Source organism: Haemaphysalis longicornis, unplaced genomic scaffold, assembly GCF_048455015.1.
Source record: "Haemaphysalis longicornis isolate Haplotype H1 unplaced genomic scaffold, Haemaphysalis longicornis Haplotype H1 scaffold_5, whole genome shotgun sequence".
Lineage (NCBI taxonomy): Eukaryota > Metazoa > Arthropoda > Arachnida > Ixodida > Ixodidae > Haemaphysalis > Haemaphysalis longicornis.
Genome location: NW_027526385.1, coordinates 177,787,596 through 177,859,684, shown reverse-complemented (window position 1 = coordinate 177,859,684; position 72,089 = coordinate 177,787,596). Strand labels below are relative to the sequence as shown.

Genomic DNA, 72,089 nt, shown 5'->3' with positions numbered 1-72,089 from the left:
CTTTTTGCACTTTTTTCGCCAGGACAACGGGTTTGCAGAGCTCGTTCGAACTTTTGCGCGTTCGGTTACACGGGAAAGCCACCAAAGCTAACCAAGGAAGCTTCGTTCCCATCGACTGCCAAGTGTTGCCTCTCCTTTTTTTCTGACCCCATTGCCCAGTCTCCCCTAGCACCTTACCGGATCAATAAAAAAAGCTCCCCTTATGGCGTTACAACTTCGTCAGTAAAGCTTTAGTACTAAATTACTAAAAATCAGTAAAGCTTTAGTAAAAATTAGTAAAGCCTTGCTTTAGAAACATTTAGACGCGACACTCTCGGGTTCCTCAAGCGGCTCGGAACGTAAGTTGGGTCGATCGCGTGAACAGCATACCGGAAGGAATTGATCCTTAGTTCGTCTTTTAAGATAGCATATTACTATTCATATTACCGCACGCTAGAGATGACCTACTTACTAAAGGTGAAAGCCTCAAAGGGGCTCTGCAAAACGTTTTAACACGAAAGTGTTTTATGCCCGGGTACACCAAGGTCTGACAGGCGTCATATCCGTCACGTAATTGACGTCGCCGGAAAAAGTTCGATTGACGCGGCTGCGCTCGGATGCGAGCCAGGAACTCTCTCGCGACAACGGGAGGTACCCAGCGCTCTGCCGACTGCGCGACGAATTCAAGCGGAAGCAGGTCTACGAACGCGCCTTATATCTTTCTCACTACATTGTTCATTCAGATGCCGTCTAGGAGATGCTGTCGTCTAGGAGAAGTGAAGCGAAGTAGTTCATCATGACCACGGCCGGGCTGGAGGAGCGGCGAGCGCACCCACCGCTCCTCCAGCCCGGCCGTGTCATGACACTAATGAGCGCTGACAGTTTGCGCCTCGATGCCAGCGTCTTCGTGCACGCGGGGCGCGGGTGAATTGAGGCACCCTCCGCCACCTACTGCTTTCGGCTTCGTTTTCGGTTCCGTTTCCTTCGCACTGTTTACAAGGGGCTCTGGTTTCAGTCGGATTTACGCAATGTTCCGGCGAGTTCGATGCAGTTTCTAACGTTGATGCGTCTTACAGTGCCATGCCGACGTAATATAAATAGCGATGTGCAAGTTCATATGAAAGCACAAGAAATGCTCCTGTGAAGGCACATTTCACTTTTGTGTTTTACCGATTTCCATGAAAGAGGCACTCAAGCACATTTTTTCAACTTTTTTTCGAAATATAAAGTGCTTGCATAACGTAGTCAACCAACGCACCTAGTACTTATATTAGGGGGTCGCAAAGTACTTCTGCCATAAATTACTGCTCTTGGAAACTTACGCAAAAGATTTTTCCCTCTTTCCCAGTCTTGACGTTCTTCGAGCGCTGGAATTGCGTCGTGACAGCGGTGTAGTCGCTATTGGCCGGTTTTCCTCAGTTGCAGTAATGAACGCATTCGGTAGCCATTTTAAACAGAGAGCCACAAAAGCAAAGCAGAAACGGAAGGCGGATCTGCTGCGACGTGCAAATCGCGCACGGAAGGCGGATCTGCGCAGTTCCCCTCCGTGCTGGCAATAACTATAGCTTTTGCATTGCTCCCAGACACGAAGGAAAGAGTGAAAGAGTTTATCGGAAGTTTTGCAGAGTCCCTTTAATACCATGTGTTGCGCAGTGACGACAGGGTTTGACGGTCACCGGTGAAGCTCAGCGAGCGCGAAGTATGCTAAAGAGTTTCTTAGTAAGTACATAGTTAGCACAGGGCGCCAAATAAGGTAATTCTGCCCCTGACATAGATGCCCTACCACATCCTAGAGTAAAATTCAGCAAGCGAAACCAGTATAGGCCTAGCGATCCTCTTTTCGCTGCAGCCGATACCATATTGTCTCAGTCCCCGTGAGGATACGAGCAATATCAGGACTGATGCCCCCAATACCGCCATAACGACGATCTCACTCTAACTCCGTCGGATGTTGGCTACAAGACTGGAATCACTATAACTTCCATTGCAGTGCTGCAGCGCAGTTCACAAGTTAAAGGGGCAAATGAATACAACCGGAAGTGACATCACTTCTTCAAATCGCAGGACTTGTCTCCCACTTGTACATCTCCCCTAAGTGTCTGGCGACTCATCTCAATGCAGGATACATAAACCCCAATCGGGATACCCCTACCCCTGCACGCGATGTAGCATGTCTGCTATCCTGCCAGAATGGTGTGTTCCTGGCTCTCCTCCGCACTTACTTTGTCACTCTGATATTGCACCAAGAAGCAAACGTAATGGGGGCGTCCCTGTGACAAGCGGTCTTACTTCGCGAGAGTCACAGCAAGGAGCGGCGCGCGTTTTCGTCGCCTGGCAGCGGCAAGAACCCTGCCCTTGGTGTGCGGCCCCAATTGCCAGATGGAGAACAGGGAGATTGGCATCTGATCGTGGCACTGCCCACCAGAGAGCCAGCTCCCCCTTCCAGGGGACGCCCTCCCCGAACCGCAGCGGCTCAGTGGCTGCAAGGCGTGCGCAGCTGCTGAGCCCGAAATCGCGGGCTGGTCAGCCGGCTGCGGTGAGGGTGCATTTCACCCAGCTCTGTGTAAATGCAAGTACGCTCGTGTACTCGCACCATGTGTATTGGTGGTGAAATTGTTCCTCTGCGGGGTTACAATATACTTGCAGTAGCAATTGCAACTAATTTGGCAAAATTCCAGTTTGGGGGAGCTGAAGACTTGGATTCGGCAAAATTTTTTGGGTTCCTCCGCCAAACAAGCGAACATATTTTTAAAGAAAAATCGTTAATGTGTGTAAACATTTTACGCTATGAAAAACGTTTTTGATGCATAACACAAGCCTTGGCTGCTCGTTGTCGAACCCGCGATGTTACTGTTTTTTTGTTCTGACTCAGAAACTTGACAAGGCCATTAGGAATTTACGGAAAAGCATTTTTAATTTTTACTTAGCAGTGGCGGCACCTCTTTCCCATCAGCCGCTTGGTGTAGCACTCCTCCTACTAAGGTTTTAGTGCCCATTTATTCGCCAGGATTGCCATGAAATCAGCGGTATTTCTTCCGATTTCTCAATGCGCGAATGAGCACTTCAGGATTTAACTGACATCCCGTTTCGTCTATACGGCAGTCGGAAAGTCGCTTCCGGTTCTAAAGACTGAAGTTGCGCATACCTTCACCTCTTTCATCTTCCGTACAGTAACCAACTAAAGAAGCCGCATGCGGGGAGTGCATAATTTTCCAACGATTCTTTTTTCCGAGGTTCAAAAATTTTTTTCAGACGAGAATTTCTCGGGTGAGTAGGCTAAAGGCAGACGGACTGTGCCTGACTAAGGCCGATTCACCCGCACATGAGCATTGCTAACAGAGGTAGCAGCAAACATGAAGTGGAGAATGCAAAAGTAAACAAGATCGATGCCAAGGAACTTTACAGAAAGAACAATTCGTCCAAACATACACAGACAGGCTAAAAACAGCAATCATTCCGGGTGTACAACAATCAGCAGTGTTCCTTCCATAAGACGAGTAAGAAGGTACTGCATTTAATTGCATTTTAAAGGGGTCCTGAAATACCTTCCGCCGATGCATGGATGTGCATGTAACCAAATAAGACAATGTATTAGCAATCTCCTCCCGCAAGAATTTTATTAAAGCGATGAGTATTAGCTGAGAAATCGTAAATCAAAAACCGCGCATTATCGTCGCGCCGCGTTTCCTCCTCCTTTCGCTGTTGACGGCGCGAGAGCCTTCCCTCCTATGATGCTGCGCGCTTCAGCGGTGACGTACTTTTGCTATGGCGCTCCGCATACTGCCGTCTGCTACGGGCAAGCTTTGTTGACCCCATGAATTCCGCACAACGCTCAAGGCTGGAAAAGCGAACGAAAAATCTGGCCGCATTTGTGCGGCGGCCTGGCCTTGCCCTTTCGCGGTGTGCGTTGCTGCAGGGCAGCACGTGACTTTTAATCGGCGGCGAACTCGCAGCCGCTCGGGGTGGATCGTGCGCTCGGTCCCTTTCATGCACCGCGCACTGTTTATCAAAAAAGCGCCGTATCAGATGTGGCCCCGCTGGTGCCGGGTCTTATTTTGCGGTGGTGGTAATTCCTGCCGGCGGCATGTGAAAAAGACATTTTAAACCGATACAGAACCCGTGCACAAAACGCTTGAATCACGTGACCATTTAAGCTTATGGCGACGCGTGGTGGAGAGCGGCAGCGTCGGCAAAACATGCTCCGGCGCGGGTCTGAGCTTTCTAGTGCTGGAGCGAGCGCCATTTCTTTGACAATCTCAAACATCGGTTGCCTTGGCAACAAGGCACAAACCTCCCCAGAAGTCAGTTACGGTTGCGTGATCCCGGTTCAGCTCGGGGCCTCACCTCGCGACATGTGGGCACTGCAGGCGTACCACTCACTCCCATTGAGAAGTGTGAGATGCGTTGGGCATTACAGGAAACGATGGTGTGTGTGTTGTGGACGTCTCCCTGTTCTGTGTGGACGCCTTTGTTTCGCGATGAAATGCGATGTTGTGCTTCTGCGGGTGGATAGTGCTTCCCATGGTCTGGATTATCTTTCTCGAGCGACGTACGACTCAACCTCACATGGGGTATGTGCAGTGTGCGTGGCTAAAAGCCATCTCGGCTTGCGCGCCAGAGTTAAGTGACTTGCTGTTCGTCCCCGCAAACCGCGCGCGAGGTGAGTGCCAAATTTACGACGGGCAGGAGGAGGCAACCTATCGTCTGTCAATCGCGGTTCAGACTTGCAACGCATGTTGTGACGTTGTATTCGTTCGAAACGCATCTCTGGATTGTTTTGAAGTGGAATAAAATGTATCCGTCAAACCCGAGCATTCGGCTCAGGGCGTTCTCTGCAATTGCACGAAAGAAGTGCCACGGGGCTTCAACGCTTTCTTTACGGAACGTACTCAGGTAAGAGAATATCCATGTCGTGTTATGGCCGTGTTGCATTCAATACGAACGGTTAAGCGTTTGTTTACATTTGTTTCGTTTGTCGTAAAATGTCCAAGCACTCCGACACTCCGCTGGCAGATCAGCCGGCGAGCCGACGCTGAGCAGACGACTCATCTCTTTGCCGGAAGTGCGTGAAAAAGCCGCCCAATAGCAGGATGTCTAGCTCATGACGAACATCTGGGAATCGATGATGTAGACATGTGAAAATGGCGGCGTCCAAAAACACGAAGGAAAGGGTGAGAAAAAAGCGACATACTTTGCAACAAAAGTGTGAGCTTTCCGCTGCGCGTAAAAGAGTAATACTTGGCCCAGATGACCTTGACGACCCAATTTAACGATTGCGCTACTTCATTTAGTGTGCTCAAAACACCTTTCAGGGCCCCTTTAAGGCATAAATTGAGCGGAACGTATGTACCATTTTCGGAATATCAGCATGCTTGTTCAAGAAACTGGGAAATATTAAACCAAATGTTTGGGTGTCATAATTTGTCTTAATCATTGCGGATATGTATAGTTCGAGTCTTAATGTATAATACATGTTCCAGGCGTGCGAGTGCATTGCCATCGCGGGTGCTTTGAGAAACCTTAAGTCATATAAGCCGCAGGAAGTTGTAATTCTGACTGACTCCAAAGCAGCACTACAACTTTCGAAGCGTGGGATTCCCGCAAAAAACGACTGTCAGCGTTCTTTGCGGCTTGTGCAAGAACTCAGCAGCAAGGGTTTTAATGTGCGGTTTGAATGGATTCCATCCCATGTTGTAAAGTGCAATGAGACCGCTGATCAGATGGCACGGAGTGCGCTGCAATTTACACCGACAGTTAAAATTTCCCCCAATCACTGGAACGCCTTCAGGCGAACAGTGGCCGAACATTTCAAGTTCCTGGGAAATCCCTATCCATCGCCCTGGCCATTACCGACGCAGGCTGCCAGTCGGTGATCAGCGACTCACGAACTGCAGTTCGGAACTACGCCAAGGGACGCATCTGCAAAGAAGCTTTGCAGGTGCTACGCAATGCATGTCTAGAAGGCGCAAGAACTGTTCGAGTGAAGTGGATCCCGGCGCATGCGGGCAAGGACGCGTCGAGTAAGAACTCAAACCACAACGAGACGGCACACGCGGAGGCGCGAGCACTCACCAACCGCGCCCCCGCAACTGACCGTCCAACGTGGTTCGGTGCTAAGGACCGAATGACAGACTATAGCGAAATAACCAAAGCCTACCGCCTGGCTCGGAGGACCTTCCCACCTCCGGACCCGGGGTTGAGCCGGGCGGAGGCAGTGCTACTAAGACAGCTTCAAACCGGGTCCCTACCCACCCCGGCTCTGATGCACCGAATGTATCCGGAAGCATACCCCACTGCCAAGTGCCAGCTCTGCTGCAGGGAGACTGCAGACCAGAAACACATCTTATGGAACTGTGTCACGAGCCCAATGGAAGCGAGGTCAAGAACCATCCCGCCACGGCTTGCAGAAGCCGCAAGGAGCTACACCTACGAAAATCAACACTGGGCCGTCCAGCAGGTCCTGCGGGCGCTCGCAAGGCATGAGACTCGCGAGTCGGCAACGGCGTGCTCACGTCTCGGATGAGTAGCCACCAGGACGACGCCGAGGCCCGCGTCGCGGCGCGTAAAAACGTCGTTCTGCCGGCTTAAATAAAGTTTAATCAATCCAATCCAATCACCAGCCTTGCGTCACAAAGGGGCTTACAAGATCGGAGGCAACATTGCTGTACCGCAACCGAACGGGCTCAGCGAAGACCACAGCATGGTTATTCAAGGTGGGCCTCGTGCGATCGCCTCTGTGTTCGTCATGTGCAGTGATAGGGGATGTACACCACTACGTAATGTGTTGCCCAGAGCATGATGTCGAGCGGACTGCAATGCTTTCAGCAATTCGAAAGCTGGCAGCCCCACACAGCACTCTGGACCGCATCGTCTTTCCAAGGGGACATTGGATGCTGCGAAGAGACGTGTCACGCCTTCTCCTGAGCTTCCTTGAGCAGACGAAGCTGGCAAACTTGTGGTAAAAGGACACTACCTTTGGCTAATTGGAAGGAGCTTTGGCGGAGCAATTGCCGGCATATCCAGCCAGGCTAACGCCGCCTGATCCCCCAACAACAACAACCACCACCACCACCACCACCAGTTTTAATTAGCAGAGCATGAAGCCGCAAGGGTATAAGCAGTGTCAAACAATGCCTGCGATTTAGCAGGCCATGTAGGAATAGATTTAGTATAAATACAGACGCACCAAGCTTGTTTTCTGGCTCTTCAATTATCCCCATGTATGGAGTGCTGCCCGGTCCGGGAGTGAACACCACCCCAGATACCTGAGAGGTAAAACTGATAGGTGCAACCTTGCGAAGAGGGCTTTGCTTGAAAGAAATCGAGCTCGATCACCAGAGAAGGATCCGGTCACGCTGGCGTACCAATTGTCCCTCAACTACAACGATTCCCCAACCCAACTCTGGGCCCTCAGTCCCAAGCAGCTGTAGAGCACCAGGAAAGCGATACAGGAGACGGTGCTAAGTATCTTTGGGTCCGGACAGGCAGCTTCTTGAACTTGAACTTTGCATCGTTCCACGCGCGAAATCAGTCTACCACAGGAAGCTTAGCCGTACTATTAGAGGATTACTCCGTCTCCAGAAGCTTACTTCAGGAGACGGAGCTGGCAAACTCGCGGTGAAAGGACACTACCATTGGCTTATTTAATAAGGAGGAGGTTGGGCGGAGCAATTGCCGGCATATCCAGCCAGGCTAACCCCACCTGGTCCCACATAACCACCACCACCACCGCCTATAATAAATGCTGGGTGGTTGATACTGTCTGCAAAAAGCGCATCAATTGAGCATTATTTCGTTACAAATGCCTACTGAAAACCTAAATTCATACAGCTGCTTAATTTTTAGCAATTTAGGTTCAGAGAAGTCAGGGGAGGATATATGTTCCAACACGGCCGAGCTGGAGCGGTGGCGCGCGCTGTGTTGATGCGCGCACGCCACCGCTCTAGCCCGCCCGTGGTTCCAAGTAATGAAGATTTTCAATACATAGAACAGCTCTCTTTTGTAGTGCCGTTAGTGCTTGTAAATTGAGGCTCAAAGATGAATCTTAAAGCCAACACGTCTATGCGATTGTTATGAAAAATGAGTTTGCTCCTAAATTTTAACGTAGTAAACCATGGGGTGCACGGACCGAGCTTATGTTGAAAATATTAGAAAGAAGAGTTAGCTTATATGGCAGCTGCCTCCGTAAAATTTGGTTGAAACGGAAGGCCAGCAGCAGTTGTAGCAGTGCAGGCAGGCGCAGTGCCTGGTTGTTATCATACACAGGTTTTGGCCGTCACTCATCGATCACCGTAGTTTTCGGCATTGTATACCCGCCACCAAACACAAGATGAGTGGCACTGAAGGCTGCCTCGAAGCCGGCGATACGTCGCGCAACGTCGCGCCGTTGTCGGTGTTATTTTGAGCAGCCATGTCACGAACTTCGTTCAAGACAGCTACGAATCTGACCATAATTTCGGCCGACAATGATCAGGTGAACTACGGTTGAAGATCAGCTTGAATGCGCATTGGGTCCATAAAATGACGGACGCCGATTTAGACGACAGGAAGTTTACTTCAGTTTAAATACAGGAAAATCTAGATCTGTGAATTCGGGGGTAAGTCTTATACTACTCTCTTTTGAGACAGTGGTAATCTGATTTAAATTTGAAAAGTCTAGAGCCCACCAAGTTACGCGCTCACTCACTTCAGGACAGCTACGCACTCCTTATGATGTCGCGAATGCAAAATCAGTACAGTTTATTTGTTGAAAGGGTATGCCGCTACTGGGAACTCCACTGTGTTCCACAGATGCTGTTAATGTGGTCGTTTCAGAGTTCATCGCCGTACGTACCGCAACAATAAAATTTTAAGGTAATTATTGCGTTGCAAGGCAGCGCTTTCATTCTAGGCACGAGAATGACGCGTTGCCTACTGTGGCACGTGTCAGGTGGCACGCATGCGTCCTTTATCATCGACACCCTTTGTCTGGGAGACGTTTTTTTTTTTGCCTTTCGGTTGCTAATACTGAGAGGCTTGGCCAATCGCCTTTGTTTCGATACATATATGATATTAGAGGAAACTTTAATTGTGGTCCACCTAATTGCTACTTGTGCAATTACTCGAATTTTACATGTACTGCATGCATTCATCCGAGAGACGATGACGACGACAACGAAGTGAAGTCGTGCTCGGCCCGCTCTGAGCTTTCTGTATAATTTTGTGCGATCTGAAGTATTTACACCGACAACGTGGTTAGAACAGTGTTCTCCAACGTTCGCGATGCTGCCTGCAAGCTCCGCGGAGCCTCCGGGGCTTCCCCGTCCGGCCGCTACACATCTTGGCTCGATGGCTGCGGCTGCTCCCGGGGCGCTAGGACTATAGCGTCCACTTCTGACGCTCCACAGAGTGTGCCTCTCCAACCTCCTGCAACTTTGCTCTCAACGGGGACTGCACCAATGGATGCGATTGCGGCCACATGCGCTGACATCACCACTGAAGGTACGGATCATGAAATCAGCTCAATATCTTCCGAGTATTCGACCACCATGACCTATGAGTACGCTAACGACGGCACACTCCCCTCCAACGAGGAGAAGTTTCAACTTGTTGTGCCTCCCAAACGACGTCGAGGGTCTAAACGATCTCTATCTGTCGCGGCAAGCAACGCAGCTCCAAGTTCCCCAAAGCACAGCCTTACTGTGATCCTAAAGCCACTGGACTAAAAAAGATTATTACTCGCTTCAACACACTGTCGCTGAAAGAAAGCCTGGAAGGCAAGGCACCGGATGGGGTGCTGCAGCTGCGACCAAATTACAGGCTCAACCTCATGGCTATCGACACAAGGAATGCCGATGCTACTGAACGTCTCCTGCAAAAAACAACGATTGGGGACATTCTCGTGCATGCCTATGAACCTCGTCCAGCAAGCTGTGCTGTTGGAGTTATCAGGGGAGTAGCTCAGGGCATCTCTGACATTGAAATACTTGAGAGCGTGCGGCAGAGAACACCAGCACGATCGGCGCGATGGCTGGGAACGTCAGAGGTTATACAGATTATTTCCACCACTGACACGAGACCTGAATACGTGATCATGGCATACACTCGACACCAGGTGTACGACTACGAAGAAAAGCCGGTGCAGTGTACGCCATGTCAGCGTTTCGGGCATATCGCTGGAACGTGCAAGCGCAAGTTACGCTGCCCCCGCTGTGGAGGCGACCATGAGCTGAAAGCCTGTACTTCAACTGAGAAGCGCTGTCCAAACTGACAGGACTCATGAGGCTGGCTTCAACTTTTGCCCGACGTTTCGACAAGAGAGAAGCATCTACAAGTACAAGAGCCAAAACAAAGTGGATTATAAGGCAGCCAAGGCGGCGTTCTCATCAAAGAAACGCTCCGCGTGTCGCGACACCAAAATAACAGAAGATAGGCAAAGTCAGGACACCAATTGTGACGTCTCTGAGTTCCCACCGCTACCACCGCAGACGCTTGACCAAGTTTCTCAAGCTCCAACCCCTCCCACCGCTCCTGCTGCCCACGGCAGCACGCCTGGACACGCGCCAGCCAAAACCGAATGAGCCAGCAGAGCGTGCAACTATCTACGAACTCTGGATCATCAATACTCTTCCTCATTGACGCGGTACGGTCAGTTCTAGCATCTTTCACGTCTCCTGTGACTCGTGCTATTCTTACTCTACTTGACACCATTACCCCCTTCCTTCGAAACTGGCTGTAACTTCTGAACGTGCTATGACACTGCCGATGCGAACTCTTCGGAATCAGGCAACAGTGTTCCAGTGGAATGCTTGTGGACTATCATCCGGGTTGTCTGACTTTAGGCAACTCATCAATAAGCACAGGTTCCCAGTCGTCGCCATTTCGGAATCCAGACTGCGTCGGGATGTCCGTCTTTCGGGATACTTTCTGTATCGGTCTTTGACGAACTCAGAAAACAGCAGGGTGCTCCTTGCGATTCGTAATGACCTAACTTTTCTAGTGCATGATGTGGGGCCAGATGACTCGAATGAGTATGTCGCGGCAACGGAGAAGCACAATCAGGTGGCTTTTACTATAATCACAAGATACATTGCACCTAAGGCAAAGTTCAAAGTTAAGCACCTGCAAGCCCTCTTGGACACTACATCGTCGCCGCACTTGCTTACGGGGGATTTCAACACGTACCATCCAGCTTGGGGAAGTATTAAGACGACACCAAGGAGAAGCCGTCTGCTCGATGTGGTGCCAGCCAAGCAGGACTAGCAGTGCTCAACAGTGGTTGTTCCACGTTCTTTCGGGGCAGGGCTTCAAGCGTATTGGATGTGACTATGGTGTCCACTTCTCTGCTTCCTGTCGCATCCTGGTATCCAGACAGTGAAAGCTTAGGCAGCGACCACATCCCAACGTACACTGTGATTGATGGAGTTCGCGGCGGTACCACCAAGCTTCCACTGTCAATTGTAAACTAGACGACCATCCGAGACATGCTGGAGGATAATGCTGAGGCATTGTCTACGAACGAAGAGCTGGCGGAAGCTATTCCCAGGGCCCAGTCACAGTCAACACGGCGGAGCTTGCTGCCAAAGGCGTGGGCACCAGTTAACGGAGAGTATGAACGCCTTCGCGCGATTCGCAGGAGAGCAGAGCGCCGTGCGAGAAAAAAAGTCACCAGATGGCATTCCCAGAATGCCCAGAAGCGCATTCAGAGGCACTTGAATGAGCTCGCAGCTTGCAAGGCAGCGTTGGAGAGAAGTTTGTTCCAGGCTGGATCCCCGCAAACCCCTGACTAGCATTTGGCAAGTTTTCCGCAGCCTGAGAGCAACACCAAGTCAAGCTCATCCGTTCTCATCAATAGCTTTCCATCGTGGAGTCAATGAACTGGACGTAGCTGACGAATTTTGCGCCAACGTTACAGCTCCCCGGAGCTCTGCAGTGACTTCAGAGGTCCTGACTTATTGGCTCTCCACTACGAATTCTACGCTCATGGATGAATTATTCACTGTGTATGAGCTAATCTCAGCGTTAGCGTCCGTTAACCTGCCTTCTTCGCCAGGCGCCGATGGCGTTAGATACTCAACTTTGCGAAATCTCGGCGGTAACGCCCTCCGGCAACTGCTCACCTTCTACAACAAGTCGTAGGAGACAGGCCGCGTGGAAGCAAGCTGGAAAGTTTGTCGCCTAGTAGCGGTCCTCAAACCAGGAAAACCGCCAACCGACATCAACTCTTACCGCCCTATTGCTTTACTAAGCTGTATAGGAATGGTAATGAAAAAAAAATCGTGCTGCAGCGACTCGTCTGGGATCTTGAGGACAGAGAAGTGTGTCAGGGTTCAGAGAAAGAAGTAGTAGCATCGACAACGTCATTGCTTTGGTGAGGGATATTCATCGGCAAAAGGCTGCAAAAAAATCACAGTAGCTGTCTTCCTAGACATCAAGGCGGCTTTTGACAGCGTTTATCATGAAGCTTTTCGAAGGGAAATGACGTTTGTAGGGCTACGAGGCCGGATGCACACTCGACTCTGTGAGTGCGTGCAGAATCGGTATGTCTATATGACCACCAATGAAGGCGACACAAGGAGGCATGAGATTACACAGGGTGTTCCTCAAGGCGGAGTTGTCCTGTCCTGTTTAACATCTGACTCATCCGCATCACGAAAGTACTACCCCAAGGTGTCACCATATCTCTCTATATATGGTGATGACATTTGTGTCTGGGCTTCTGGCAAAAACCAAAGAAACATACGATCCAAACTTCAGACAGCTCTTCTTGCAATTCAAAAGTACTTTAGTACCTGCGGGATGCTAATTTCACCCGAAAAGTGTGCCGCAGTTGCCTTTACGAGGCGGGATGTATCCCGCTATCCTCTGGTCATAAATGACACAGAAATACCGTACGTTCACAACCATAAATTTCTTAGAGTTACATTAGATCGATCACTATCTTGGGCCCCCTATCCGTCACCATGGGGAACGCCTGCAGTCGTTTATGCCCATTTTCCGGATGCTGACATGAAAAACATGGGGCTGAGTGCCTTCACTACTACGACTTTATAAGCCACTATTCCTTGGCCTTCTGCGGTACAGCCTCCCAGCGCTGATTGGTTTGTCTAAGACAAACTTCAGAGTGTTAGAGTGTGCACAGGCTCAAGTTCTGCGCATCTTTCTGGGCCTTCCAAGGAGCACATCCACGTATGGAACTCTCTGCGAAGCAATTGCCCAGACACTTCAAGCTCAAGAGTTTCTTCGCACCAGCCTCCGTCACGTAGCCCGGTGTGCTGACCATCCTCTAGCACTTGTTTCTTTCCCTCATGTACGGAGCGTCCTACCGGCTAACTTCGAACGCCCAAGCAAGCCTGCCTTTCCGCCATGGAAAGTTGCAGCATGGAATATATGCCTCAACATACCAGGTATCGGCATGAAATAATCTCTGCCTGAACCAGCCTTGCGATACTTCACGCTAGAGCGTATCAGCTCACGTTATCTTAGCCACGTTCACGTGTATACAGACGGGTCCATGAGGATTGACTCGTCAGCTATAGCAGTGTGGATTCCGTCGGTGGGACCAACTGTGAAAGAGAAACTCAATCACAACACGTCGTCCACCTTCACTGAGTTGACTGCTATCAGGGCAGCACTCGTTCACATTACCAATATACCGCTCGGCAATGGGTGATCTTCACCGACTCGCAGCCTGCACTGCAAGCGCTGATGAAGCCATCCCATCGCTGCAGCCAACTTGTGTGTGATCTACACGCATTGCACACACTTGGACTACGAGACGGGCACTGCATCTCGCTTCAATGGCTGCCAGGTCATTCCGGCATCCAGGGGAACGTCGTCTCTGACGCAGCAGCGAACGAGGCACACAGTCTGCTTGCATAGGTCGGCGTACTCACTCGTGAGTATGATGATGAGTGAGTACACACCCAGATGAAAAAAGTGAGTACGATGACGAGTGAGTACAGGGGTAAGTCCACTACTCGTGAGTAGAGTACTCATGAGTGCACTACTCATGAGTACAGTATTCATGAGGATGAGTACTCATGAGTATGATTACTCATGAGTACACAGTGCTCATGAGTAGTACTTTTCAGTACCCAGTACTCATGAGTACTACTCGTGAGTATTAAGTACTCATGAAACAATACTCGTGAATACTGTATTTTCGAGTGTATGCAAACAAGTTCTATCATGAACTCGAGTCTGGACGCGCATCTACGAGTCGCAAACATTTTGCGGTGCCGCTGTGTAGCTTAACTCTCAAGGATGGTAAAATACGACAACGAAAACTGCGCCTCCCTCCTTTCCCTGTCCCTGTCTGGCGCAGTTAGCGTTTTTCGGCGGTCGCTGGCTAAGGGGTCGCGGTGAAAAGGGGAAAAATGAGGGGGTGATGTCCCGGAGGGAAGTGCAGACGCAGTGACTCTCTTTCTACAGCACGTGTTGATAGGCGCAGTTATTTTTGTTTACAAATACGCGGCCTGGGAACACGTATACCTGCTTTGTTCCGCTTGCTCAGTTCAAGTTGCTTAGGGGAGGCGGTTGGGGCTGCTAACAATTCAGGCACTACGCGCACCGAAGTCGATCTTTTCCGGTCTTCAGCAGTTTCCGTAGACGCATGTCACGCTGTGTGGTCGTTGCGTGTGCCAAACCACTTGTTTCAACAGCCGCAGTTAATTTACGTAATTCGCGTCAAATCGACTGCATGGTTTGCGTCACCGAAATTGTCCGCAACATGCTGCTGTGCGATAATTTGGCTGATGTACGTGCGCCAATATGGTTTTATTAAAGGGAAGCTGAAGCGCTTTCCAAAAAAATTGAGTTAGATTAACAGTTATATAGTTTCTTGCGCGCTGATTCCGAATATCACATTGAAATTTATCGTACATGAGTCCAAGTGGCATTTATCTTGCAAAAAGCGCGGCCCCGTTCAAAAGACGCGCGCTTTTCGTCTTTTGACGCCCCTGATTGGTTGCGCCCGTCATGAAGTCAAAGGAGGACATCCTTCGGCCGCGCGGGTTGTCGGAAGCATTGCGAACGATCGCATGGTTGCCTTTGCGGCAATTTAGCTTGCAGTTTAATTTTCGCACATGACTGGAAGTTTATTTTATAAATTCCCGTGCTGTTGGTTCAATTATCTTGGAGCTTAAATTTGCTTTACACGACAGAGAACCCCAAAGCAGTGACTGTGACGTCGACTAGTGGGTTCCATCAAAATATTTTTGAATTAGGCAACCAGCATAGGGGGATTTTATACCTTATGTATTATTAGGTACTGCCTTAACTGTTTCTTATTATACACAAAACCATTTATGCCGAAGATTAATGGGCGTTTTATAAACAATCTACCAGCGAAAAGAACGTACGTGCACTGCGCGAAAAAATAGCGTTCATGCGCTGTAAACGTATATGCGAGACACATCTTGCCGGTACACGCATAAACCAACAAGCAGACTCTGCTTCCGCATTTCCTTTGTTCGTTGTCGCCCACCTCAGCCCCGTTACTCATCCCCGTACACAGACCCACACGCGCGCGCCATTTCGGCAGCGGCGCTACGGCGCCTCCGCGATTGCTAGCTGCACTTCGATGAGGGGCGTCTTACTGCTTCACATGCATTTATTCTGAAAACACTGCAGCATACTAGGCCTGCTCAGCATTATTGGCTGTAGTAGGGCTTGATTTTCGCTTGTGCGTTGCGCATTCTGCTACAATATTACGGTCACCTCGTTATAATTAACAGACCAGTCGGACAAGGCAGTTACGTTGTAGTTACGTTACTTTAGGTAACAATCACCAGGCGTTTGTGATAATGAATCGTTGGCCTGTTTCAGCATTTCTAGATTTAAGCATTTACCGCGCTAGTCGGGCAGAGGCCGTATATTTACTCTTCGCTCCTAATTGTTTTAGTATCATCATTATATATATCACCGACTATCACTGGAGCACACTTAAGGGTTCAGTGACAACAAGTGCTTGCCAGGTTATTATATGCAGCCACACGGAATCTTGGGCAAAAAATTAGGCCCCCGCAGTGAACACAAATTATGGCACGGTGGTGGTTCGGAGTGGTGTTTTTTTTTTTAATTCCAGACAAACATCACCTTATCGTGACATGTATACTTGCAAAATAAGTAATCTGGTTGTCTTGGTTCTTTTACTTTGTAGCAATACTGTTTACCTCTTAGCCGGGAGAGAACTATCAGGATTGGCCCCTTGTTTTAGTTTCGCCAAAAAATTGTTTTTTGAACACTGTCCCGAGCCCATAGTGAAAGAAAACCGACGCGTTTAACGAAACAAGTATTTCCTGAACAAATGTGACTTGGTTTCTGGAATGGAACGAAACGTCCCCGGCCAAAGTACAGCAGTATTCCCCATCCTTCCTAAATCTAGAATCTAATGTGAACATTCACGTCCGTCGCATCAAAAAAAAAAAAAAAAAAAAAAAACATTGGAGCGGTTTACAAAGTATTTAACGTAGTGTAGTATATTCTCTGTCATCAAGCATAGCCACCTCGGATGTCGCTTCCGTATGTTATCAAGCATCTCGGCGTGGCATTATTCTGCTTAGGAATACGGCATGATAACGTATGCCTCGTTTGGCGTCCGTGCATACTTTTTGAACACGAAAATTGTACAAATGAGTGCTATCAACCACAACAATAACAAGTATCATTCACAAGGATACACGGCGAAAAGAGCATGGCCGAGGCGGCCGATCCGGCCGGAAGTCCAGGTATGACGTTTTTCAGCCGGTTTTCGCCCGCGCTCTTCGGTCTTCCGGCATCGCGCGGCGAGATGGGGGCGGGGCACCGGGCCACTTTTGTTTGCCCATTGCGCCGCTTCTATTGCATGTATTGCGAAAATATTTCGTACAAATGAACTATTCAATGTGTACTTGCTGCTAGTCAACTTTTCTTTTAATTCTAAAACCGCTTCACCTTCCCTTTAAGCTCCCGTTTTGAAACGTTTTGCTCGGTCTTTCTTTGCTGGGGTGCCGACGAGCGGCGCCACCGCGCCACCTCCTCGCACTTCTTGCGGGTTACACAACCCGCCTGAAAACCACCAAGCTAGCTGCAAACCGCGGTGAAAACTATGTGGAGGCCCCCATCCATCCGGTACGGGAAAGTGCCGTAACAAATATAAAACCCCTTTTGTCGTACGCCAACGGCAAGCGGCGAGCAAGGAACGGCCACATAACGGCTCGAATGATAATACGGTCGGCTTCGACTTCCCAAAATTACCCGACCGGAGCGTCCGTGCTCAGGCACGGCAAAGGTCACAGAGCCGACACAGAGGCAAGAGCGCGGAAAATAATAATGAACGAGGTCGCAGTCTCTCCAATAATCGAGCAACATGGGCGACGGTAACCTCTGGTTACCCTCCCCCAGCGCGAGGCGAGAAGAAACCAGCGCAAAGAAAGGGAAGCGGACCTCCTCCCCGCAGAAACAGAGAGGACAACGCCGGCGGCAGCGAAGTGGCCGCGCTCCGGGAAATCATAGTACAGCTGCAAGAGACTGTCAAGGAGCAGAAAGAAATGATTAATAGGCTGCTGGCGGCGCAATTGGGGCGCACGGCGGCACCGACGGAGAGGGCTGAAGAAACAGGCTGGCAACTCGGCAGTGTGCAGAGACCGCCGACCCTCACGCCAGCCCGCGAGCCAATCACTACATCGCCCCATCACCAACCGCCCAGTAAAATCAGAAAGCGAGCGGTGACAACGAACAACACCGACGAGGACGATATGACCGAAGAGCCATCTGCAGAGGAGACTAACAACGGCAATGCCAAGGAACCTTTCGTCAGCGAAGAGATCAGGATCTCATCGGTAGAGGACGCCGGCATCAACTACGGCGTCCGTATCCATAAATTAGGCAAACGAGTCGACAAACAGGCCGGGCAAATCAAAGCACTCGGCGAGAAAGTCGCCTCCGTGGAAGCCAACATCAAGAAAGACATTGCAGAACTCAAAAAACTCATAATCGACTCCCTTGCGGGTAAACAACATGGAACGCCTATAACAACCCGTGATGATGGCTCCCAATAGGACTTTCTTCCGAATCTGGCACTGGAACGCCAATGGCTTCCAGCGCCGCAAGGCATTACTACAACAAATCTTGGGCACCATTGCGGAACCCCCGGAAATTATTATGATTCAGTAAACACATTCGGAAGATCCCCCCAAATTACCCGGATACCGCGTGCACGCTGCGCCGCCTAGCGCGCGCGTTCACGGCAAAGGAGCGGCACAAGGTGTGTGCATATTCATCCGCAAAGGGATCACTTTCATCCCCCTCGACCCACCTCAGGGAAGCCAGACAGCACTCGAAATGTGTGCTATAGAAGTGGTCGTGGGTAAAAAGAGTCACCGGACTTCCCTGACCGCCGTGAACGTGTACAGCAACCCGCAACACGGCCACCAGAGATTAAAGACGACGTTTCAAAGGGCCCGACAACTCACCCCAGGCGCTCTATGCGTGGTGGGGGGGGATTTCAACTCGGCTCACAAGGAACTAGGGTACCCGCGTACGACGGCCAAAGGCAGGAATCTTCTGGAGGAAGCGGAGAATGCCGGCTTCAACCTCTGTACAGATGCTTCGCAGCCCTCGCGTATCGGCACCTCAACGGTACGGGACACTACCCCAGATCTCGCCTTCATCCATGCGCCGACCGGGACGCCGGCTCGATGGAAAAACACGGGCATGAACCTCGGGAGTGACCACTATATTATAGAGGTCGGGCTTGAACTCCCCGTCCCGAGCGCGGCTCCTAGGGGACGAACGCATAGAATGACGGACTGGAACGCTTTCCGTGAGCTCAGCACCCACACGAGCTGTGGAAGCGTCGTCGAGTGGGCCGCACAAGTAAACGAGACGGTCCGGCGAGCGACCACCGAAACGGTAACAGAGAGTGACATCCCCGCGTTGGACTCCCGCTTGGCCCACATGCTGGAGGCGCGAAGGTCGCTGCAGCGCAGATGGAAGAGGAACAGAACGAACAAGACACTACGCAAACGAGTCGCACGCCTTGGGAAAGAAATCGAGGCGTATAGCCGACATCTATCTAGACAGCATTGGTCTGCCATATGCAAAGAGGTAGACGGGCAGCTGCACGTGAGCCGCACCTGGCGACTCCTCCGTCACCTTCGGGACGAGCAGCAGAGCAAGTCGTATCAAAAACACAGACTTGAACAGATCCTGCACGCAGCCATCAAGCAGCAGGGCGAAGCCGGAGTCAAGGACTACCTAAGCAACAAATACATACCCTCAGCACCGGCAGTCACCCATCCGGAATACAGTGAAGAGGACAACGCCATACTAGACGCTGACATTAGCGAGTTCGAGGTCCGCCGAGCCCTCAATGAGCTAAACTGCAAGTCGGCGGCGGGGCCAGACAGAATACAGAACAAGACGCTGCGGAACCTAGCGGATGGCGATGTCACAACGTTAACCAAATTCTTCAATGAGTGCTGGCGAACGGGATGCGTGCCCAAACAATGGAAGACTGCCCGCACAGTTCTGATTCCTAAACCGGGCAAGCCACCCAACATTGAGAACCTCAGGCCAATATCTCTCACCTCCTGTGTGGGAAAGGCCCTGGAGCACGTCTTAAATAATAGATGGCAGGACTACGTGGAAAGCAGGGGTCTATACCCTTGCACAATGCTGGGCTTCCGCAGCAAGCTCAGCACCCAAGACGCCATGCTCCTATTGCAGAACGACTTGCTCGAACATCCCAGCACTGTCGACTGCAGAGCCATCTTGGGGCTCGACATCAAGAGCGCGTTTGATAACCTGCGCCACTCAGCCATCCTTCAGCAAGTCTGTCGAATTGGCCTGGGGAAGCGATCATACGACTACATACGATCTTTCCTGTCTTGCAGGACGGTGCAGCTGCAGGCCGGGGAGCTGCAGCTCGAGGAGCGTGAACTAGGAGGACAGGGAACGCCACAAGGAGCGGTCATATCTCCATTCCTCTTTAACCTTGCCATGCTGCCAATCGCCGAGGGCCTGACTCGCATACCGTCCGTGAATCACACCATCTATGCGGACGACGTGACGATCTGGATGAACGGGGGCACGATTGGACACCTACAGACCACCCTACAACAGGCCATCGACTGCATCGAAGAACGACTTCAGGGCACGGGGTTGTACTGCTCTCCCCAGAAGTCTGAACTTCTCATTCTTCCCCCTGCGGGCCACTGGCGCCAGTCTGCGGCGAAAGAGGCCTCGGAGATCACGCTACGCACGAGAGACGGCGGCGTCATCCTGCACGTGAACGCCCTGCGTGTCCTCGGAATGCATATTAACACCGACAGCGGAAACTCTTTAGCAGTGGACCGATTGATCACAAAGATAGGCATAGCGACCCGCCTCATAAAGCAAGTCGCCACCAGGAAGCAGGGAATGAAGGAAGCCAGTTTGCTCAGGTTGGCTCAGGCATTCGTCGTCAGCCACGTCGCATACGTAGGGTCGTTCCATAAATGGCTCAGACATGAAAGGGATAAAATCAACGCCGCCATACGCAAGGCGTATAAAGCGATCATGGGTCTGCTCCCCGGGACCAGCAACGCTGCTCTAGCGGATCTGGGAATGCATAATACTTTGGAGGAGATCGGCGAAGCCCAGCGCACCTCGCAGCTCGTGCGACTCGGAGTCACCAAAACTGGCAGAACTATCTTGCGCAGACTGGGCCTAACCTCTCCGGAGGGAACCAGTTCAGCAGCGGAAGAGAAAGAAGATGATTACCCGAAGCATGATGAAAGACGAAAGCGTCTCCATTCGTTGCAACTAGTCGTCCCTCCGCCTCCCCGCAACGTCCAGCCGGGGACCGACGACGGACGCCGGAAGGCGCGAGCAAACGCTCTGGCGCACACGTACGAAAACGACGCTGACGCGTACTATGTTGACGCAGCAGCATACCCTCACAGAGTAGGGACATATGCGCTCTCGGTCGTACGGGCAAGCACCGGGGAGTGTGTTGCTGCTGGCAGCGTACGAGTGGATACGGCAACACAAGCCGAGGAGGCGGCCATCGCACTGGCGCTCACGTGCCGACCCCAAAAAGTCAGCACAGTTCTTAGCGACTCGTTGACAGCAATCAACAACTACAGCAGGATGACGGTGGGCCGTGTCGCTCACGAAATACTACCTCCGCACAGAGGCGGTCGGGTTTACCTCCGCTGGTTCCCGGCTCACGTCGGTCGACTACAGAGAGGCACTCCCAACCGAAAAGAAGATGCCGACACCATCGCGCGCGAGCTCGCACACCGCGCGACGGCATACGGACCTTCGACAACGGACGGGGACGCGGTTGCCAGCCGCGACGACCACGAGAACGACTTCAGCCCTATCACCGGGTACAGTGACGTGCTCGAGTGGTACAGGGCGCGAAGGCGAAAGATGGCCCGACCACATCGTAGTCTCACTAGAGAAGAAGAAGTACATCTCCGCCAACTCCAGACGGGATCGGTGCTCACCCCAGCCTTGGCGCATCATGTGTGCCCTGGACTCTATCCGTCGAACATGTGCAGTGTGTGTGGTGTGGTGATCGCGGACTTACCCCACGTGCTATGGGGATGTGATGAACATGAAGGCAGGGGACATCCACGGACCATCCCCGAGTGGGTGACTCTAGGACTGATGGCTAAGGACTTCGCATCGCAATCCGCGGTAACTCTGCTGCTGGCGACGGCTCTGGGTACGCAGCGGCGGACCGAGCAGGAGGCCGGTCGCCTCACCGGCGCCCCCGGCACTCCTCGCGCTCCGCTCGCGGGACCTTGAAGACGATCGTCCAGTCCCGTGTCCCTGGACACTAAGGTCAGGGCGGAACCCTGTGAGGTGCTCCCCCTGAAGCCGGGTTACTTATAATAAAGTCTCTCTCTCTCTCTCTCTCCTCGCACTTCGCCGCGGGAGGATCCGCGGCGGGGGCGAGAGATGGCGCTGGCGTCTCCGCGGCCGCGTCTCCGGCCTCCGCGGGCACCGGCGCCGGCGCGGGGTCATCGCCCTTCTTTAAAAGTTTAGTTCGCACGCCACGCAGGAACAATTTTAGCGCTCGATGCTAGCACGTCTCACTTTGCGAGCAACGGAGATCAAACATTGCATTTTTTCGGAGGCGTGATAGCTTGCACTGACGTCGCTTTATTGCCGTGTTGGTGCCTTCGTTGCACAGTGGAAATCTGCAGCTCCTTTTACGAACAGCGCTGACGAAGCTGACAGATATCGATCAAACAGTGCGGTGGCGTCGTTATGGGCAACCAACATGTTTTACGAGACGTTCCAAGACGCGAGCTTAAGCTAAAACCCCAATGCCTGGCGTTGCCGTTTATGGCATAAAAACGGCCCCTTCACGAGGCCTTTCACAGTGCGAACTTAAACTTGGCAGTAGTTGCTAGCGAGGGGTGGTCGCCCCGCCAGTAAATAGGAGATGAAGGTAGGGGAAGAACAACCACCGAAATTCACCATCGTCGTCAGCTTCCTCATTGCACGGTGGCATAAACGAGAAGCGGCGCATCGGGTTGCCATTCGAAAGCAAAGCCAATTGAAAGCAAAACGCTCCTCTACTGGCAAGATGCCAGAGCTCGTCGAATAAATATGCGAGTCGAAACAAGGCGTCGCACGCGTTTGACTGGCCATTATGATGCCCGATTTACAACCCACAAACGTGCCTCGGTGTACTCGGATATTTTATTTCCAATGCAGGGGACAATTACACCGCCGCGCCTGCATGGTGGGGCTGTATGCTCACTTGTAAATGGACTGCATGAAACCATAGTCTTGTAGTCGTTTTTTCTGGCCTGGAATGTCCACAAGTGTGGCAAGATACATTTCATCATGTGCCAAATGCCAACACAGGAAACGCAGTACGTCTTCCCCAGCTGGTCCGTTACAACCAGTTCCCTGTCCCCCTTCTCCTTTTGATACGGTGGGCATTGATCTGTATGGACCACTGCCACGCACACCCACCGGCTACCGCTGGATTGCAACGGCGGTCGACCATTTGACCAGGTACGCGGAAACATCACCTCTGCTATCTGGATGCGCTCAAGAAATTGCAGATTTCGTACTTCAGAGCATCATCTTGCGCCACGGTGCACCTCGCGTGCTATTGAGCGACCGAGGCAAGGCATTCCTTTCTCAAATTCTGGCTGAAGTGCTTCAAGCAGCAAATACTATGCATAAAACTACCACTAGCTACCATCCTGAAACCAACGGCATCACCGAACGATTTCACCCTCTCCGACATGCTATCCATGTATATTAAGCCGGATCACACTAACTGGGATCGAATTCTTCCTTTTGTTACATTCGCCAACAATTCGGCTATCCAGCGCACCACTGGCTACTCACCTTTCTTCCTGGTTTTTGGACGCTCCCCCTCTTTCATCATCGACACGGCTTTCTTTTCTCCCCCGCACTCCCTTGCCGCCCCGTTTTCTGACGTGTTCGTCTCTCGGCTTAACCACTGTCGTCACCTGGCCCGTCTTCACACTGAACTCAGACAGCAAGAACGCAAAAGCCAGTACGATTCCACTCACCGCTCCGTTCACTTCCGTCCTGGGGACGAAGTATTACTGTGGACGCCACTACGCTCCCCCGGTCTATGCGAGAAGTTTTTGCATAGGTACATTGGTCCCTACATCGTAGTTGAGCAGACATCTCCTGTAAATTATCTGGTGTCTCCGGCAGCTGCCCCTACTGACCGCCGACGGCGAGGAACTGAAATAGTGCACGTCTCTCGCATGAAGCGTTACAACCAGTGTACATCGTGACTCTCGGCGACCAGGAGGCCGCTTCCAGCCGAGGGGGGGATATTGTGAGCGTGTGTAAGCGCAGTCAACATTACTGGACAATTATTGCGCTCTGGAACACTTACGTGCTGTGGCCAATCGCCGTCATTCGGTAGGACCAATCCCTCATCTGTGCATACCCATTATCATCATCATCTGTACATAATCATCGTCACGAGTGGCTGCAGATTCCGTTGAGTCACCGACGGTCTCATTAAACCTTGTCCGCTGGCACTGGAGCCGACTTGTGCAGGGTCTTCCGTCTCCTTACAATATATATATATATATATATATATCAAAGTTGCAGTCCTTATTGCCAGTGCTGTTTGGCGTTTTAACAGTGTTTTATAGTGCCGAATGAGGTATGATTGCCTTTTTTTTATGCAGGAATAAATAATTGAAAATTCAAGTCGAGAAAAAATGCGCCGTTTTTTTCGGAAGCGGGAATCGAACCCACAACCTCAGCATAACGCGTGCGGTGCTCTACCATTGAGCTAGTTCCGCGGCGACTCCTCTCTCGACTATACCGCGGGGTTTTGTATTTACGACTGCTCAGAGCCCGGTCAACTAGCGCCGCCCCTCGACCAGCGCGGGAAGACGTAGAACGTCTTTTCCCAGCGGCCGCACGTAAGACGTGGTCGGAAGTCGGGGATAGCCAAAGGCATTTCAGACTGCTGAAGCCAGAACCCTCGTAATGCATTTTGTAGAACAGAGACGTACGGGACGAGGGATTCCGTAAGGACACATATCAAAGTTGCAGTCCTTATTGCCAGTGCTGTTTGGCGTTTTAACAGTGTTTTATAGTGCCGAATGAGGTATGATTGCCTTTTTTTTATGCAGGAATAAATAATTGAAAATTCAAGTCGAGAAAAAATGCGCCGTTTTTTCCCCAAGCGGGAATCGAACCCACAACCTCCGCATAACGCGTGCGGTGCTCTACCATTGAGCTAGTTCCGCGGCGACTCCTCTCTCGACTATACCGCGGGGTTTTGTATTTACGACTGCTCAGAGCCCGGTCAACTAGCGCCGCCCCTCGACCCGTCTATCCCCGACTTCCGACCTGGGTCAGTGACACAGCGCCTAATTTTCTCGTGTGATCTGAGAAACGTGTTTTATCTTCTTTCTTCTTGCTCCACCCGTTGGCAGCCACTGGTAGCCATTATATTACCCTGTTGGCCGCACTCCTGTCGTCTTTCGCATTCCATGACTATCCATCCCAAGTTTATTCTTCCCCTTAAAATGAAATGAGTGTTTCTCATGGTGAAAGACCAATCTATCACGCTCGTTTCATATCCCAATGTCTTCCTCCTGTTCTCCTCTTTTCGAAACACTTTTGAACTGACCCAGATTTGTTTCAGACTGCTTAGTAAGAAGCTGCTCTTCTCTCCCCTTAGTGTAGCATCTGAAGTACCCATTCGTTTTATTGGCCTTCATAACGTATTCCTCATTATTTGAGAATAATTCTTCAGAGCGGTTTAGCTATACCAATCCTCCGACTTTTCTTTTATTCACTTACTCTTTATCGCTATTAAAGAAACCAGCAACCAGTTATGCGTCCTTTTGGCTTATTGCCTTGCTCAGCTGCATACGAAAGCTATAGAAAAGATGATAGATTCCAGAATGACATGGTTAAGAGAGCACGAAGGCTCATCCCCATACAATAAATGGCTTCCGTCAGAACCGATCGGTGATAAACATTATTAATCTAGTGTCCTCACTCAAAGAACCACTCAGTTCTGGCTGCACATTATCCGCAATCCTCCTGCAGTTAATGCGCGCCCTCAATTCAGTCCTCCACACAGCTATTCTTGTCGCTCTTGAAGAGGATCACGGCTTCGGGGGCAGGTTATATACATGGATGGCAGACTACCTTGATGGGCGACACCTTTTCATGTCCACTCCAGACGGCCCATCTGGCAACAAGGTGGAGAGGACTGAAGGAGAACGACACCCTGAGGCTGGTACAAGCCTTTGTGGTGTCAAGAATAACGTACGCCACACCTTACCTCCTGATGAACAAAGGAGAAAAGAGCCAGGTGGACACAGTAATACGCAAGGCGGTGAAACAAGCCATCGGAGTTCCCATAAGTGCGTCGACGGACAAGCTCCTCCAGATGGCTCTACACAATACAGTGGACGAGCTGGTTGAGGGCCACCTATCCAGCCAAAAACAGAGGCTGAGTCACACTAAGGCGGGCCGCCGTATCCTGGGTAGAATCGGCTGGAGCGTGGCAGAGCTGACCGATCGAGAACAGCTTGCGGACAAATGGCTAGACGCAATCAAGACCAAGCCTCTCCCAAAGAACATGAATCCGGCTCACCATGGCGGCAGGCGTGAGGCTAGGGCTCGTGCCCTCAACAGGCTACTGGAGAGCGAAGACGGTGTCGTCTTCACGGACGCCTCGAAAAACAAGGCGACGACTAGAGCAGTGGCGGTGGTGACAACTAGGGGCGAGCTGCTTACAAGCGCATCGTTTCAAGTCAGAGATGTGGAAGAAACGGAAGAGTTGGCAATTGCCCTAGCCCTGACCCTTCCGGGAATTTCCAAGGTTGTCACCGACTCACAGCAGGCGTACAGGAACTTCCAGTCAGGCTGGGTGTCCCGGCGGGTACTTCGCATCCTGAGGGAAAAAACACCTCCAGAGAGCTATGTTGAATTAGTATGGGTTCCAGCCCACTCCTTGGTGGAGGGCAATGAGTTTGCCCACCGACAGGCCCGCGCGTTAACGTACCGGGCAACGGCTGAGGAGGAGGCCAGAGGTGAACCTATGGTGACCTACAGAGAGATAGTGCGGCACTATCGACAGGATAGGCAGAAACTTCCTGCCCCGCACCCAGAACTCACGCGGGAGCAGCAAGTACTGTATCGACAGATTCAGTCAGGGTCTTTCCCTCACCCTCGCTTACTGAACAGCATGTTCCCAAATCAGTACGACAAGACTTGCCCGTTATGCAAGCAGCTCGGTACTCTTCGCCACATGATAGGAGAGTGCGACGTCAGCCCAAAACACCCACCCCTCATCAGCAACTCCTCCACTAAGAACCCCACCCTTACCCCTAGCGAGCGATGGGAGATCTTGCTGTCCAGCCCCGCCTTGGAGGATCAGCTACGGCTGGTTACCAGGGGCCAGGTGGCGAAGACAGCATATGGAATCCTGTGAAGAGGGATCCACTCTCATCCAGCGCGTTTTGCGCTGACATGCTGTGCAATAAAGTTGTTCCTCCTCCTCCTCTCATTACTCCGTAAAAAATGGGTGCGCCACGTGCAAAGTGCCGTACTAAGCCCGTCACTGTTCATCCTGGATCTCATTTCACTCAAGAACCGTGCTGCGTGGAGTGAAGACCACGCTGTACGCAGATTATCTGTCTGGTGGGCTCCCAGTTTACGACAAAATACACAGGAGCACTTGCAGAAAGCCCTCCACAACATCTCTATATACCTCGGAGCCCGCGGCTTTGAACTTTCACCAGATAAAGCCGTGGCCATGGCCTTCACACGGAACACTATGGATCGCTTCCATTGATTCTAGGCGGCCGCATCTTTTCATATGCAAGAGTATATAAACTCCTAGGAATTTTATTGGACGGCAGCATGACCTGATGACCCGATGTTGAACACATTTTTGAGGGCGCTAAGTTCTTTAAATTGCCAGCGGGTTCGCGCTGGGGCAGTGATTTCCATTCAGTGGTTATGTTGCACGAGAGCGATGTGGATGGAGTGCTTCGCTACAGCCTCCTTATTCTACGTAAAACATCTACGACAAGTGAGAGAACCCTTCAGGTTGCCAGAAACAACAATATACGCCCCATGCTACTATTAAGGTAGATACTTATTCCCCGTAAACGGGAAAATTGTGGTGTGTTCGATTGTTGGTTTGTTTGTTTGCTGCATGTCTTTCACTCATTTCAGTTACACGGACGTGGAGAACCCATGTTTGAATACGAAGTACATATAGGCGGGACCGTTCCAAACAGCTAAATCGTCTCGCATATCGACGGAATACAACTGAGAGCTTAGCTTTCCGTCCAGACGGAGGCGGCGTAAAGACGGAAGCAAAACCGGCTGATTAGACACCATGTACAGTCTTCAGATTTGGTGCAGAGGTTGCGCCTCGGATAATTGGACTATTGTACCGGGTTCGAATCCCCCCCGGACATGCTTTATTTTTTTTTGCGTGGTTGCGCCAGTGTTTTGTAACATATAACTTCGCGCCCACTTTACAATTGACACGGTGAGAGCAGTATAGGCCTTGATTTTGCACTCAACCGGCCGCTCCGCTACCGCTCACTAGAGCCAAAGCCGACGCCAGAGTTCCGATCATCTGCAGTTCGTAATGGTGATCACTAATTAACGGTTTTTCTGGCTAGTCAATGAGCGGAAGCGGTTCGTTCGGCGGGGTAAATATCAAGAAAGACTGCTCTCGCTGCTTGTTGTGAAGCGGTCGTGGTCGAGATAGTGGCTTGGAGTTCCGTTTGACGGAGTTAGAGTTAGTTTGTTGAAGTTAGAGTCAAGTTTAACCGTGGTTACTAAACTTTAACCGCGGTTACCGCAAACTGCGGTGTCGGCTGTTACACGCGAAATTTTATTGGCGAATTCCATTGGGCGAACAGGAGCAAGTGCAGCGAGCAGCCAGAGCAGCACACGGGAGTAACGGGGACGTGTGCTTTCGTTCCGCGAATGAAACATTCGCGCTGCTCCGGGAGCAGTGAAAAGAGGGGGAGGCCGAGATGTCAAGAGTCATGTGACCAAACGTTTCCCGCGCTCGCTTCCCGGAGCATTTCGCGCGCTCGCGATGTCCGCACGCAGTTATTTCTCGCTAGTTTTGCCAGATACGTGCCGGTGGTTTTGTGTCTGCCTTCCGCATTGCGACGAATGAAGAAGCCGAGCGGATGTTCATGTTCATGATAAAGGAGTCACCATCGTGTCTCCCAAAAATTAGCTGCGAACGATAACAGTGTCCACCGACTTTTCCAGATACGACTCTACCTTCGGTCGCTGCTCCGGCGGGGTGAACAGGTGCTCGAACATAAACTCATGCAATGTCAAATCGTCGTCGTCGTCGCTGCTGCTGCTGTCCGATGATGAGCTTGCGCTTGAATCTGTGGTGCTTTCATCATCTAAAAGTAGCAGCAATTCCTTGTCCAGACGGCCGCGCTTAGCTGCTGCCGTACGCACTGAGCGACTACCGCGGCTGCTGGATTCCGCCATTTTTCCTCCGCCAACCGGGGATAAAACCAGAAGTGACGCAAAAGAGGTCATGTGACTTCCTCGGCGTTCCCTGTTACTCCGCCGCTGGCGACGGAGCACCGAGAACTGCTCTCGGCTGCTCTCGGCGCCAAAAAAGTGCTCCTCTTCGACCAATGAAACACAACGCCCCTGCTCCTGCCCGACCACTGGAAGACGCCAGAACTCACGAGAGCACTTTTGGTGCAGTTAGAAGTGCTCCTGTTCGCCCAATGGAAAGCGCTATTAAGTGTGGTGACCGCGGTCACAATTGGTTGTGAGCGTAACAAAAATAAATTAACACAGTTTTAACTTCACGATAGAAAACAAAAGAGAAGCAGTGTAGACAAAAGGAAATATTGTTAAAACAGTCGCTTCAGACCCAAACGCATAGCACTTGCGCGCGGCGAGATTTAGGTGAGGGGCTTCCACAATAGTTCGCAACCGGCTTGGTTTTCTCGCGTTGCTCGGTGTTGGGAACTTTAGGCTTAGCCTCGCGGCGGATATTTGACCGCCGTTTTCTCTACAACTGCGAATTGCAATTCATAGCACAATTTTTCATTACACTAACATTCGCTTTCTCGCATGTGGAAGTTCTTTTCCGCGATCAGATTTATTTCGAAGGGCGGCGATAAACTGTTGCTGCCGTGGTCTGGACCGGTTCGAGCCGCTTTCAGTGCCGTGCGGGCAGGCGCGCTAGCATGTTTGCAGGCACGGCTGACCTGCGCGCCGATCGTTTCCGAGTGCTGAAAACGCACCACGATTGCCTGCTTTGGTGAACGACGCGCGGAATTTACTAATTTAGCACGGCTTTTGTCGTAGTTGATCGGGTGGATCGAAAAACGAGCCGCTGCTGACGGGCAGTCGCGCTGACTGCGATAGCGACGCAAAGAAAGCAAGCGCCTCTTGGGGGCAGCTTTGGGGCGCCCGCTATTTGAGAACGTTCGTCTCCTCCGAACGCCAGGTGATTTTTTTATCGCCTCCGCTGATGCGCCGCCATTTGCGTCCAGACTGACTTGCGTGATTTTGAGCACTGCGGCTGCGGAAACTGCGGTTAGCGTGACCGAACTGAGGTGGCCAAGCTCAGTGTGCATTAACCACGGTTAGCGGGGTAACCGCAGTTTCGTTTCTCGTGTAACGCAGCAAAACTGCGGTTTTGTCTAACCGCGGTTCGCTTAACCGTGGTTAACTGCGCCCGTTCCGCTCATTGACTAGCTAGAATAACCGTTAATTAGAGATCACCATTACGAAATACAGGTGATCGGAACTCTGGCGATGGATACGTCGCCCATGGCTCTAGTGAGCGGTAGCGGAGCGGCCGGTTGAGTGCAAAATCAAGGCCTACTGCTCTTCGCGCTAAGTTATCTGTTACAAAGCACTGGCGCAACCACGCAAAAAAAAAAAAAAAAGTAAACCATGTCCGGGGGAATCGAACCCGGTACAATCGTGCAATTATCCGAGGCTCAACCTCTACACCAAATCTGAAGACTGAACATTGCGTTTAACCAGCCGGTTTTGCTTCCGTCTGGACGGAACTGTATAAATTTTCACACCGGCTCCGTCTGGACGGAACGCTAAGCTCTCAGTTGTATTCCGTCGGGACGGAAGGATAACCCGCCGCACTCCGTTCCGTCTGGACGAACTTTAGCACTGGTATATCGTTTCCTCTGGACGGAACGCTAGCCACAGCCTTGTTTACCCTTTGTTTAAAATCGCCGCAAAGGCGGATGCAGCCATTACGCTTCACTAGCGGTACCACGGGCGCGGCCCACTACGAATGAGGCACCGGTACAATAATGCCCGCGTGCGAGAGGCGGTCAAGTTCCTCGACGACCTTTGCACGAAAAGCGTAGGGAACTTTGCGTGCTTTCCAGAATTTCAGCAACACGTTTTCTCGCGTCTCTAAGTGTACCGGAGGCTCTTTTATGAGACGTAAGCCTGGCACGAACATATCAGCGAATTGTGCTAGCAACCGGTCTACGCTAGTGTCATCAGCACCGACTAGCAGCATTTGCTCACATGATTCGTTCACGTTCATGACCTGCACGTCGAGCATGTGGAATGCCTGAATCATGTAGCGTCCGCACAGGTTGGGGCCGGAGCAATCAAGGACTTGCAAAGATCCATCCAACGGCTTGTTTCCACACGAAACCTTCAGCTTCGGTTGTCCCCGCAATGGAAGCCGTCCAAAGAAACAGGTCAGTTTCAAAGGCGAACCACACATCTTGGGCCACACGGCTTTGTTCCGCTCATATGTGGGCCACGTGATGGCCGAAACCGGTGAGCCTGTGTCGACCTGCATGTCCACTGGAACCCCAGCACAATCCAAGGTGCGCACGATGGGTTGCGCAATGTCGACGTGGCCGATAGGACTGCCCGCGGCCGCCAGCACGAACCCTCTGTGCCAGTGTCTTCCTCCCGTGACGACAAGGCGGGTACTTGGTGCACTGGTGGAGCCTCCACGGAACCGCTCTCGCGGCGGCCACAGGCTCGAGCGATATGACCTCGCTGTTTGCACTTGAAGCATGTCGGCAAGTGGAAGCGGCAATCCTCAAGCCCGTGCCCTTTTGCTCCGCAGCGGTTGCACACAACAGTTTGTGGCCGGCTTCTTGCGCGATAGGACTGGCCTCCCAGCGCACATACACTTCCCTCAGTGGCGTGGCGTACCACATCTTGCGCGTAAGCTTCGGCCATTTCGGCGGATATCGCATTTTCTTCCGTTTCGCTCCTCGTCAGCTGTGGTTTTACGAGTAGCTGCCGACGCACTCCTGCGCTTTGCAATCCACACAGGATGCGATCTCGTAGCGTTCTATCCAACGATGTGCCAAAGATGCAGGTGTCCGCTATCTGTCGAATCGACACGATAAATTCCTTGAAAGGTTCGCCGCGCAGCTGGTTGCGGGTGAAGAACTTGTAAGACTGGGCAATATCGTTCAGATGAGGCGCAAAGTGCTGCTTTATCAAGGCCACCACTTGGGCGTACGAATGTTCATTCACCTTGTCCGGAGAACAAAGTCCGCTCAGTACGTCCACGGTGTGGGTGGACCATGCAGTCACCAGCAGGACCCCTTTCTTTTTGCCTTCAGTGATGCCATTGCTCTCAAAGAAGGCTTCCAGCTGAACCTGGTAAGCTGGCCACTTGTCGTTCGTCTCGTCAAACTGCGGCGGGCTGGCGTATCCTCCCGTGGGTGCGGTGGCCATGGCGGACTGAGTTGACGCCCAGTTTTCATCCCATCCTCGTCGCCACTGAAACGAACATGCCGGGGCAGTGTGACTGGGCCAAGACGCGTTTATTGGATAGCGTAGGTTAATGTAGTGTTGTGCGAGAGGGGTTAAGAGGCGGGAGCAGTAGGAGCAGGGGTGATAACGGCAGCTTTGCTGGCGTGGCGTCACATATACATCACAACTGATAAAATATACACCACTGGCGTATTGAAATACGTGGTCGGATAATGTACGAAGGTGACTCGCCGGTATGAGACCTAACTATAGGGATGTAATGTTGCGGCTGATGGGCGAATCCAGAGATCGAATTGCAATTTTAACAAAGATAGAAGCGGAAGAAAGTATATCCCACAGACAGTCATGACCCTTGGTGTTTGCTTTAAGTAATCTCTAGGACAACCTAATGGCTGGACGGGAAAGTAGCTGGCAAACCGGCACTGCTTCATCGTTTTCGCTAATATCTTGCTTAATTGCTTACCCTCGTATTTACAATTGCACCACTCTTATGCGGAAAAACAGTATTTTGAATGCCCCAGAATTGCATTTAATTTTTATGGTCGCTTTGGACTACAAAGCCTTTTTTTTCGTATTTCGCTTATAATTTACCTCACCGAACCGGTTCGCAAACCCGTTACAGGATGATTTACCCAAACCGGAAGAGAACCGGGTGGTGGTGGTGGCAAAACGTTTATTCAGCCAAAGGGAAGGGGTAGAAGGCGTGCTTAGCCTCCTATGTCCAGGAGGCCTCTTCTCCGGAGCAGAAAAAAATGACCAAACACGTACAGTAACGAACCGGTGTGTTTTTGGTTCCACGCACTGGCATATAAAGGGTGTTTCAGCTAATTTTAGCCAGAGTTTAAAAAATGCTTATGCGCTCTAAAACGACGAGACCACGGGCATGTTGCTAACTTCTGTATGTAGAGCGTAACGCTATTTTAGGCTTGTGCGACTATTCGAGCGCTTCGAATATTCGTATGAATATTCCAGTATTTGAATTCGCTTCGACCCGAATTTAAAATTTCAGATATTTCGGAGTGAACGAATATCAAAACTGCGTTCAAGTACTCTCACGAGTTTCGATTTCGTTAGCCAAGCCGCAGTGCCATTGACATCATGCCTACATCTTGACTACACGTGGAGCCAAGACAATCTAGGCCACATTCAGGGCGTTGTAGCCATCTTACGCGTCAAGGTTCGTCGGCGTAGTCAAGGGTCTCCTTTCTTTATTTCAAGCAATGAACCGTAACCAAACAACTGTGTGGCACGCGTGCAGTGACCAGGTGTTGATCGCACTCCGCGCTTGAACTTCAGTGTTCATCAGTTGTTCCATGTGACATGGCCAATGCGTCCGCGCCCCATATGTAACTTTTTTGTGAAGGTCCTTCCATGGGAAGAAGATCAGTGTCTCCAATGCAACGCTGTCCTGAAGACGCCAACGGGGACTACGATGACTCTGTCCATGCATTGAAAGAGGCACCCGGATGTCTTCGTGACATAGGAAAATGAGCGTTGTGCGTGGAAAAGTGTGAAGTCTACTGATGTCGCTAAGCCTAATGCGCCACAGCCATCAGTAGCTGACCTTTTCACGCCGGAGCTAAAACATACGGCGCCAAAAGCACAGCAAATGACAAAGGCTATTGCCGGATAAATAGTGCGCAGGATGCATTCTTACAGTATCGTTGAGGAGCCGGGCTTTGTGGCAGTTATGAATACTGCTATGCCTGAGTACGTTGTGCCATCGCCAACAGCGTTTTCCAGAGCAATATATCCAGAGCTGTACGCGTCGAAGAAGCAAAACTTGATGAGCAGCCTTAAGGCGGTGATTGACCGTGGAGTAGAGGCAATTTCAATAACGACGGACAGTTGGACATGCCGTGCTAATGAAAGCACCAGGATGCTGTCTCGCTGCAACCGTTGCAGCTCTTGGGTGAACCCGTTCTTCAGGGCGAACGGCAGCGGGTGCGGCTTAAAAAAACCGGCGCCGGGCTCCCTCCAGAACATGAATGCTCGCCGCCGTGCCGGTGAATGTGCCCACCCCGGGCTAGAACAGGGCCTCAAACTTGGTCAGGAGGCTCGGGATGTCTTCCACCACTCGTACTGCTTCCTGGTACTCCGGTAGCCGCGCGCCAACGCCTGGATCCAGATCCGGCCCAGCAGCGTCAGTGACGACCCCTTGGTCAAGTACACGGGCAGGGTGGCCTCCCGGTCGCCAAGGCAAACGCTGACCGGGGCTTGACCCCCGACTTGGGCGAGCTGTCCAGAGTAGCTCTGCAGCATGACGCCCGACGCCTCGACAGACACGCCAGGGAAGGTGCGCTTAAAGACTTTCCCGGCCATGACCGACACGCTGGCCCCTGTGTCCAGCTCCATGGAAATGGGACGCCCGCAGACTTCGACAGTGAGCATATACGGTGGCACAGACGACTGAAGTATGTCCGTGTGCCACATGTCAAAAATTTGCGGGTCTTCGGCCACGAAGTGAAGCCTAGCCGTTGCACCCGAAGCTGCTGGCGCACGCCCCCGCCGCCTGCCCTTGCGCCAAATCCCTTGGTCATGGGCTGGCGCGGAACATGTGCTCGACGCTGACTCCTGCTTTCGTCCGTTCACCGTCCCCCCTCGCCACGCCCGAGCAATGGGCCCAGTTCTCCCGCACGCAAAACACTCCGCTTCCGCGGACTGGCCCTGCGAGGGGGGGAGGGGGGGGGGGTCTCATCACAGCAACGACTGCACCTGCTATGCCGTGTCGCCACTTTGTTTACTGCCACCTCCGTCGACAGTGAGCCGGCCGCGCGTGATATATCGCCTGCATCCTTGGCCGCAGCATCCATCGCCAGCGCTGCCTTCACGGCGTCGTCCAGCGAGGGGTCAGGAAGCTCCAGGAGTCGTGTCTGCATGGCGGGGTCGTTGATGCCGCAGACGAAACGGTCCCGGAGCAGCGAGTCGAGCTGCTCCCCGAATGCGCAGCCGCTCGCCAACCCTCGCAGCGCTGCGACGAACTGCCCGAGCGTCTCTCCGTCTCGGCAGCTCCGGTTGTTGAAGCGGAAGCGCTCGTCGACGGGGCCGGGCTGAAGTGCGAGCGCAGCGTCGCAAGCAGCTCACCCAGGGACTTGTCATGCGGCGTGGCCGGCTTGAGGAGGTCGAGCAGGAGAGCGAAGACGCGGGTCCCGCAGCTGGAAAGGAAAATGTCGCGCTGTTTTGCCTCGGCTGTGTCGTTCACCCGGAAAAACACGCCGACTTGTTCCTGGTATACCGGCCAGGCGGACCCTTCGCCCTCGAACGGCTCGAGCCTCCCGTACATCAGCATGGCGTAATGGCGACCGGCGTGAGGGGGCGGTGTCTCGGCGCTCTCGCTGGCTTTGGCCACTCCGCGGGCTTCTTCCCTCGTCACCAGTGTCACGATGTGGCCCTTCATTCGTGAACCTGGGAGGGTCGGGGCACCCTCCAGCCGAGTGACGACTCGCAGCGTGCTGGTGGTGACGGTGACTGACCGCGCGCGGCTGTGCTCGTTGGTGTTTATTCAAGGTAAATGTAACTGATAGCGAAGCTTCCATAGAAGCCCATGCGTTCAGAAAATGGCGGCTCTTAAGCTGCTCATGGGGCTTAGCGCCATCTGTGTGAGGAGGGAACACTTCCGGCGGAACAAATAATAAACAGGATGTGACGCAAGATCCGGTTAGAAAGTGAGGTCATTTTGCTCCATTAGCGGGAAAATTTGACTTCAAAATAGCTTTAGCAGGCCTTTGATCGCTGAGAGCTCATGCCATTGCAAGCTGATGCAAGTTGGTGAGCCCTTGGCGTGTGTACTTCAAGTCAACACCAGCTTAACTAGTACAGACTCGTGACTAGAGAAACGTACTTAAGCATAATGTATGATTCGCCTCGGTGTTTATAAAATCATCTTGCATTTGCTCTGAACCTTTATTCTGTATTCATGTCCCCTCCATTGCTGTATAAAAGCAATCAGTTGTTTATTTTGATTGCAGTGGGTGGGAAACCGGGAACCGGGTACGTACACCCCCCCCCCCCCCCCCTCCCCGACCGGATTTTTTTTTCTGCCTTGGGATACAGAACACAAAATGACACTTGACCACTCTCCCCGGCCCCCTTTCATATCAAAAACGTGCCCACTCCTTACCGCGATACACATTTCTACCAACGCCACTGCTGGGTTTAATTGCGTCGCACATACGCAGGTTGCGCAGGGGGATGAAACTCCGCCGTTTTTCTGTCCCGTGACTGCAGCGATCCTAACGTTTGGGGGCTGTACTACATACCAGCATAAATGAACGTTGTTGCTGCATTTTATATTTATTACCAGGTTACTTATTAATTACGGAGTTTTTAAGATGCAAGTGAACTTAAAAGTTGCGGTTCTAGACTGCGAAAATACGAGCGCCACCCTGAGTGGAAAAGAGGAACCACGCCTTTCTGCTTCGCACCCGCAGAAAAGGGGCGCTTCTTGTCGCGCCCGCAGGTATGCTACGATCCACGGTGTTCCGAGGGCCGTTTTTACCACCGTGAAGTTTGTTTCATCGAAACAGACGCATGAATGGATTCGCACCGTCATCACAGATCGTGCTGTACTAAGTGGTGTCAAAATTCTTCACGCCAGGCCGCATAAAATTCTTTTGGATCCCGGTGGACGAAAGGTACGATCTGCATGCTGCTCGTTTTGCTTTTCTACGCTTGCATGATATAGCAGGACGCGGTTGCAGCAGTAGATTTATAATTTAAGTGAGCATACACGTGCACTATTTATTTATTACATTCTGATTGTCTTCTTTTCCTCTTGAATTACGCATGAAATGCGTGGCAGAGCATCTGGCAATTAATTCAATGACTACATTAGCTACACACGTTTGTTTACACGTGCGTTATTGATTTAATGCGTTTCGATTGTGTGTTTTGCATTTTAGCGCAAGTGAATGCACGGTATGCAGCAAAATGTATATGAGGCCACTATGCATGCAACAGTGTGAGCTTATCTGCACTCTTTTTATTTTCTTTTGAATGCCTGCGTTTAGTATATTTTCGTAGCATGCGTTGTAGTTGTTATTATTATTAATATGTGATTATTAAATTATTATCAGTATTATTGTTGTCGTTATTATTACCAGCCTATTTATGTCCACAGCTGGAGGAAGGCATCTTAATCCATACACTTTTGGCTCAAAGGGTGGGTCCATAGGTTCATATCGGATTGTTAGCACAATGTTAACTAAGTAGTGACTACAATTGTTATTTTATTGCATTGCAATTGTGTGTTCTGCATTTTGTATTCACGTGAATCCACGGCGTATAGCAGAATGAATTTGTAGCAATGAATATACAAACTAAGCAATTACTGTATATGTTTAAAATACAATCATAACTATAATTCCACCATTTAAAATTTATAATTTATGCTTCAGTTCCGTGCTTCAAGTTTCACCTTTCAGTACAGGAACGATATATTCACAAGAACGCAGTTACAGCTATAAGCCGATAAATAATTAGACAATGCAGGTTTAACCTGTCCTAGTAATTTATTACAGGTTTTTAAATAAGGTGTTAATAACCAGTTTACTTCAGGGCCCGAGAAATACCTGAGGAACACATAGCGCGCGAAAGTATATATGCCTTAATAATAGTTTAGAAATCCTTGTGTGGGACGGCTGCTTTCGTCTGGAGAAATATATTTTGGATTAGGAGCAAGCGTGGGTCGCTTCCACCGAACACTATAATCGTACAGATAGAAAAACGTATCTGCGTCTCTTAATAATAGAGGCTAATTTTAATTTAATATTTTCCTTTACGATTGGCGTCGTCACAAGTCGTCTTTGTAGCCCAAATCAATTTAAGAAAGATTCCTAATATATCACATAACGTTTATTTCGAATACAGATGCCACAGATATTTCACTCGAAACTATCGTATGTGCGCTTGAAAGCAGCGATAGAGCTAGTATTCATTCTAACCCAGATATGCACACGTTCTTGTTGATGTTCCAGATCTCGCATTTGGCTCCAGTGTGCCAGAAGGCCGGACCGGGCTCATTTACCACCTCGTCAGACCTATGCAGGTATCGGCTGTGCCCGGCCTATTTCACCAGCAGAGACTACGCGGACCTTGGACAGATATGCACTGGCTGGATACCTAGTTATTATCATGCGGCCATGGGCCATACACTTTTGTATGCGACTAAAATCCCAAAAAATCCAAGTTGTGTTTTTACTGTACGAATGGTACATTAAGGCAATAAACAAAAAAAACTGCGCTCTTTATTCTTGTCTGGATTGTGTTTACTAACAAACCAAAACAACGTCGTAGAGGTGCAAAAAAGAAGTGGACGCGCAAAAATCTATCAATCAATCAGACCGAAACAATTGCCCTTTTGATAATGTGGCGGGTTGCGCAAAAGGAACAAGGTGGTCGTGCGCTGGCCATCTGAATGCCTTTTCAATTGGTGCCAACCCCCCCCCCCCCCCGCTCGGCTTTTTAGTCCTCATCAAGATGGCGTCTCCTAATGCATGTCTGCAACGCGCCGCCATGTTTTTAGTACCGCCCCCAAACACCAGGAGTTTGTCCTGCGCTGCGAGCGAATATCGCGTCCCATGCAAGGTATAGGAAGTTTCACTCCCCTGGGTTGCGTGCGTGCCTTAAGTACCGTACTTACCCGATTCCAACGAGTACCTTTTTTCCGCAAAAATAGGCTGGAAAATTGCATGCGCGTTAGAATCGGATAGGAAACGGAAACTGCCGAAACAGCTGAAATTTCGTTTCACCCATCGCCTTCGCCATCTCAAGATGGCGCCAAAGCTTTTAGTAACAATTTTTCGGATCTAGGCGCCTAGGCTTTTCTTTCGGCGTTCACACAAATCATCAAATTATTTCACTTGCGTGCTTGATAAAAGCAATGGCAGCAGCCGCAACGAAGGCGCGCCGCTTCCGCGTCTTACGAGCGGCTCCAACGCGTTCACAACGAGCGGTTGGCTGAAGCTTATGCCTCTGGAAGCTCGCGGGATGTGCGTGCTAGGCGTGGGCCACGATCCCATCGAACATGGTTGAACGTTCGTTCAGAAGTGTGGCATCGCGAACGCGCTTGACGGCACCGATGACGAGATGGTGCGGTCAGCGGAAGGCGACAAGGAGCTCTCGGAGAGCGACGAGGAGTGAGATGAGTGAGATTACTTCGGGGAATAAATCGCCCGTTTCTCTCGCATTCGTTTTTTTTTGCTCACAAAGTTCCTTGCGCGTCACAATCGAAGGCGCAAGCTTTTTTGTTTTTTTTTTGCCTAGAAAATCGGGTGCGCATTAGAATCGGGGGCGCGTTAGAATAGGGTAATTAGGGTACAGATCAAGGTTATATAATGCTTTCTCAGTTTTTGCACGTACTTCTGTTCAAAGAGAAGAAATAACGCATAATCATGCTATAATCAAGGCATTTGAATTTTATTCCAGGATAAACATAAAACAACTTTGTCACACTGCACAAAATCAGCACGTGTAAAATATATATAAGTACAAAATGTTCGTGGGCACTGCATGAATTATGATTTTCCTTACGTGCCGAAAAATTGACTTTACCCGTAACACATAGCATTAGGAGTAATGAAAGCTTCAACAGCAGAACTACGTCGAAACAAGAGAAAAGAACTAGGCACTGCATCTTGACGCAGAAAACCGGGCCGCAGGAATGCCGATTCACGAAAGTGCAGCGAGCACACCGCCCTTGTCCTGGCGTCTTACCAAGTAGACGTGGGTTTCTACAGACGTTCACTCAGCATTCACGCCTACAATTTCCTGGTTGCATTGTTAGGCAAGTGTCGCAACAGATAAGTAAAAAATTCCCCGCATTTCCCCGAGGGGAAGAATGTGAAAGTGCGAATGCACGAGTTGAATTTGCGCGGTTCGGTAATGTTCGCGAAAGAGAGATCACACACACACACACAACTACAAAGAAAGAAAGATGCATTTATTCACAGACACCTATTTGTGTTGTCGTTGTACTTGATTGCTAGAGCGGATCTCAGCTTTGAAATTTCGTGTCAGTACTCCTTTAAGCGGGTGCATTAGCCCTTCTCACGCCCGATTCCTGGCCAATCCCCCACGTGGGTATGTGCCATGTCAGCGGCCAGGCAGACAGACAGACAGACAGACAGAGAACTTTATTGAGGTCCAGAAAATCCGTGGCAGTCTTAGTGACTGCGTCCTGCGGATGCGGGCCGCACTTGCGCAGGGGGCGGAAGTCCTTGTTCCTCCGCTCTCTCGCAAGCAATCTGGACAGCCCGGAGTTGAGTCATGTACTCTTCACTTTGTAGGGCTTCTTCCCACTCTTTTTCTATTATAAAGTCACCGCGCGGTAACGCAGGGCATTGCCAGAGCATGTGGTTTAACGAGCATGTGGTGCTACTACATTTTGTGCAGTGCGGTTGGATGTCGTGTGCGAAGTGGCTAAATACGCTTCTCGAGGGGAATGTACCCGTTTGGAGCATTCTAAAGGCAGTGGATTGTGATCGCTGAAGCTTGGTGTGCGGGGCTGGATATTTCTTTCTCTCTAGGCCAATCCCCCACGTGGGTATGTGCCATGTCAGCGGCCAGGCAGCGCGCGCCCATCTCCCCCCCGTTGCCAAGGAAGACGAGGAGATTCCTGGCCAATCCCCCACGTGGGTATGTGCCATGTCAGCGGCCAGGCAGCGCGCGCCCATCTCCCCCCGTTGCCAAGGATGACGAGGAGCGCGCGCACCCGCAGCTGTTGCTATGCGGACGGCGGCGGACGCTTCAGGCTCGCTTAAGAAGTGCATTCGCACTTAAAAGAGGAAAAGTGGATCAATGCAAAAGGAAGCGACGGCAGTATGTAAAAGCACATAGCAGGAAAGGTCTGGCAGCAGCGCAGCACAACACAGTACTGCGATGGAAATAATGCTTGCGCATACAAGTGCGGGAAGCAACGATCACTACAAGCGTTGTAATGCAATAGAGAAGGCACTGAGATAGACAATTAAAGCCACTCGTTTAAATTCGAGTGGTATACTACGCCGAGAAGTCCTAGAGTAATTGACAGCGCTTGCTCCGAGTCAGCCTGAGCTGAAATCAAGAGATAACTGTGACATAACAAAGATTTAGACCCATTTTTTTTTGAAGCACCACCACGTCCCCTTACACAACCCCCGTTCATGTACTAACAGTACTATAGTATCGCGTTACCTGTGGAAATGAGAGAAAAATGGTGCAGTAAAACGCCAGGCGTACAGGAGTTGATGTTGCAACCTTGTACAGCACATCGTTTTCGTAGGTACCCCGGAAAGTGCTCCGCTCCAACCGTTGGCAGCATCGTCCCGTAGTTCACCGTGCCCGCCGGGTAAGGCACTAAACGTGTTCACCGACGATACAACGCACCTCGCAACTCCACGCACAGCAAAAATTCAGTGCACACCAAATTAACAATGAAAAACGAATGCAAATGCGCACCAACAAAACCAACGCCTCCTAAAGGAGGCGATGCCAAAACACGCGAGCGGCGTTTCCTAGCAGACGAGCTGTATGAGCGCCTATCCGAACACTACAAGGACTGCATCACAGAGCAATGACATGTGCCATTCTTTAGAGGGCGCTGCAAAAAAGGTTTTTGAGAATGAACAACATTTACATAAATTATTTGCACACTGGGCCTAAATAAATGTGATTCAGAAATAAATATCGTTCGTAACTTGGTTTTTTGTAACTAGTGTTTGTTCCCTCCTCACCTAGTCGCGCGTTAATCGCCACTCCCATAAGCCCCCATGCTGATGTCGCTGGCAATAGGTTCTGAACCGCTGTTCGCCCGAAGCTTCACTACCATATTTACCTTGGTTTATTTCATGGAGGAAGAAAAAGTTAGGAGACGGCGCCACCGGAGAAACGTGAAGCCTATACATAAAAAGTAAAATCAAAGTCGGCCCAGGCGTCACTGCACCACGTAACCCCACCGTGCCTCCGCTGTATGGGCCACCGCGCACTCTTCAATTTCGTCTGCTCGAAACTGCTCTGCGGCCCGTTGTCGCGAAGCCTGCTATATGTTGGTTTTTTAAAGGCAGAGCATTTCAGTAACTCACGATGTCACCCACGTTGACGTCCGTCGTAGTGCGCACCGTCGTTGTACGCACCCCTCCCCCTACACTATATAAAAAAATACTATCCGGCGCCTGGTTTCGATCCCTCGACCCTGCGGGCGGAACGCAATGTACATGGTGCTCTACCCACTGCGCCACAAAGCCGACACAGAATGGGAGGCTACGAACGCGCCTTATATCCTTGACTCATTCAAACTACGTCAAGGAGCTGCTGATACAACGCATTCACTACCACCAACTCCCCAAACACTAAACGTTAACGCAATACACCCACCCCCTATGCGACGCATTTAATCGAGTCCCCCTCGCGGGGAGATGGGACCGCCAAAAAATTCCCCGCATTTCCCCGAGGGGAAGAATGTGAAAGTGCGAATGCACGAGTTGAATTTGCGCGGTTCGGTAATGTTCGCGAAAGAGAGATCACACACACACACACAACTACAAAGAAAGAAGGATGCATTTATTCACAGACACGTATTTGTGTTGTCGTTGTACTTGATTGCTAGAGCGGATCTCAGCTTTGAAATTTCGTGTCAGTACTCCTTTAAGCGGGTGCATTAGCCCTTCTCACGCCCGATTCCTGGCCAATCCCCCACGTGGGTATGTGCCATGTCAGCGGCCAGGCAGACAGACAGACAGACAGACAGAGAACTTTATTGAGGTCCAGAAAATCCGTGGCAGTCTTAGTGACTGCGTCCTGCGGATGCGGGCCGCACTTGCGCAGGGGGCGGAAGTCCTTGTTCCTCCGCTCTCTCGCAAGCAATCTGGACAGCCCGGAGTTGAGTCATGTACTCTTCACTTTGTAGGGCTTCTTCCCACTCTTTTTCTGTTATAAAGTCACCGCGCGGTAACGCAGGGCATTGCCAGAGCATGTGGTTTAACGAGCATGTGGTGCTACTACATTTTGTGCAGTGCGGTTGGATGTCGTGTGCGAAGTGGCTAAATACGCTTCTCGAGGGGAATGTACCCGTTTGGAGCATTCTAAAGGCAGTGGATTGTGATCGCTGAAGCTTGGTGTGCGGGGCTGGATATTTCTTTCTCTCTAGGCCAATCCCCCACGTGGGTATGTGCCATGTCAGCGGCCAGGCAGCGCGCGCCCATCTCCCCCCCGTTGCCAAGGAAGACGAGGAGATTCCTGGCCAATCCCCCACGTGGGTATGTGCCATGTCAGCGGCCAGGCAGCGCGCGCCCATCTCCCCCCGTTGCCAAGGATGACGAGGAGCGCGCGCACCCGCAGCTGTTGCTATGCGGACGGCGGCGGACGCTTCAGGCTCGCTTAAGAAGTGCATTCGCACTTAAAAGAGGAAAAGTGGATCAATGCAAAAGGAAGCGACGGCAGTATGTAAAAGCACATAGCAGGAAAGGTCTGGCAGCAGCGCAGCACAACACAGTACTGCGATGGAAATAATGCTTGCGCATACAAGTGCGGGAAGCAACGATCACTACAAGCGTTGTAGTGCAATAGAGAAGGCACTGAGATAGACAATTAAAGCCACTCGTTTAAATTCGAGTGGTATACTACGCCGAGAAGTCCTAGAGTAATTGACAGCGCTTGCTCCGAGTCAGCCTGAGCTGAAATCAAGAGATAACTGTGACATAACAAAGATTTAGACCCATTTTTTTTTGAAGCACCACCACGTCCCCTTACACAACCCCCGTTCATGTACTAACAGTACTATAGTATCGCGTTACCTGTGGAAATGAGAGAAAAATGGTGCAGTAAAACGCCAGGCGTACAGGAGTTGATGTTGCAACCTTGTACAGCACATCGTTTTCGTAGGTACCCCGGAAAGTGCTCCGCTCCAACCGTTGGCAGCATCGTCCCGTAGTTCACCGTGCCCGCCGGGTAAGGCACTAAACGTGTTCACCGACGATACAACGCACCTCGCAACTCCACGCACAGCAAAAATTCAGTGCACACCAAATTAACAATGAAAAACGAATGCAAATGCGCACCAACAAAACCAACGCCTCCTAAAGGAGGCGATGCCAAAACACGCGAGCGGCGTTTCCTAGCAGACGAGCTGTATGAGCGCCTATCCGAACACTACAAGGACTGCATCACAGAGCAATGACATGTGCCATTCTTTAGAGGGCGCTGCAAAAAAAGGTTTTTGAGAATGAACAACATTTACATAAATTATTTGCACACTGGGCCTAAATAAATGTGATTCAGAAATAAATATCGTTCGTAACTTGGTTTTTTGTAACTAGTGTTTGTTCCCTCCTCACCTAGTCGCGCGTTAATCGCCACTCCCATAAGCCCCCATGCTGATGTCGCTGGCAATAGGTTCTGAACCGCTGTTCGCCCGAAGCTTCACTACCATATTTACCTTGGTTTATTTCATGGAGGAAGAAAAAGTTAGGAGACGGCGCCACCGGAGAAACGTGAAGCCTATACATAAAAAGTAAAATCAAAGTCGGCCCAGGCGTCACTGCACCACGTAACCCCACCGTGCCTCCGCTGTATGGGCCACCGCGCACTCTTCAATTTCGTCTGCTCGAAACTGCTCTGCGGCCCGTTGTCGCGAAGCCTGCTATATGTTGGTTTTTTAAAGGCAGAGCATTTCAGTAACTCACGATGTCACCCACGTTGACGTCCGTCGTAGTGCGCACCGTCGTTGTACGCACCCCTCCCCCTACACTATATAAAAAAATACTATCCGGCGCCTGGTTTCGATCCCTCGACCCTGCGGGCGGAACGCAATGTACATGGTGCTCTACCCACTGCGCCACAAAGCCGACACAGAATGGGAGGCTACGAACGCGCCTTATATCCTTGACTCATTCAAACTACGTCAAGGAGCTGCTGATACAACGCATTCACTACCACCAACTCCCCAAACACTAAACGTTAACGCAATACACCCACCCCCTATGCGACGCATTTAATCGAGTCCCCCTCGCGGGGAGATGGGACCGCCAAAAAATTCCCCGCATTTCCCCGAGGGGAAGAATGTGAAAGTGCGAATGCACGAGTTGAATTTGCGCGGTTCGGTAATGTTCGCGAAAGAGAGATCACACACACACACACAACTACAAAGAAAGAAGGATGCATTTATTCACAGACACGTATTTGTGTTGTCGTTGTACTTGATTGCTAGAGCGGATCTCAGCTTTGAAATTTCGTGTCAGTACTCCTTTAAGCGGGTGCATTAGCCCTTCTCACGCCCGATTCCTGGCCAATCCCCCACGTGGGTATGTGCCATGTCAGCGGCCAGGCAGCGCGCGCCCATCTCCCCCCGTTGCCAAGGAAGACGAGGAGATTCCTGGCCAATCCCCCACGTGGGTATGTGCCATGTCAGCGGCCAGGCAGCGCGCGCCCATCTCCCCCCGTTGCCAAGGAAGACGAGGAGCGCGCGCACCCGCAGCTGTTGCTATGCGGACGGCGGCGGACGCTTCAGGCTCGCTTAAGAAGTGCATTCGCACTTAAAACAACGCGTTGTGGACTGCGCAGTAAGGTGCCAGCACGTGCGAGACCCGCTCGCGCTGTTCGTTCCAAGCAGGGGGCGCGCGAGCACTGCGAAGGCGGGAAATTTGAACTGCTTTCGACAAACCTCCGTTCAATTCATCAAGAGAGAAGTGAGACAGGGAGGCGAAGAGCGTGATGGGTAGTAGCAGTAAGCGGATAACGGTACCACAGGCCGTTATGGCGAATCACTGCTCTGCATTTACGACAGCTTTCACGTTGAGTGGAACGGCTTGAATTTTTTCCCCACAGCTTTTGTCTTTCGCACGTACGCGGCACTCCTGCCCGCACGCGGGCATGAAATCGCCGAGCAGACAAATGCAGGAAGGACGGGGAAAAGCTACCGCCAACCAAACACGAGAGATGCGCCGGAGTCGGAGACCGCCGCCGCCGCCGCCAGCCCAGCCGACCATGGAGGTAACGTGCTGGGCCGACTCCGGCGGCTGAGAAAGGGAAACGATGGAGGGAGCGACTTCAGAGGAGCTGGGCTTGCGAAGGCTAGCTGCGTGACGTCATGCGGTCTCCTAACTTTTTCTTCCTCCATGGTTTATTTGCCAGCCGTGCACAATGTTTCCCACCGAGCCTGGTGGGGCCACCGAACTTAGCGGCCAACGAATATTAGTGTCGGGGGGCGCCACACGCTTGTCACAGTCGGCAACATGCCACGTCATGGACAGCTCATTTCAACAGAATGTGTACGCACTGGCATGCACAGAAATGGCAGACGCTCACAGAGCCGGAATCTTGGTGCTGTTTCAGAAAAGCGTCATGGAGAAGTGGGCACTTCCCGACCCAGGTACTGTGCCGGTGTACATCGTTACAGATAATTGGAGAAATTTTACTGCAGCAATTACTCAGTCGCCTTGGATAGGCATAAAACGTTTCGGGCACAAGCTGCAGTTGTGCGCGAGTGATGTCAAGCGGGATGTACCTGGATTTTCCCAACTGCGCACGAAGGCCAGGACTATAGTTGGCCGCTATAAGAGAAGCTCAGACTCGGGCGCTCGTTTTAGAAGTACAAAGGTAAATGCAGCTGAGTGCCCTGGAAGTGGTGCAAGATGTGCCGACGCGTAGGAACAGTGAGCATCAACTGATGACCAGGATGCTAAATCTTCGCAAACCGATCACCGCGGAGCTTTCTGGGTGTGATGGGCTTGTTAACCTCACTGCAGCTGAATGGAAGCTGCTGACTGCCACTGCGGAGGTACTCGATCAACTTGCTCAAGCCACAACAGAGCTATCTACGACAAATATACTACGTTGTTCCAAGTCATTCCATTGTTAGAGTGCACTGGCATTGTACTTGCTCGACACGCTGCTCAATAAGATGAATTCTCGGCAATCGCTTTGAGTCTGGCACGCGACATCAAGACAAGGTTTCCTGGTGTCAAGACATCTGAGGATACAGCCCTAGCAATGTTGCCGGACCCAAAGTTTAAGGATCCCTGCTGTACGGAAAGGGCAGAGAAGTAGGCTTGGGCTGTTCTCCCCAAAGCAGCAGAGGGAACTGTGCAAGTTGTATGCGGTAAAACATCAAGTTGGAGTGGTACAGGCTCCCAAGACACTTCTGGTTGTGCTTGTGTGGTGGTGGTGGGGGGGGGGGGGGGGGGGGCTTTGCAAATTTTGCATCAGATGATTCTATGAAGCCCGGTCCTTCCATCAGAGATGACGTTGAGGGCTACCTGAGAGCTCCCCTCCTTCCTCGCTATGAGGACCCGCTCCAACGGTGGAAGACTAAAGGCAGCCACCCCTACCCGTCCCTTCTAAGAGTAGCCCCCAGGTGCCTTTCAGTGCCAGAAACACAAACAAGTGAAAGGTTGTTTTCGACAGCTAGTGCCATTGTAACCGGCAGAAGGGAGCACCTCCTTCCCCATCATGAGGGGAAATTAGTTTTTCACCATGAGATTTTCTGAATATCATTATATTACTGTAGAAAGGATCTCCTTTTACTTGCATTTAGATCTGTGATATCTTTTTTTATTGAAACATCTCATTACATAATTTCTTGTTATTTTTTCTGTGTGTGATGTAATTTTTTAACTAGTAGATGAGAATGCCTTCTTCGCTGCATGCCAATATTTTTCGCTTGAAATGTGTTACCAAATATTTTTCAGATTTTTTTTCTGTGTTGTACTCTTCAAACTTGTAGCAGGGAGTGCCTTCTTCTCTGCATGTGGAACTGCTAGCATTTATGCCATTATTAATTTACCTGAAATACGTCATCAAATGATTTTGTGTGATGTTTTATGCATGTATGTGTTGTAGGTTGTTACCGGTGTAGAAGGGAGCACCTTCAACAACTAGTCTATATACAGAATTTTTTTTACTGGTTCAGATATGTTATTACAGGGGTCTCTGTGATGCCTTTGTATGTAGTAAACTCAGAAAAAAAATTTGCATACAACCACTTTCAGTTGTTCTTCGCACAACTGAAAACTGCTCGAATTCTCTTCGAAAGTATTCGGCCCGAAGGACCGTTCGCTTCGAATTCGCTTCAAAATAAAATATTACTATTCACACAAGCCTACTAATTTTGTATTTTGCTTAGTTGTATAATTGGTTAATTTTAATTAGCCAACTTTTGAACCAGCGAAGCTAGGCGAAAAATTCCAATTACGAAGTTGCAGAGCGGTTTGAAAAACGTCGAAGAAACAGTTTACGTATTTCTATCTATTCAGTACTAGTGTTTTTCAGTTAACTGAAAATGCCCGCGAAATAAAAAAGAACACCACGTAACATGCCGGCTTCCGCGTGGTTATTGCAGTGCTCCCGGCACTGCACTCACCACCCTGTATATTGTATTCGAGATCGAATCGAAAGGCGTGGGTTCGGTCCCTACTCTGGGCGCGTGTTTATCTTTCTTTCTTTGTTTCTTATGTATATTTAAAAAAGTTAATTTCACTAACCATAGTAACAAAAGCCTAACCACTATGCCCCTATGCCTCCTTTGACATGGTAGACTGCGGTCCTATCTTTCTAAATATATATCTGTATAAGCGGAGGATAGTTCGCGCTTTTTTGTGGGAGACGAAAGCTACAACTCCTGGGCGTGTGTTCGGGAGTGCATGTTAAAGATTTCCAGGTCTCAAAAATTAATGAGGAGCCCTCCACTACGGTGCGCATCATCGCCAGATCATCGGGGATCATTCGGAAAGCAGGTCATGGGGCCCCAGCGCCGCCCCCGGGAAATGTAAACATACGCCTATGCTTCCGAGGCGCGTTCCGTGTAGTGAAAACACTTCTTTTGTTGATGACACGACAGCAGGGCGTCGTTTGTATACATGAATAAGTGTTTAGTTGGTGTAAATTATGTGTATGGTTGGCAACTTTTAAGTATTTCTTGTTTTTATGCTGAAGCGTCGAAAATATTTTTTTTATTTGGAAAGTTTGCCCTTTGGCACAATCGATTAAAGTATTTCTTTAGCGCAATTGCAAGATAGAAGAGCGTGTTATAACTTATTGTTTCATCCGACCAAGTGAGGCCCCGTAACGTGATTGCGCACTTTCCGTGACTTGTCGAATGGACTCAATTTTTATTTACTTAACCTTTAGTTACCTGGCGTTAGATAAGGACAGCACGGCAATTATTTTGCTTTTTTTCTGTTTTTGTTCTGCAGGCCTCAAAAATATTTTTGCATCTCGTTGGTGTTCCAAAATAACTAACATGCATGTGGGAATTATACGATTGGGTTGTGTGAATACAAGTACTTTTTCAATCCTGAGCTCCCTTCAGATGCGCTTACCCTAGTGCGTTTCATTTTTACAAACCGTGGAATGTTTTTACTACTAATCTGACTCCTGGCAGCATACTGGTAAAAATAATAGAAGCGCGATTTTTGATTGCGAAAATAAGGCGCATTGTGCGATTTTATTGCTAAAGAATGCTAAATACACATTCACACGCAGAAATGAGGGTGTCTGGCTGCACATATCGTGATGCCTGTAGCCTACATTTCTTTTATTAGCAATGCGCACGGTGAAACAGGCGGAATGAGACGCTATGTAAGCGGGCAAATGTGAACCAGTCACATAGCACCACTAGACCAATGGGCCGTACCATATAGATTGCACGCTTTGTTTCCGAACAAAATTTGAGTCATAAATGGCACACCGTTAGATCATAATTGTCTTAAACGAAGAAAGGACAGAACAAGCAAGGAATGTTTCACCACAAAGACATTTATTGTAGTACTTGCTTCCAGTGACAGGGAGCTCTCCGACTGGAGTTATCCGCATTGAGCCAACTATGCCCAACGTCATAAACGTCCGTAGCCCGTAGCCATAGTGCAATGCCTCTTGCGCGTTGCGAATACTATTTGGCATGGGCATGTGAACGGACACACATCCTGTGGGTTTGGGCACTAGAGAAAGAAATACACGACCAAGTAAACTTTTTCGGTTAATATATAGCACGGCATTCATTATTAAACACTAAAACGTACGGTGTTTACGGTATGGAAAGGTCCAAAGGTTTAATCTATTTATAAGGAATGAAAATTACCAATTCATCATGAAAAGGTTGCTGTAAATGGCTTCTTGCATGCTGTAATACGCGGAACATGTTTTGTGTACACACACACACACACACACACACACACACACACACACACACACACACACACACACATATATATATATATATATATATATATATATATATATATATATATATATATATATATATATATATATATATATATATATATATATATATATATATATATATATATATATAGTAAGGAAATGAGGGGCTCGTTGGGGAAATACAGAAAGATAGGTCGGCAGTCTACAACGCCAAAGGAGGCATAGGGGTGTGGTTAGGCTCTTTTTTTTACTACGCTTAATGAAGTTAATATCTTTTTTTTTAAATACACGGAAGAAAGAAAGAAAGAAAAACACGCGCCCAGAGTGGGGACCGAACCCACGCCTTGCGATTAGATCTCGAATGCCTTACCGAATTGGTAAGGCATTCGAGATCTAATCGCAACTTTTATAGTTGGCCTACGACAAGTTTTCCGGTGACGAGTGGGCTTGTGACGAGTGGGCTCGTTCCCGCTGGAATGCACCCTCTGCGGCAAACAATACATCCGCCAGACTGAAACACCATTTCGTTTGAGGTTTAACAATCCCCGCTCTCATGCAAAAACCTGCCCTTCTTTGCCTCTATCAAAGCATGTTATCACTCCTGGTCATTCTTTTGAACAACTGAAGGCCACAATTCTTGAATCTAGTTTTAAAACGCATCACGATCGCGAGGTTAGTGAGTCCTACCTTATCTATAAGTTTAAATCAGCGTCGTTTGGCATAAATGAAAGTTATGGGAAATTAACCAGTCTTTCCTCCGATTAAAATTTTGACTGCATTTCTCAGGCTAGTGTTATGCCTGTTCATTTCTTTCCCTCAATAATATTCTCCCATTAGTTGGCGAGCTCCCGTAGTTGGGTATAGTTTCGTACTAGCACGACGTTTTTTAACACAATGGATTCACTCAGCCAAATTTGATGAACAAGTCTGGACATTGTGTTCTGGGTAGAAGGCTGCAGTACCATTTTTAGCTTTGATATTCTCGGGAACGAGCCCACTCGTCACAAGCCCACTCGTCACCGGAAAACTCGTCGTAGGCCAACTCGTCACACCCGCCTTTTCGTACAGTGCCATCTCGAGATAGGAACTCTCGTGCGAGGTGCCTTCTCGTCACATGGATTTCGTTACACCGCGGCCGTGTGAACAAAAGCCTAGAAGCCCTGACCGGAAATCGGCGTTTAAAGCCGGTCTGAGGCTGGTTTCTACAATGGTAAATTCGTTACGGCTGTTTGGGAGGGCGTGCGGAGGTCTATGTGAGCAGCAGGTGTGCATAAAGAGCTGTTTTTTTTTCTTTTGCTGGGGAGGGGGGGAGAGGTCAGCGCGATTTCCACTTCTTCAAGTGCTGATCGTCAGCGGTGTTGAGGCGGTATACGTCCGTATTTTCGCGCGTATAACCTGCCCTTGCATACAACCCGTACCCCCACTTTCAGTTTGCGAATAAATAAAAATAAAAATTGGCGAAGCTTGCACCAACTCGCGCAAGGCTTGAACCATAGCTAAGCTGGAGGATTTATTTCTATGTAAACACTGAAGGACACACCAGCAGGCATTGTATTAGGTTTAAAATGGTTGATTTGATTGATTTGATTGATTGTGGGGTTTTAACGCGCCGACGCTACACAAGTGACGAGTCGCGCCGTAATGGAGGGCTCCGAAATCATTTTGACCACCTGGGGATGTTTAATATGCGTGTGTCGAAATCTCGAACACACGGACGTTTTCTCTTTTCGCCTCCATCAGAAAAGCGTCTGCCGCGGCAGGGAACCGAACGCGCTTCCTTGGGCTCAACAGCACAGCGTCATATCCAGCTGCGCCACCGCGGCAGGCAATAGTTTTTTAAAGAATAATAATCTTTATTTCACTGCACTGAATACATGTTCGGGCCACCCCAAGCCAAACAATCTTGTGGGGCCTTTTGTTAACCTGTTCCGTTATCGCTTTTCACGGTGGTGGTAGTAGTCATTGTCGGACGGAACCCCCCACGGCTCGCTCGCAAATACCAAGATGTCAACGATCAAATCGCAAGAATCCTGGGTGATCACGACGGCTGAGCCACAGTCAATACGCTTCGGAATATTGCCCGCAACAGCCGCTTCCGGTACTTATGAAGTGAACAACGTCGCAACCCAGCGTTGAAGACGCCTACACAACGAGACAACAGTGCAATAGTACAAATGGTAAAACAGTACAAAGAGAGTGCAATAAACATTTTTTTTATTTCGTGTACAACCTGTTCACTGCGTCATTTATAACAATTTGTTTACTTTTTTTGCATGCCATGTAATACAAATTTGCAGGCTATTACCATTTTAATATACCGGGTCATGGCGGCATATTTACCTAACTTCCTGCGTTAAAAACATTGAAAGAACCCTCGGTCGCCTACATCATTTTGAAATGGGCGACGTACATATAGCAGGCGGAAAAATCGCTTTAGAAAACAAGCTCGTAATGAGAGTTTTCCGTGTGACGAATATTCCGGTGATACGAGAATTCCTCGTACAAAATGCCCTGTGACGAGTTGGCATTCCTAACCAGTTTACCTGTGACGAGTTGGCCTATGACGAGTGGACTTGTGACGAGTGGGCCTAGACCCGATATTCTCACCTTGTAATTAATTTGTGAACGCGAGCGTGTGTGATTGCTTTCGTGTCCTCTTTCTTTTTTGTATTGTTGTTTTCTAATATTCGTTGCTGACCACCTCGGCATTCCCTGAACTGGCACCATGCGCCGGCCAGATGAATACCACTTGCTGCCGCGTCATACGCGTGCACCTGCCTGTTTTCTTTCTTTTCATGACTTGTTTGACCTTGTCCTTTTTTTCCATACCAATGTACACTCATTTCGAGTCGAAACTACCTGTCCGGGATCCGGACAGTTTATCGAACGCCGTTTTATCGAACGCCGTTTTATCGAAGTCGTTTTATCGAACGCCGTTTTATCGAACGCCGTTTTATCGACGGACGTTTTATCGAAGCCGTTTTATCGAAAGCGTTTTTCTCGGCCTTTTCGAGTAACAGAATTTGCGATACGTTTTTTTAATTTCCTCCTCTCTATGTAATTTGCAAATCTTGTCTCCACAGCAGGCCTATTTAAAAACATTTATAGTCTGTCTTCTAGTTGACTTTTATTTCCTGCGTGTTTTTTTGTTTGTTTTTGTGATGCGCGAAATATGTCACCAGAATTTTTTGCTGTGTTCATTGCGCAACTGGTACTGCCATAACGAATCTCCTTGTGTCTCTATCCCCTCTGATCCGAAGCATATCACGGCATTGTGGCGTATTGATTAAAATGCCTCGATATGCTTCGTACCTTGTTGTATAAACCGCTTTTGTGTCGACACATAATCTAATTATTTCGCCGCGTATGTTGTAAAGCACTTCTTGGCGCTTGAGGGTCCAATGTCAAAAACCTAACTGGAACGCTAGCAAAAGTCTCTCCCGATTTCTGCATTCCTAATTCTTAATGGGATCTGAGTTCAGTTGCTAAGAGGTTACCAAACCTTGTACTACTGTTCTCGTTGCCTTGCATGAACTAACGAGAAAAACGTGAGGTACAAAATTGTCACCGTACTGCAGGTTGGTTCGTTTTCATCTCCCTCTGGTTGCACCCCAGCATGTCTGCTGGGGTGCATGCTCTTGCCTTTTTATCATAAGGCATAAAAACAGTAAGATCAAAATAGTAAACACCGAAAATGGAGAAATCATGAAGGTCTACTCAAAATACAGCGTCGTGACCCGATTACCTCTAAATAAAAATGGAAAAATTAAAAAAATGAGAACGAGCAATACTATGGCCCGTGCGATTATACCTGAACAAGGCACACAAAAAACCAACAAAATGCGCTGCCTGGTGTGTTCCTCCAAGGCCACCACGAAAACGTAAGGTTGGTGAATCAAAAGAGGGGCTAAGAGTGTTGACGCAAAAGTAGAAAATTATACGAAATCCTGTATTTTTTTATTTGAGCATGATTAACAAAAAACGTAAATTGTGGTGGGATGGGCAATTGTCCAGCTGTACTAGCTTACGAGTTTCCCTAGTGCGAGATGACCTCTGACGACTTGTCCTACTTGACGAGTTCACCTATGACGAGTTGGCTGTGACAGGTTCCCTTGTGACGATTCTCCTAGACTCCACCACCTCTGTTGGGGTCTCACTATCACTGTCGGAACCCCCCTGTTCCAGTCACATAGCACTAATCTTTCAGAAGTTCTTGGCCCAACATTTCTCCAGATGCAAACAGTGTGACCCCAAGGTCCGAGTAGGAGTCGCGGGTAAACCACGTGACTAGAACAATTGTGGGGTACAAGACTCTGGATCACGTAATGATGAACCATGGCGCAAGGGATATATTTTTGAACACTAACCTAAACACGCCGATACACATCTAAGGAATATTGCGCACGGGGTTGGGGTTGGTACTATAGGGGCAAATTCTGTAATATAAACAAGGGGGTCATACATGCTTGAGTGAAATCAATAAAGACTCAAAAAGTAAAAATAATTCAATAAAACAAAGGTTATCGAAAACACTGTAAAGGCGCGTCAACATATATAGATAGGTTTTTTATGTAATGCACGGCAGAGACAATGTAGGAGGAAGGTTACTGCAGGTTAGGTTAATGCGATGGCCAGTTAAACAAAATAAACCCCGAAAATTACAATGCAAGCCGCAAAACCGCACTTTCGATAAAACGGACGTAGGTGGGTCGATAAAACGGCATTCGATAAAACGGCGTTCGATAAAACGGGCATTTTTTCGATAAAACGGCGTTCGATAAAACGGCGTTCGATAAACTGTCTGGGAACCACCTGTCCTACTGCTTTTTGGCGTGACCCTTGCCTCCCCCAACAGAAGCCACGTGTCTCATGTTTCAATGACCTTACCCGGATTCTTAGAACGGGTGTGTATGGGCAGATATTCATCCTTTTGTGTGCATTTGCATATCTTCTTTTCCTTGTTCCGCGTGACTAATCTTTTTGCCCATGTCAAACACGTGCAGGGGCATATCTTTTTTTGACTCCTCTTTCACCCCCGTTGCCACGAGGGAGGGGAAAATTACCTTGTTAATTTTTTTCCCCGCTCTTTGTATACCAATGTACACTCTTTCCTGTCCAAACTGCCTGTCCTACTGCTTTTGGGCGCGACCCTTGCCTCCCACCAACAGAAGCCACGTGTCTCTTGTTTCAATGACCTTACCCGGATTCCTAGAACGGGTGTGAATGGGCAGATGTTCGCCCTTGTGTGGAACATCTTCTATGGAACGTCTTCGTTCCGCGTGACTAATCTTTTTGCCCATGTCAAACACGTGCATGGGCATATCTTGTTCTGACCCCTCTTTCACCCCCGTTGCCACGGGGGAGGAAAATTACCGTGTTATGTATTATTTTTTATTTTTTAATTATTCATTTGTTTCTCTGTGTTTGGTTCTTCTCTCTCTTTTTTTCCCATGTTCGTACCGCGTGACTGTGTGTTCTTATTTTCCTTTTTATAATTTATTTTCCCGCTCTCTCTTTATTCTTTTGCTACCCACCAACCATGGTCCATTTGTACAAACTCTCCCTCCTCTTACCTTGCCGTCGTCCTTGCTACATTTTCTGTATATATATAGCTCTGAAACGAACTTATTTTGTACTCTGAAGAAAGGGAGTCCTCTCCCTGAAACGTCAGTAAACTTATTTTTAATGTCTGCGTCTTTCTCGTTTGTCTCTGTCTCTACTCTGTCTCTACTATGGACAACATCACCAGTAAAATATTGAAAAACACAAAAGAACTAACAAGTGCTATTCTGGCATTGCTATTTACACAATCCCTTTCCTCGGCTTACCTCCCCATTGATTGGAAAATTGGAAAAACCACCCCAGTTTTCAAACGAGGCAGTAGAGCATCCCCACTCAATTATCGACCCATATCATTAACGAGCGTTCCATCGAAAATAATGGAACATATCATATTCACGAACATCATCAACCACCTTGAACGAAACCATTATTTACACCCTGCGCAACATGGATTTTGAAAAGGGCTGTCATGTGAAGCTCAACTTGCCGCGTTCATACATGATATTCACGTCAACCTCGACAACCATACACAAACTGATGCCATATTCCTAGATTTTGAAAAGGCGTTTGATAAGGTATCGCATAACCACTTAATGGCCAAACTTGTACAGCTTAATCTGGACCCTGACGTATTAGCATGGCTTAGCGACTTCCTTACCAACAGAAAACAGTTTGTGTTAGTTAACAACAAATCCTCACACACTAACCCCGTTCTTTCAGGTGTACCACAAGGCACAGTACTGGGCCCTCTCCTCTTTTTGATATATGTCAATGACCTCCCATGCAATATTGTTAGCCAAATCCGCCTATTCGCAGATGATTGTGTGTTGTACACTGCAATCAATAGCGCTGAAGACCAAACAAAATTACAAGCTGACCTTCTAGCAGTAGAAAAATGGTGGAAAAATTGGAAAATGTGTCTCAATGTAACTAAATGCAAAGTCGTTTCCTTCCACAGGCGTAACCAAGCACTCACTTACAACTATACGCTTAATAACTCAATCCTACAAGCAGCCAACACATATAAGTATCTGGGCATTCACCTGACCAGTGACCTTTCATGGTCTACTCATATCACCCACATTTCATTATTAGCGCGAAAATCCCTCGGCTACCTACAACGCACCCTAAAACACGCCCCCCCGCACCTCAAATTACAGGCTTATACCACGCCCGTCCGCCCCAAATTAGAGTACGCTTCAGCAATCTGGGACCCTTACCAAACTTATCTCATCGATCAACTGGAAGCCATTCAAAATCGCGCCGTTAGGTTTACATATTCTGACTTCTCTTCATTCACAAGTGTCACAGAATTAAAACAACGCGCCAACCTCCCTCCCCTTAGTCACCGCCGTAAACTCGCCAAAATGGCCCTATTTCATAGATACTATCATTCCCTCTCACCCAGTAAGTACATCACCCCCCGCCCACAAACTCCTTGCCGCAGTAATAATTCAATTCAGCTATCATATCCTCGCCCCCACATTCGCAAACTCATTTTTTATAACCTGTGCAAAACTTTGGAATAATCTGCCCGACCATGTTGTACAAACAAGCGACCCTGAACTATTTAAATTAGCACTGCTTGCCATGACTTCGTTCTAGATTATATGAAACTGCTATATTGACTCTGGTGCTATGTTATCTATAAATTTTACAACTTGTGTATTGATTTGAAAATCATGCCTTGTATTTTTGTCTTTTATTCACTGTACTACTGTTTCTTTTTTGTGTGTACCTTACCCACCCCTCATGTAATGCCCCTTTTCCATGGGGCCTTTGAGGTAACGAAAATAAATAAATAAATAAAATAAAATAACCTTATTTTTTTCGCGCTCTTTGTGAGTTTTTATCTTTTCAGACTATATATATATATATATATATATATATATATATATATATATATATATATATATATATATATATATATATATATATATATATATATATATATATATATATAGAGAGAGAGAGAGAGAGAGAGAGAGAGAATCTCGATAAAAGGATATCGCTTAAACGGTATTGCCGCTTAAACGGAACAGTAGTCTGTAAGTTGGTTGGTTTTGTATTCAGATAACGTAAAAAAAACTCCCGGTAATCGGAAGTAAAATTTCTGCGTCACCCTGTAAACGGAACCAGAATTGGAACTTCTTGTGATACCCATTGGCATGAGAATCAGCTTTTTACGGTTCCGGATGTTTCGCTTTTGTTTTTGTTTTCTTCCTCCGTGGTTTTTTTTAAGCCTCATAGGCCTCGTAAGTCTCGCCTCGTAAGCGGTTAGCCGTGTTGGTGCAACGAATGCAACATCGCAGTTCTTGTTCCAGTCGTTCGGTCTCGATTCAAGACGCCGAGGTTACAGTGCTCAGCTCCTGCCGCCTCGTTCGTGCCATCGTGGTGCTATTCGCACTTCATTACCGTGTTGTAGCCTTCTAAATTCGGTGGCCCGTAAGCACTCCCGAAGTTTAGTCCTCTAGCCTCCATGAGATGCAGGTGCAAGGATTCGAAAATAATTGATGCACTTTGTAGTGCTATAGCGCCTAGAATATACTGCCAGTATATTATAGGCACTATAGTAGTGCACAGCGACTCATTGTTGCCAAATCAACTTTGTGAATGCGGTGCCTAAGCCTCTTGTAGTTTTCTTGTTGTCTGAAAAACTAGCAACTACATTCACCTTCTAGGTGCATATATAGTTCCATGCAATTTCATTAAGAGTGTGTACACTCATAAAATTGCACCTTTGCACATCTCTCTCAGTAAACAAAACTCCTGCTAAACTGAACTCATTTTTTAGGTCCCTTGAAGTTCCGTTCATCGGGAGTCTACTGTATATATATATATATATATATATATATATATATATATATATATATATATATATATATATATATATATATATATATATATATATATATCTATATATATATATATATATATATATATATATATATATATATCTATATATATATATATATATATATATATATATATAATGCCCGCCGGGTGGGATCCGAACCCACGACCTCCAGAATACCGGTCTGGTTGGCGGGGCTGTTTCCCCAGCACTTTCTCGGGTATTTATCTTAAGGTTTTTTTTTTGTTTCCTGCGCTTGGCGGTGGTAGCCAGTGTCACTCTGACTACTCGGGGTGAAGGGGACCTTCTTTTTAACCCCCGGGCCGTGACTCGAGTGTCTACGACATGTCGAGAGTGGTCAACCAGCGTTGAAACCTCTTAAGCTCCCTTTGGCACCAAGACTGCCAGAACAGAGGCCCTCGCTAAGCATGTAGCGAATCAGAAAATGGGAAATGAGGGGCTCCGTGAAATAAGACAGAAAATAAGGGTTAGCAGTCAAGAAAACCTCGGAAAGCAAAAGGAAGGTTGTGGTGCAGGAGGTTGTGAGCGCAGGAAACAAAAAAAAAAAAAAATCCCCCGCACCTCCCCGGGGGGGATTGTGAGGATGCAGAAATGCATTGTGTGCACCGATGAGTGTGATGCGATTAATGGCGAAGAGAGAGGCGAGAGTGTGAGCGTAATCATTTATTTTTTTCTTTTCCCACACCCGTCATTTCCGCTTCGTTATAGAGAAGCGTCTTCGAGACCGCGTTGAGCGCAACCGCCAACTGCAGAGGATCGGTCACGTCAAAGTCGTCGGGAATCGTTTCGAACTCACCGTCAGCATCATCGACGTCGTCTTCCTGCGGTTCCTCTCGTTCGCCGCCGTCATCGAGGTGATCGAGCCGACTCCAATCGACCCGAACGTTGATGGCGCGATACAGCGGGGTGTGCTCCAGGTGCTTGAGCCAGGCCAGGATGTTGCCGCGCTTCACCAACCCGCGCTTGTACGTTGCCGGACTCATCAGCCTCCGCTTGATGTGAACGTCGAACGCAACGTCCTCGGGTACCATGCGAGGAAGGCACCACACAACCTTCGATACGTCGATGGGTACGTTCACCGCCTGTCCCTTGATTCCAAACTGCCCGTTGCCTCGAGTCAGCCGCCTGATGCTCATGAAGGGGAGTCGAGGCGCGATAAGCCGCTCTTCGACCGGGTTCAGATCGGGAAGATGCGCCGGCCGAGGAGGATAACGGTAGCCAAAACTCACGCAGCCCTCCTCTTCGCAGCTTTGTCTTCTTCTCCTTCTTCTTAAGCGGTTCCCCTACGGGAAGATGACGATGGTGGTTGAACGCGAAGCTATCTCGTGATGGATTGTTTGGTTGGCCAATCCCTAGGGGCATCATGCCACAATCATCATCAGACGCGCTGCGGACGCCGGCCAAGGGACGCACGACAACCCCCGACTATAATGCATTTCTGCATAAAAACCTTAACATAAATACCCGAGTAAGTGCTGGGGAAACAGCCCCGCCGGTAGCGTAGTGGTTATCGCACCAGACCGGTATTCTGGAGGTCATGGGTTCGTATCCCACCCGGCGGGCATTTTTTCACCACTTTCTTTTCGACTCAAAAAATTCTTCATCTTTTTCTATGACCCACCACAACCTCCCCTTTGCTTTCCGAGGTTTTCTTGACTGGCAACCCTTATTTTCTACATATATATATATATATATATATATATATATATATATATATATATATATATATATATATATATATATATATATCAGGGTGTCGAACGGGACCTGAACCCGAACCCGAACCGTTATTTTGTGAGCACGCTGAATCCGAACCGGAACTGAACCAAAAAAAGAAATAACGGTTACCGGTTCATACCGAAACGGTTCGACCCTCCGTTGTTGATATTGCACAGTCAATGCAATTCATGCCTTTTTTTTCTTTCACGTACCATCAACTTCGTAGCCGCTCGCGCACTTTCCCGTCCAGACAATTGAACACTGTCACGCTCTATGTAACAAGAGGGGAAATGATTGAGCACCAATGTGGAAATGGTCTGTGGCTGCAGGAAGCGCGAGCGTAGTGCATACGGACCAAACGAAATGTCATTCTCTGCAGCTTGCCGGGGATATAAAACAAATTTGCCCTTCCCTAGCTGCGACTTTATTGGAGCAATCAGGCTGCAGGAGTGCTCCACTGCGCAACAGCGAAAGCCCAGGCCCGATGTGTGCAAACGTTTTGCATTTCATAATCTGTTTAAAAGCTCCGACACCTGCAAACTGTTAATACTTGAGAAGTGTGACCGCAGGAGCTGCGTAGTGGCTAAGCCGTCTGCGGCTGACCACAAGTGGCCTCGATCTCCCTTCCCCACGACCGTTTTTCTTGCCCGCGTTGGCCCGCGTGTATGTGGGTGTGCGCGTGCTCCAAATAAGCATTTTTTACCATTTTTTCCATCTTAGCTTCGGCATTCGTCTCAGAAGTGATGCTATCTATACTGTATTCCTTACGACCGGCTGACTGTTCAGATGTTACTGTTTTATCTCCCCCCCCCCTTTTTTTTACCGCTCTGCTTTGTGTATAGTTTATGCTGACTCTGCGGTTCAGTAGAACGTTTGTTTTTCATCCACAGCCCTTTTCCCACACCCATTTCCCGTTACTCTATCTACATTTTTTGTACACCTGTCATTGTTTCTTGCCAGTGTAAGTGACCTGGCATTTAGAAATCCTGTTAGCCTTGATCTGAAGTCAAATGTTAATCAAACTTTCATGAACTGTTATCGTCCTGCCCAACACAACACGTGTCACCATGTTTACCGTGATTGGCTCGTGCTGCTTTATAAGGCAGTCTACTTGCCATCTGTTTTTTATTCTGACGAAGGCTTGCCCCAAGCAGAAACGTTAATACATGTTCGTTCGTTACCCTTTAGTCTTCTCTTTTACTGTACATTCTTACCGGCCCCATTGTACTTTATTCATACGCTTTATTCCACTATGGGTTCCGGAAAGACTACGGGTACGAACATCCGTAAAGTTCCGTAAAGTTCCCGAAGACAAGCACCAGCACTGTCCTGTTAGGTGACTCAAAAGGCAAGTACTTTCATCAGTACTTTGACCCGCAACAGAATGGCACCCCTGCCTTTGTGTCACAGTCTGGTGCCGTCATCGAAAACGTTCGCTCCTTGCTGAACTTTGTCCCTTGCACCGCTACAACCCTAATCCTGCACATAGGCACCAACGACCTCAGCTCGGGAACAGGACGCTCGACCTTTGACAAGTATCAAGCCTTATGCGACTACATCGCAAAAGAGCTTCCCAAGATCAGACGGATCTATGCCACCCTTATCTTGCCACGAAAGAGCAACCGCCATAAGGGCCACCGCAACCTACGCTTCATCCTAAAATTCAACATAGAGGCGTGTTACTTCAGCCACCTTCTTCATCGGTTTTGCCGACAGTCAAAACTTCTGCATACCCTGAACCATGCACTAGAATGAATGCCTGCACCCCGGGTTCTTGCGGCCGACGGATTGCAACCCAGCTACGAAGGTGTCGCAATTATGGCCAGCCACATGAGACAGCTGTGCTTCAATTCGTCTTCACCACACTGGGCTGCCGGCGCAAGCGTCCCTGCCCCAAGAACCGATCCCTCAGCTGGCCGTCAAACTTACAGTTTGCCGGTAGTCTCGAAACCGCTAATTTCGCGGGCTCATCACCGTGATTCCGAACGCACCATCCTACAAGACTCGTCACCTGAAGCCCAGCCGCCAGCCATAACTTCAGAACCGATTTGCCAGCCCCAGGATTGCATGCTTTCAAGCCCCCAGTCACGTGTCCTCGAAACCGAGCCCGTGAAGTGCCCCATCCCATGTTATGCCTCCCAGGTTGCCCACGCACCACCTAACTCACCACCTGGTCACGCTGAAGAACCGGTGTCAGCCAACGAGTCATCCCCCAATGGAGGGATAGCCCACCCACAGGAACGCCTGCGTTCGAGCCCCCAATCTGTACCAGCCCGCCCAGGAACCCATCATCCAACACGTGCCAGCCACTCGGACTCATCTGCAGCCGCCCCGACTTCACCTACGCATCCGACTGGCAACCCGGCAGAACCATCGTCTGACCGTGGTTCGAGCCTTCGAGGATGTGCGACTCCTCCCGGTCTACCCACTTCCAGCGCTCCCTCCGTCACTTCCAGCGCCACCGAGGCCCCCAGATACCAACTCCGCAAGTACGCCGACGTCACCAAACCTTCGCTGCAAAAGTGACTACCCAGGCCAGCATCAAACAGTGCTGTTTCCCGTCAAGTTTCTAAAACATTTCTCAATTTAAGAAAAATTGCCGACAAACGCATTCGTTCCCAGATGCATGCCTCCTCCCTCAAAAGTTACGTCAGAGCATCTAAAGCTCCTAAGGGCCTACAAATTATGTTAAAACCAGCTACGTCGAAAATGTTCGCCCATCACATCGCTAGGTGGGAGAGTGTTTTAAAAAATGCTTCGCTTGAACTCGCACGAATTCTTATTGGTCACCATGAGTCTTCCGAAAAATCGCTCCGCAACACTGAAAAAGAGATAAGGATGTCATCCGAACTGTCCTCACGCGAAATAGGCTTATTACAGGAATACGAACATAAAAAGAGTAATGAAATCGGTTTAGTAAAATCTAAGAAATTTCGCCGCGATGGAATTGTACAGCTCGCTACGGTTCAACAGCGGTTAGATGTTGGAGTCAGCAAAGAATACGAGCCAATACTGCAGTCCGCTAGTCCTAAAAATTCTTGCATTGTAAATTTTTCCTGCGCTACCCTCTCTCCTGCTGAATTAAGTCTGTTATCTCGTGGCATAATTTTTTGCCCGGCAACCGGTGGTTTTAACGAATTTTCCCTCTTTAAAGACCTGGATAACTTTTGCCGCAATTTACGACTTCGAGAGTATTTCCCCGATCGCCCCAGCCCTAATGAGACGCATGACCCTTTACCCTCTCATAAGCATTGGACTCCTCCGACACAGCGTGAAAAGTGTCTAGACATGTATATATCCGCCGTCACGCGGGGCATTCTTGACGAATACAAAAAGCAAGCCCCATATCGTAAGAATCTTTCGGCGGATGAAAGCAACGCGCTCAAGTTGTTAGCGACACATCCTGAAATCATCATTAAGCCAGCAGACATAGGAGGCGCAATAGTTGTCATGAATAAAACTGACTATATAAACGAAGCCTTGAGACAATTATCCGACAGTTCTTTTTATAAACGTGTCGATGCCGATCCCACAGAAGAATTTAATGCCACTATCAAGGAAACCCTACAAACTTTGGCAGAGGCTAATAAGGTAGCACCAGACGTAATAAAATCCCTTGTTCCACTCAGTCCGGTAGCAGGTACATTCTATCTACTGCCAAAAATACATAAAAAAGATAATCCAGGTCGTCCTATCGTATCCGGAATTGGCACAGTGACAGAAAAACTATCCCTTTATGTAGACTCGCTCATAAACGATATCCCACCTAAGTTTCCTTCATTTGTAAAAGACACAAACCATTTTAAAACGATATCATGGAACTCTGCATTCCGCCCGGTTCGCTGCTCGTGACTTTGGACGTAGCCTCATTGTACACTAATATACCTCACGGCGATGGCATACGAGCTGTCGTTGAAACCTATGAAGCCTTCTGCGAATCAAGTCCGGTTGATGGTGACACACTGGCAACGTTGTTAAAACTGATTCTCGAACTAAATAACTGAATTAGATAGTACACACTATATTCAGATAAACGGTACTTCAATGGGAACGAGGGTGGGACCAAGCTATGCTAATATTTTCATGTGTTCTCTCGAAACAGCATACCTGGATAAATGCGCTCTTAAGCCCTTCTATTACAAACGCTTCACAGACGACGTTTTTCTAATTTGGCAACATGGCGAACATGAACTTCTCTCCTTCATTTCTGGTTTTAACAACTGCCACCGCCGTATCTTCTTTTCGCACCAGTACTCAGCTGAAGTAATCAACTTTCTTGACGTCACAGTGACAGTTAAGGATGCAAAACCAGCTACAAATCGTTATAGAAAGCTCACAGACCGCCATCAGTACCTCCACTTCGAAAGCAGTCATGTAAAACATAATAAAACTAGTATACCTTACAGCCAAGTGGTTCGTTTTAAAAGGATATGCTCGCAAGAATCCGACTTTAATCAAAACTGCGCAGTACTCCGTGCCGCCCTGACTAGGCAAAAATACCCCACGCAGATTATTGACGATGCAGTGACACGAGCAAGCATGCTTGATTGCAACGCACTTTTACTCCCGACGACACAGCCTCGCACTGAGCAAACCACTAATCTGGTACTCAGTTATTCATCCTCAGCCCCTAAAGTAACATCAATTCTTAAGAAGCATCACAACATACTTATGCAAAGCCAGAGGCTCTAACGCATTTTTCAAGATCCGCCTTGCGTAGTCTATCGACGATCAGCGAACCTACGCGATTCACTAACTTCGTCTAAGACCACTCGCCAGTCTTGCATTGGCTGCCAACCCTGCCAAAAACCGCGATGTCAAATTTGTCCCCAAGTGACGACAACTGCACAGCCAGCAGTACAGTTTCCAATTTCACACTAAACATAAAAGGCAATTTCACTTGCGAAACCGAAAACGTGATTTATCTGCTTGAGTGAACCGAATGCCGGCTTCAATATATTGGCCAGACCCGCAAGTCTTTTCGACTTCGTTTTAATAATCACAAGTCGCATATTAAGACCCTCCCGAACCTGATGTTGTCCCAACATGTCAGCGTAGTTGGTCATTCATTTAACAAAATAAAAGCAACAATCCTTGAATCTGGTTTGCGCTCACATCATGATAGAGAAGTCAGGGAATCGTATCTCATTCACAAATTCAAATCTATGAAATCGGGTTTAAATGAAAGCGTTGGCGTGCTGGCTTTCTTGTCGCACTGATCGCGTCTGTGTAACCTTTTTACTGCTGTTTACGTAGATATATTTGTGTTTGCGTTGGCCCGCGTGTATGTGGGTGTGCGCGTGCCCCAAATAAGCATTTTTTACCATTTTTTCCATCTTAGCTTCGGCATTCGTCTCACAAGTGATGCTATCTATACTGTATTCCTTACGACCGACTGACTGTTCAGATGTTACTGTTTTATCCCCCCCCCCTTTTTTTTTACCCCTCTGCTTTGTGTATATTTTATGCTGACTCTGCGGTTCAGTAGAACGTTTGTTTTTCATCGACTGCCCTTTCCGAACACCGATTTCCCGTTACTCTATCTACATTTTTTGTACACATGTCATTGTTTCTTGCCAGTGTAAGTGTCCTGGCATTTAGAAATCCTTTTAGCCTTGATCTGAAGTGAAATGTTAATCAAACGTTCATGAACTGTTATCTTCCTGCCCAACCCAACACGTGTCACCATGTTTACCGTGATTGGCTCGTGCTGCTTTATAAGGCAGTCTACTTGCCATCTGTTTTTATTCTGACGAAAGCTTGCCCCAAGCCGAAACGTTAATACATGTTCGTTCGTTACCCTTTAGTCTTCTCTTTTACTGTATATATATATATATATATATATATATATATATATATATATATATATATATATATATATACAGTCGAACACGGATATATCGAACACGGCTATATCGAATTATTGTCTATATCGAACTCATAAATTATCCCCTTGCAAATTCTGTGTAAAAGTATAGGAATTCGTACGTTTATATCGAACCGTATTTTTCCCGACATTGCGTATATCGAACGCCGCGCGAGCTGGAAGGTACTCTTCGGCGGTCGCTGCACCCGCGATTGAGGTTGTGGAGAATGTGGAGGAATGCGCGGGCATGGCGAATACTGGTTCGCGGAACTAATCCACCCTACCGGAACGAATTTGCGCTTGCCCAGTCGGGCCCCGCTACCGGCCGCCGTAGCGTTAGCGGACGGAGCCCGGTATGCTGAATCTCTCTAGGCACACAAGTCCGAACGCTCGGAAAATGTGAAGGCGAGGTAGGGATGCCCCGACTGCGCACGTCCTTTTTTTTGTTTTGCGGCTGCGTAGGTTCCACGGCTTGCCGAAAAAGGTTTTTTTTTTCTCTCTCTGTGGGTCTGTCTTCCCCCGATGTCATCTCGGGAAAGGGAAGAGGGAACGAAGGCGCTGGCGGCCTCCTTCTTTTGCATTTTGCTGCTGTTGCTGCGGTTTGGCGAGTTGTCCCGCACCTTTCGGAGATCACTGTTTCTCTCGAAGATGACCATCGCGACCACTTTGTTGCAGTCCGTTCAGAGAGCCTTGGAATTGTTACCTTCAAAGTTCTTGTGGTGCGCGCGCTGTTCTTCTTTTGCAGGCGTGTTGTGCATGGTGTGCGAAGGCGCAGCGTACTGCTGGAATTTTGTAGTTGTGCAGCCTCGAGAAGATCGAGACCAGCTTCTTTAATTTAATTTCCAGAACGAAGAAGCAGGCCAAGGTCAGCGATTTTTTTTTCACGGAAATAAAGCGTCCTGTTGCGTCGTGAGTGCGGAATTAGTTGTCATTCTTGAATGCGACGATCGGTAAGTGCTCGTCCGCCATAGGTGAGGTCTCAGAGCCCATATTTTTATATCGAATTTTTTATATATCGAACTATTTCGCGATCCCCTTGGAGTTCGATATATCCGTGTTCGACTGTATATATATTTATATATATATATATATATATATATATATATATATATATATATATATATATATATATATATATATATATATATATATATATATATATATATATATATATATATATATATATATATATATATATATATATGTAGCGCCACCATCATCATCAACAGATTGGTCAGCTGGCTCGCAGGGACACGCGACACTAGGCACCCGGCACACCTCGGGAACGGCACTCTCGTTCTACGTGTCTCGTCATGACCATGGCGCAGCCAACGCAACCGTAATAAACGTGGGCTCGGCCGCTCCACCTCATCGGCCGCCTACAATTTGGTGACCCGACAAGCGGCTTCGCCATGGCTTCGAGATGCTGGTTCCCCAGACACAACGCGGACGACGGCACGCGAAGAACGTTCCCCGCCCTACCCGACCTTCCCTTGCTGATTCCGTTTGACGCCATCTCAAACGACGCTGCATGGTTGGGCATCTTGGAGAGCCATTTTTACGTACATGACATCTGCTCCCCGGAAATCAGGTACCTCTTGACACTACAGAAGCTACCTGCTGACCTCATTGAGCAGATCCAGCTGCCGACCCCAGGCCCCAGTGCGTATGACAACTTAAAAAACACTGTCCTCAACCACTACGACATGAAAACCCGGCAGACGACAATCCCGACAGAACCTGGTGCCGTTACCACCATCAGTCCTCCCTCGGCCCATGTAACCGAACCTTCACTAGGTGATGGGTCTGCGATCATGGGCGCGTATCTCGAGCTCCCAGCAGCACCTTCCACGAGAGGACTCGAGGCCAACGACATCCCGGGCGCCCACCAACCACCGCCTGCTTTGTCCACTACTACCACACCACAAGAAGGCGCCGGTGATCCGGGGAGCACCGAGGCGGCGACCTCCCTCACTCCACCGTTGACGCCACCCCCATCTAAGCCCACTGTGAGCCCTTCCCTGACACCACTCCACAACGTGTGCTCCGCAACGCAGCCACCTGAATGGCATACACGACAGGTACGGTGCGCCACCGACGAGACTCCCATCGACGCACCAACCATCTGCCGTCGTGACCTTACGTGTTCCGTCTTGGTGGATGCACAGGAGCAGCGTGACTCCTCCAAGGAAGCACCTGGGCTAGTAGGCTCACAACGAGCAAAGATGGACACCCTCCAACTACCTGTGACCAAAACGATGACGGGGCAGTCAGACCAGAACGAAGAAGACCGCAGTCGGCCTCCGAACCACCCACCACGTGCACTCTTGCCTGTTGTTTCGCTTGCGGAAGCCGCGTCTTCTGCTTCGAGCCGTCAACGCCGCATTAGACCACACAAACATCATGCACCTTGCGACCGACTTGTCGCTCCCCGTCAACTCGCTCCTTTCATGACAGTGCGGGAGTCAGACAATCAGCGGAGACAAATTTTTGCCCGCCCCCTTCGGCAGCAACGCGTTCGAGTTCCCAGAGCATTCACCACCCTTCTGGGTGCCTCATGGGCCTTCGCACATAAGCAACGTCGCTTCGAGCTATCACGACGGTCAATGGCCCATGGTTCGCTCATCCGTAGACGAACGCGGCAGCGACTGCGTCACTCCGTGCACATGCTGCCGTGGTCTGTGGAACAACAGAGCTGGCAGCAGAACGGAGCCACCCTACACCCGCAAGCCATCTGCACCCGTTTGTCTGGACCACCTTGTAGCCCGGAGAGTGCACTCGAGCTTTGTGGGACATCACTCTCTCCTCTGGGCGCTGCTAGCAGCTTCCGCCCCGCATGACGCTCGTTTCCGCCTACGGCCTCTCCGCCACTCACAGGCAAGGCCCCCCGAGGGAAATGCACACACCGGACGCTGCCTTGCCGACGACCAGGACCGCGCCGTTAGTCAACCCCAGCCACTTGACCACGCACTGCCCACGGACTCTCCCTGACAACGGACAAATTGTACATAACTGTACATAGTGCATAGTGCATCTTCGTGCATTGTCATTTACATTTGTCACTTTATCGCGCTTCACGCTAGGGGGAGCCCTGTACCGCCACCATCACCATCTTCTTAAGCGCCACCATCATCATCAACAGATTAATCAGCTGGCTCGCAGGGACACGCGACACTCGGCACCCGGCAAACCTCGGGAACGGCACTCTCGTTCTACGCGTCTCGTCATGACCATGGCGCAGCCAACGCAACCGTAATAAACGTGGGCTCGGCCGCTCCGCCTCATCGGCCGCCTACATATATATATATATATATATATATATATATATATATATATATATATATATATATATATATATATATATATATATATATATATATATATATATATATATATATATTATATATGTATGTATGTATATATGTATGTATGTATATATATATATATGTACAGAAAGAAACGCCGGCAGTCTACAACGCCAAAGAAGGCATAGGGGAATGGTTATACTATTTTTTTTACCGTTAGTGACGTGCATTACTATTTTTTTAATTAATTACGTGAGAAAGAAAGAAATAAAAACACGCGCCCAGAGTGGGGACCGAACCCACGCCTTTCGATTAGATCCTGAATGCCTTACCATCAAAAGGCGTGGGTTCGGTCCCCACTCTGGGCGCATAATTTTCTTTTACTTTCTCACGTAATTAATTAAAAAAAATAATAATGTGCGTCACTAACGGTAAAAAATAGTATAACCATTCCCCTATGCCTTCTTTGGCGTTGTAGACTGCCGGCATTTCTTTTGTATTTCCTAACGAGCCCCTCATTTCCTTACTATATTATTCTGCGAAAGCCTAGCGAGGGTCTCGGTTCTGGCAGCCTTGATGCCTAGGTAGCATAAGAGGGCTTTCCGCCAGTTACCCGCTCATGACAGGCTGTAGACGTTCTAGTCACGCCCCGGGGGTTGAAAAGAAGGTCCCCTTCTCCCCGTGTAGTCTGAGTGGCGCTGGCTACCACCCTCAAGCGTCAGATACACTTCTAGTAAAATATAAATAGCCCAGAAAATGAAGGAGAACACAGTCGCCCAGATAGCCGAATTGGTAAGGCATTCGAGATCTAATCGAAAGGCGTGGGTTCGGTCCCCACTCTGGGCGCGTGTTTTTCTTTCTTTCTTTCTTCCGTATATATATAAAAAAATATCAACTTCATTAACCGTAGTAAAAAAAAAAAAAAAGAGCCTAACCACACCCCTATGCCTCCTTTGGCGTTGTAGACTGCCGACCTATCTTTCTGTATTTCCCCAACGAGCCCCTCATTTCCTTACTATATTATTCTGCGAAAGCCTAGCGAGGGTCTCGGTTCTGGCAGCCTTGATGCCTAGGTAGCATAAGAGGGCTTTCCGCCAGTTACCCGCTCATGACAGGCTGTAGACGTTCTAGTCACGCCCCGGGGGTTGAAAAGAAGGTCCCCTTCTCCCCGTGTAGTCTGAGTGGCGCTGGCTACCACCCTCAAGCGTCAGATACACTTCTAGTAAAATATAAATAGCCCAGAAAATTAAGGAGAACACAGTCGCCCAGATAGCCGAATTGGTAAGGCATTCGAGATCTAATCGAAAGGCGTGGGTTCGGTCCCCACTCTGGGCGCGTGTTTTTCTTTCTTTCTTTCTTCCGTATATATATATAAAAAATATCAACTTCATTAACCGTAGTAAAAAAAAAGAGCCTAACCACACCCCTATGCCTCCTTTGGCGTTGTAGACTGCCGACCTATCTTTCTGTATTTCCCCAACGAGCCCCTCATTTCCTTACTATATATGTATATGTATATATATATATATATATATATATATATATATATATATATATATATATATATATACACAAAAAAGAAGAAAACTGAGGGGCTCGTCTAATTAAGATAGAAAGAAGGGTAGGCTGTCTAGAAAGCTGAAGAAAGTGAAGGGGAAATGTCGTAGGTCTTTTTATTACATTTACATTTACTTTTTGAAATAAAGAAAGTGGAGAAACAATCCCGGGCCATTTCTACTTACGTGAAACCTGGCGAGGGGCGGAGCATGCAGTGTACAAGTGTATTTTTGGCACCTTGGCGTTTTCGCCAACGGAGATGAAGCCATTAGGGATAGAAGTGTTCAGCTTTGCTGTGAAAGTTCCTTGTCTTTGAAGCACGAAGCTCCCTTGCGCGAGGCATAAACGAGTATCCCGGTGTTTTTTTAGTAGGCGTGACGTTCTAGTGCGAGGCGGAAACGAGTGTCTGGGTGTTTTAATACTGTGACCACATGAAACAACGATTACGATGGTGATTACGGCAACGTCGATGACGGCAGGAGACGCCAGCAGCCCCAGCCCCTAAGGGGTACGCCTATATAACATGCCCCCTGGGGGATTCCAGCTCACGACCTCCAGAATACGCCTCTACGCTACCACTACGCTACAGGCGGGGCTGTGCTCCCCTCCCCTCCAATTTCTTGGGTATTTAAGTTAAGATAATTGTTTTCTGTGCCTGGGCGTGGTAGCCAGACACCGACTACTCGGGATGAAGGGGACGTTCTTATTAACCCGCCGGTCGTGAATCGAGCGTCTACATGTCAAGAGCGGTGGACCAGCGTTGAGCCCTCTTAAGCTACGTAAGGCACCAAGACTGCCAGAACAGATACCCTCGCTTTGCATGAAGCGAATCAGAATGGAAATTAAGGGGCTCATTGAATTAAGACAG

At 49.1% G+C, this 72,089-nt stretch overlaps 1 pseudogene; it reads right to left on the bottom strand.

Annotated features, from left to right (window-relative positions):
- Positions 1-25,610: 25,610 nt before the first annotated feature.
- LOC144140018 (uncharacterized) lies at positions 25,611-32,169 on the bottom strand (annotated as a pseudogene).
- Positions 32,170-72,089: the final 39,920 nt, after the last annotated feature.